We start from the raw sequence: 72089 nt of genomic DNA, 5'->3' as shown, positions 1-72089 counted from the left end.
CATGTCATGATTCATGATTCATGATTCAATTTATGATTCATGATTCATGATTCAATTCATGATTCATGATTCATGATTGAATTCATGATTCATGATTCGATTCATGATTCATGATTCGATTCATTTTTCATGATTCAAATCATGATTCATGATTCAATTCATGATTCATGATTCATGATTTAAGTCATGATTCATGTTTCAATTCATGATTCACTTCATGATTCATGATTCATGATTCAATTCATGATTCATGATTCAATTCATGATTCATGATTCGATTCATGATTCTTGATTCATGATTCATGATTCGATTCATGATTCATGATTCATGATTCAATTCAAGATTCATGATTCATGATTCAATTCATGATTCATGATTCATGATTTGATTCATGATTCTTGATTCATGATTCATGATTCGATTCATGATTCATGATTCATGATTCGATTCATGATTCATGATTCAATACATGATTCATGATTCAATTCATGATTCATGATTCAATTCATGATTCAATTCATAATTCATGATTCATGATTCGATTCATGATTCATGATTCATGATTGGATTCATGATTCATAATTCAATTCATGATTCATGATTCAATTCATGATTCATAATTCATAATTCATGATTCAGTTCATGATTCATGATTCAATTTAAGATTCATGATTCAATTTATGATTCGAATCCTGATTCAATTCATGATTCATGATTTGATTTATGATTTATGATTCATGATTCAATTCATGATTCATGATTCAAATCATGATTCATGATTCAATTCATGATTCATGATTCAAATCATGATTCATGATTCAATTCATGATTCATGATTCATGATTCAATTCATGATTCATGATTTAATTAATGATTCAATTCATGATTCATGATTCGATTCATGATTCATGATTCATGATTGAATTCATGATTCATGATTCAAATCATGATTCATGATTCAATTCATGATTCAGGATTGAATTCATGATTCATGATTCATGTTTCAATTCATGATTCAATTCATGATTCATGATTCATGATTCAATTCAAGATTCATGATTCATGATTCATGATTCAAGATTCAATTCATGATTCATGATTCATAATTCATGATTCAGTTCATGATCCAGGATTCAATTCAAGATTCATGATTCAATTTATGATTCGAATCCTGATTCAATTCATGATTCATGATTTAATATATGATTCATGATTCATGATTCAATTCATGATTCATGATTCATGATTCATGATTCAATTCATAATTAATGATTCATTATTCAATTCATGATTCATGATTCAAATCATGATTCATGATTCAATTCATGATTCATGATTCAATTCATGATTCATGATTTAATTAATGATTCAATTCATGATTCATGATTCATGATTCGATTCATGATTCATGATTCATGATTGAATTCATGATTCATGATTCATAATTCAATTTATGATTCATGATTCAATTCATGATTCATAATTCATGATTCATGATTCAGTTCATGATTCATGATTCATGATTCAATTCATGATTCAATTCATGATTCATGATTCATGATTGAATTCATGATTCATGATTCATGATTCGATTCATGATTCATGATTCAATTCATGATTCATGATTCATGATTCATGATTCAATTTATGATTCATGATTCATGATTCAATTCATGATTCAATTCATGATTCATGATTCATGATTCAATTCATGATTCATGATTCGATTCATGATTCTTGATTCATGATTCATGATTCGATTTATGATTCATGATTCATGATTCAATTCATGATTCATGATTCATGATTCAATTCATGATTCATGATTCAATTCATGATTCATGATTCGATTCATGATTCTTGATTCGATTCATGATTCTTGATTCAATTCATGATTCATGATTCATGATTCAATTCATGATTCATAATTAGATTCATGATTCTTGATTCATGATGCATGATTCGATTCATAATTCATGATTCATGATTCAATTCATGATTCATGATTCATGATTCTATTCATGATTCATGATTCATGATTTAATTAATGATTCAATTCATGATTCATGATTCATAATTCGATTCATGATTCATGATTCGATTCATAATTCATGATTCATGATTCAATTCATGATTCATGATTCATAATTCAATTCATAATTTATAATTCATGATTCATGATTCATGATTCATGATCCATGATTCATGATTCATGATCCATGATTCATTATTCATGATTCATGATCCATGATTCATGATTCAATTCATGATTTAATTAATGATTCAATTCATGATTCATGATTCATGATTCGATTCATGATTCATGATTCAATTCATTATTCATGATTAATAATTCATGATTCAGTTCATGATTCATGATTCATGATTGAATTCATAATTCAATTCATGATTCATGATTCATGATTTAATTAATGATTCGATTCATGATTCATGATTGAATTCATGATTCATGATTCATAATTCAATTCATGATTCATAATTCATGATTCATGATTCAGTTCATGATTCATGATTCATGATTCAATTCATGATTCAATTCATGATTCATGATTCATGATTCAATTCATGATTCATGATTCATGATTCGATTCATGATTCATGATTCAATTCATGATTCATGATTCAGTTCATGATTCATAATTCATAATTCATGATTCTGTTCATGATTCAGGATTCAATTCAAGATTCATGATTCAATTTATGATTCGAATCCTGATTCAATTCATGATTCATGATTTGATTTATGATTCATGATTCATGATTCAATTCATGATTCATGATTCAAATCATGATTCATGATTCAATTCATGATTCATGATTCAATTCATGATTCATGATTTAATTAATGATTCATGATTCATGATTCAATTCATGATTCATGATTCAAATCATGATTCATGATTCGATTCATGATTCATGATTCATGATTGAATTCATGATTCATGATTCATAATTCAATTTATGATTCATGATTCAATTCATGATTCATAATTCATGATTCATGATTCAGTTCATGATTCATGATTCATGATTCAATTCATGATTGAATTCATGATTCATGATTCATGATTGAATTCATGATTCATGATTCATGATTCGATTCATGATTCATGATTCAATTCATGATTCATGATTCATGATTCATGATTCAATTTATGATTCATGATTCATGATTCATGATTCAATTCATAATTCAATTGATGATTCATGATTCATGATTCAATTCATGATTCATAATTTATATTTCATGATTCAATTCATAATTTATAATTCATGATTCATGATTCATGATTTATGATTCAATACATGATTCATGATTCAATTCATGATTCATGATTCAATTCATGATTCAATTCATAATTCATGATTCATGATTCATGATTGAATTCATGATTCATGATTCATAATTCAATTCATGATTCATGATTCAAATCATGATTCATGATTCAATTCATGATTCAGGATTGAATTCATGATTCATGATTCATGTTTCAATTCATGATTCAATTCATGATTCATGAATCATGATTCAATTAATGATTCATGATTCATGATTCATGATTCAATTCATGATTCATGATTCTTGATTCATGATTCATGATTCATGATTCAATTTATGATTCATGATTCGATTCATGATTCTTGATTCATGATTCATGATTCATGATTCGATTCATGATTCATGATTCATGATTCAATTCAAGATTCATGATTCATGATTCATGATTCAAGATTCAATTCATGATTCATGATTCATAATTCATGATTCAGTTCATGATTCAGGATTCAAATCATGATTCATGATTCAATTTATGATTCATGATTCATGACTCATGATTCAAATCATGATTCATGATTCATGATTCATGATTCAATTCATGATTCATGATTCATGATTCAATTCATGATTCATGATTCATGATTCAATTCATGATTCATGATTCATGATTCAATTCATGATTCATGATTCATGATTCAATTCATGAATTATGATTCATGATTCAATTCATGATTCATGATTCGATTCATGATTCTTGATTCATGATTCGATTCATGATTCTTGATTGAATTCATGATTCATGATTCATGATTCAATTCATGATTCATAATTCGATTCATGATTCTTGATTCATGATTCATGATTCGATTAATAATTAATGATTCATGATTCAATTCATGATTCATGTTTTAATTAATGATTAAATTTATGATTCATGATTCATGATTTGATTCCTGATTCATGACTGAACTCATGATTCATGATTCATAATTTAATTCATGATTCATGATTCAATTCATGATTAATAATTCATGATTCATGATTCAGTTCATGATTCATGATTCATGATTCAATTCATGATTGAATTCAGATTCATGATTCAATTCATGATTGAATTCATGATTCATGATTAAATTCATGATTCATGATTAAATCCATGATTCATGATTCGATTCATGATTCATGATTGAATTCATGATTCATGATTCATGATTCAAATCATGATTCATGATTCAATTCATGATTCATGATTGAATTCATGATTCATGATTCAAGATTGAATTCATGATTCATGATTCGATTCATGATTCATGATTCATGATTCAATTTATGATTCATGATTCATGATTCAATTCATGATTCATGATTCATGATTGAATTCATGATTCATGATTCGATTCATGATTCATGATTCGATTCATGATTCAATTCATGATTCATGATTCAATTCATGATTCATGATTCAAATCATGATTCAATTCATGATTCATGATTCATGATTCAAGTCATGATTCATGTTTCAATTCATGATTCAATTCATGATTCATGATTCATGATTCAATTAATGATTCATGATTCATGATTCACTTCATGATTCATGATTCATGATTCGATTCATGATTCATGATTCAATTCATGATTCATGGTTCGATTTATGATTCTTGATTCATGATTCATGATTCGATTCATGATTCCTGATTCATGATTCAATTCAAGATTCATGATTCATGATTCATGATTCAATTCATGATTCATGATTCATGATTCAATACATGATTCATAATTCATGATTCATGATTCAATTCATAATTTATAATTCATGATTCATGATTTATGATTCAATACATAATTCATGATTCAATTCATGATTCATGATTCAATTCATGATTCAATTCATGATTCATGATTCATGATTAAATTCATGATTCATGATTGAATTCATGATTCATGATTCATAATTCAATTCATGATTCATAATTCAATTCATGATTCATAATTCATGATTCAGTTCATGATTCATGATTCAATTCAAGATTCATGATTTAATTTATGATTCGAATCCTGATTCAATTCATGATTCATGATTCAATTCAAGATTCATGATTAATGATTCAATTCATGATTCATGATTCAATTTATGATTCATGATTCATGATTCATAATTCATGATTCTATTCATGATTCATGATTCATGATTTAATTCATGATTAAATTCATGATTCATAATTCATGATTCATGATTTAATTCATAATTTATAATTCATGATTCATGATTCATGATTCAATTAATGATTCATGATTCGATTCATGATTCATGATTCAATTCATGATTAATGATTCATGATTCAATTCATGATTCATGATTCAATTTATGATTCATGATTCTTGATTCATGATTCATGATTCAATTCATGATTCATAATTCGATTCATGATTCAGTTCATGATTCATGATTCATGATTCAATTCATGATTCATAAATCGATTCATGATTCAGTTCATGATTCATGATTCATGATTCAATTCATGATTGAATTCATGATTCATGATTCAATTCATGAATCATGAATCATGAATTGATTCATGATTCATGATTGAATTCATGATTCAATTCATGATTAATAATTCATGATTCATGATTCAGTTCATGATTCATGATTCATGATTCAATTCATGATTGAATTCATGATTCATGATTCATGATTCGATTCATGATTCATGATTGAATTCATGATTCATGATTCATGATTCGATTCATGATTCATGATTGAATTCATGATTCATGATTCATGATTCAATTCATGATTCATGATTCAAGTCATGATTCAGGTTTCAATTCATGATTCAATTCATGATTCATGATTCATGATTCAATTTATGATTCATGATTAATGACTCATGATTCAAATCATAATTCATGATTCATGATTCATGATTCATGATTCAATTCATGATTCATGATTCATGATTCAATTCATGATTCATGATTCATGATTCAATTCATGATTCATGATTCATGATTCAATTCATGATTCATGATTCAATTCATGAATTATGATTCATGATTCAATTCATGATTCATGATTCAATTCATGATTCATGATTCGATTCATGATTCTTGATTCATGATTCGATTCATGATTCTTGATTGAATTCATGATTCATGATTCAATTCATGATTCATAATTCGATTCATGATTCTTGATTCATGATTCATGATTCGATTAATAATTCATGATTCATGATTCAATTCATGATTCATGTTTTAATTAATGATTCAATTTATGATTCATGATTCATGATTCGATTCATGATTCATGACTGAATTCATGATTCATGATTCATAATTTAATTCATGATTCATGATTCAATTCATGATTAATAATTCATGATTCATGATTCAGTTCATGATTCATGATTCATGATTCAAATCATGATTCATGATTCAATTCATGATTCATGATTCATGATTGAATTCATGATTCATGATTCAAGATTGAATTCATGATTCATGATTCATGATTCAATTTATGATTCATGATTCATGATTCAATTCATGATTCATGATTCATGATTCAATTCATGATTCATGATTCGATTCATGATTCATGATTCGATTCATGATTCATGATTGAATTCATGATTCATGATTCAATTCATGATTCATGATTCAAATCATGTTTCAATTCATGATTCATGATTCATGATTCATGATTCAAGTCATGATTCATGTTTCAATTCATGATTCAATTCATGATTCATGATTCATGATTCAATTAATGATTCATGATTCATGATTCACTTCATGATTCATGATTCGATTCATGATTCATGATTCAATTCATGATTCATGATTCGATTCATGATTCTTGATTCATGATTCATGATTCGATTCAGGATTCATGATTCATGATTCAATACATGATTCATAATTCATGATTCATGATTCAATTCATAATTTATAATTCATGATTCATGATTTATGATTCAATACATAATTTATGATTCAATTCATGATTCATGATTCAATTCATGATTCAATTCATGATTCATGATTCATGATTCATGATTCAAGTCATGATTCATGTTTCAATTCATGATTCAATTCATGATTCATGATTCATGATTGAATTCATGATTCATGATTCATAATTCAATTCATGATTCATAATTGAATTCATGATTCATAATTCATGATTCAGTTCATGATTCATGATTCAATTCAAGATTCATGATTTAATTTATGATTCGAATCCTGATTCAATTCATGATTCATGATTCAATTCAAGATTCATGATTAATGATTCAATTCATGATTCATGATTCAATTTATGATTCATGATTCATGATTCATGATTCATAATTCATGATTCATGATTCATGATTTAATTTATGATTAAATTCATGATTCATAATTCATGATTCATGATTTAATTCATAATTTATAATTCATGATTCATGATTCATGATTCAATTAATGATTCATGATTCGATTCATGATTCGTGATTCAATTGATGATTCATGATTCTTGATTCATGATTCATGATTCAATTCATGATTCATAATTCAATTCATGATTCACGATTCATGATTCATGATTCAATTCATGATTCATGATTCATGATTCAATTCATGATTCATGATTCAGTTCATGATTCATGATTCATGATTCAATTCATGATTCATGATTCATGATTCAATTCATGAATTATGATTCATGATTCAATTCATGATTCATGATTCGATTCATGATTCTTGATTCATGATTCGATTCATGATTCTTGATTGAATTCATGATTCATGATTCAATTCATGATTCATAATTCGATTCATGATTCTTGATTCATGATTCATGATTCGATTAATAATTAATGATTCATGATTCAATTCATGATTCATGTTTTAATTAATGATTCAATTTATGATTCATGATTCATGATTCAATTTATGATTCATGATTCATGATTCGATTCCTGATTCATGACTGAATTCATGATTCATGATTCATAATTTAATTCATGATTCATGATTCAATTCATGATTAATAATTCATGATTCATGATTCAGTTCATGATTCATGATTCATGATTCAATTCATGATTCATGATTCATAATTTAATTCATGATTCATGATTCAATTCATGATTAATAATTCATGATTCATGATTCAATTCATGATTCATGATTCGATTCATGATTCATGATTGAATTCATGATTCATGATTCATGATTCAAATCATGATTCATGATTCAATTCATGATTCATGATTGAATTCATGATTCATGATTCAAGATTGAATTCATGATTCATGATTCGATTCATGATTCATGATTCATGATTCAATTTATGATTCATGATTCAATTCATGATTCATGATTCATGATTGAATTCATGATTCATGATTCGATTCATGATTCATGATTCGATTCATGATTCATGATTCAATTCATGATTCATGATTCAATTCATGATTCATGATTCAAATCATGATTCAATTCATGATTCATGATTCATGATTCATGATTCAAGTCATGATTCATGTTTCAATTCATGATTCAATTCATGATTCATGATTCATGATTCAATTAATGATTCATGATTCATGATTCACTTCATGATTCATGATTCATGATTCGATTCATGATTCAATTCATGATTCATGATTCGATTCATGATTCTTGATTCATGATTCATGATTCGATTCATGATTCATGATTCATGATTCAATTCAAGATTCATGATTCATGATTCATGATTCAATTCATGATTCATGATTCATGATTCAATACATGATTCATAATTCATGATTCATGATTCAATTCATAATTTATAATTCATGATTCATGATTTATGATTCAATACATAATTCATGTTTCAATTCATGATTCATGATTCAATTCATGATTCAATTCATGATTCATGATTCGATTCATGATTCATGATTCATGATTGAATTCATGATTCATGATTCATAATTCAATTCATGATTCATAATTCAATTCATGATTCATAATTCATGATTCAGTTCATGATTCATGATTCAATTCAAGATTCATGATTTAATTTATGATTCGAATCCTGATTCAATTCATGATTCATGATTAAATTCAAGATTCATGATTAATGATTCAATTCATGATTCATGATTCAATTTATGATTCATGATTCATGATTCATAATTCATGATTCTATTCATGATTCATGATTCATGATTTAATTCATGATTAAATTCATGATTCATAATTCATGATTCATGATTTAATTCATAATTTATAATTCATGATTCATGATTCATGATTCAATTAATGATTCATGATTCGATTCATGATTCGTGATTCATGATTCAATTCATGATTAATGATTCATGATTCAATTCATGATTCATGATTCAATTCATGATTCATGATTCTTGATTCATGATTCATGATTCAATTCATGATTCATAATTCGATTCATGATTCAGTTCATGATTCATGATTCATGATTCAATTCATGATTCATAATTCGATTCATGATTCAGTTCATGATTCATGATTCATGATTCAATTCATGATTGAATTCATGATTCATGATTCAATTCATGATTAATAATTCATGATTCATGATTCAGTTCATGATTGATGATTCAATTCATGATTGAATTCATGATTCATGATTGAATTCATGATTCATGATTCATGATTCGATTCATGATTCATGATTGAATTCATGATTCATGATTCATGATTCGATTCATGATTCATGATTGAATTCATGATTCATGATTCATGATTCAATTCATGATTCATGATTCAAGTCATGATTCATGTTTCAATTCATGATTCAATTCATGATTCATGATTCATGATTCAATTTATGATTCATGATTCATGACTCATGATTCAAATCATGATTCATGATTCATGATTCATGATTCATGATTCAATTCATGATTCATGATTCATGATTCAATTCATGATTCATGATTCATGATTCAATTCATGATTCATGATTCATGATTCCATTCATGATTCATGATTCAATTCATGATTCATGATTCATGATTCAATTCATGATTCATGATTCAATTCATGAATTATGATTCATGATTCAATTCATGATTCATGATTCAATTCATGATTCATGATTCATGATTTGATTCATGATTCTTGATTCAATTCATGATTCATGATTCATGATTTGATTCATGATTCTTGATTCAATTCATGATTCATAATTCGATTCATGATTCTTGATTCATGATTCATGATTCGATTAATAATTCATGATTCATGATTCAATTCATGAATTATGTTTTAATTAATGATTCAATTTATGATTCATGATTCATGATTCGATTCACGATTCATGACTGAATTCATGATTGATGATTCATAATTTAATTCATGATTCATGATTCAATTCATGATTAATAATTCATGATTCATGATTCAGTTCATGATTCATGATTCATGATTCAATTCATGATTGAATTCAGATTCATGATTCAATTCATGATTGAATTCATGATTCATGATTAAATTCATGATTTATGATTCGATTCATGATTCATGATTGAATTCATGATTCATGATTCATGATTCAAATCATGATTTATGATTCAATTCATGATTCATGATTCATGATTGAATTCATGATTCATGATTCAAGATTGAATTCATGATTCATGATTCATGATTCAATTTATGATTCATGATTCATGATTCAATTCATGATTCATGATTCATGATTGAATTCATGATTCGATTCATGATTCATGATTCGATTCATGATTCATGATTGAATTCATGATTCATGATTCAATTCATGATTCATGATTCAAATCATGATTCAATTCATGATTCATGATTCATGATTCATGATTCAAGTCATGATTCATGTTTCAATTCATGATTCAATTCATGATTCATGATTCATGATTCAATTAATGATTCATGATTCATGATTCACTTCATGATTCATGATTCGATTCATGATTCATGATTCAATTCATGATTCATGATTCAATTCATGATTATTGATTCATGATTCATGATTCGATTCAGGATTCATGATTCATGATTCAATTCAAGATTCATGATTCATGATTCATGATTCAATTCATGATTCATGATTCAATACATGATTCATAATTCATGATTCATGATTCAATTCATAATTTATAATTCATGATTCATGATTTATGATTCAATACATAATTCATGATTCAATTCATGATTCAATTCATGATTCGATTCATGATTCATGATTCATGATTGAATTAATGATTCATGATTCATAATTCAATTCATGATTCATAATTCAATTCATGATTCATAATTCATGATTCAGTTCATGATTCATGATTCAATTCAAGATTCATGATTTAATTTATGATTCGAATCCTGATTCAATTTATGATTCGAATCCTGATTCAATTCATGATTCATGATTCAATTCAAGATTCATGATTAATGATTCAATTCATGATTCATGATTAAATTTATGATTCATGATTCATGATTCATAATTCATGATTCATGATTCATGATTTAATTCATGATTAAATTCATGATTCATAATTCATGATTCATGATTTAATTCATAATTTATAATTCATGATTCATGATTCATGATTCAATTAATGATTCATGATTCGATTCATGATTCGTGATTCAATTCATGATTCATGATTCTTGATTCATGATTCATGATTCAATTCATGATTCATAATTCAATTCATGATTAATAATTCATGATTCATGATTCAGTTCATGATTCATGATTCATGATTCAATTCATGATTGAATTCAGATTCATGATTCAATTCATGATTGAATTCATGATTCATGATTAAATTCATGATTCATGATTAAATTCATGATTCATGATTCGATTCATGATTGAATTCATGATTCATGATTCATGATTCAAATCATGATTCATGATTCAATTCATGATTCATGATTGAATTCATGATTCATGATTCAAGATTGAATTCATGATTCATGATTCGATTCATGATTCATGATTCATGATTCAATTTATGATTCATGATTCAATTCATGATTCATGATTCATGATTGAATTCATGATTCATGATTCGATTCATGATTCATGATTCGATTCATGATTCATGATTCCATTCATGATTCATGATTCAATTCATGATTCATGATTGAAATCATGATTCAATTCATGATTCATGATTCATGATTCATGATTCAAGTCATGATTCATGTTTCCATTCATGATTCACTTCATGATTCATGATTCATGATTCGATTCATGATTCATGATTCAATTCATGATTCATGATTCGATTCATGATTCTTGATTCATGATTCGATTCATGATTCATGATTCATGATTCAATTCAAGATTCATGATTCATGATTCATGATTCAATTCATGATTCATGATTCATGATTCAATACATGATTCATAATTCATGATTCATGATTCAATTCATAATTTATAATTCATGATTCATGATTTATGATTCAATACATAATTCATGATTCAATTCATGATTCATGATTCAATTCATGATTCAATTCATGATTCATGATTCATGATTTGATTCATGATTCATGATTCATGATTGAATTCATGATTCATGATTCATAATTCAAATCATGATTCATAATTCAATTCATGATTCATAATTCATGATTCAGTTCATGATTCATGATTCAATTCAAGATTCATGATTTAATTTATGATTCGAATCCTGATTCAATTCATGATTCATGATTCAATTCAAGATTCATGATTAATGATTCAATTCATGATTCATGATTCAATTTATGATTCATGATTCATGATTCATAATTCATGATTCTATTCATGATTCATGATTCATGATTTAATTCATGATTAAATTCATGATTCATAATTCATGATTCATGATTTAATTCATAATTTATAATTCATGATTCATGATTCATGATTCAATTAATGATTCATGATTCGATTCATGATTCGTGATTCATGATTCAATTCATGATTAATGATTCATGATTCAATTCATGATTCATGATTCAATTCATGATTCATGATTCTTGATTCATGATTCATGATTCAATTCATGATTCATAATTCGATTCATGATTCAGTTCATGATTCATGATTCATGATTCAATTCATGATTCATAATTCGATTCATGATTCAGTTCATGATTCATGATTCATGATTCAATTCATGATTGAATTCATGATTCATGATTCAATTCATGATTCATGATTCATGATTCGATTCTTGATTCATGATTGAATTCATGATTCATGATTCAATTCATGATTAATAATTCATGATTCATGATTCAGTTCATGATTCATGATTCAATTCATGATTGAATTCATGATTCATGATTGAATTCATGATTCATGATTCATGATTCGATTCATGATTCATGATTGAATTCATGATTCATGATTCATGATTCGATTAATGATTCATGATTGAATTCATGATTCATGATTCATGATTCAATTCATGATTCATGATTCAAGTCATGATTCATGTTTCAATTCATGATTCAATTCATGATTCATGATTCATGATTCAATTTATGATTCATGATTCATGACTCATGATTCAAATCATGATTCATGATTCATGATTCATGATTCATGATTCAATTCATGATTCATGATTCATGATTCAATTCATGATTCATGATTCATGATTTAATTCATGATTCATGATTCATGATTCAATTCATGATTCATGATTCATGATTCAATTCATGATTCATGATTCATGATTCAATTCATGATTCATGATTCAATTCATGAATTATGATTCATGATTCAATTCATGATTCATGATTCAATTCATGATTCATGATTTGATTCATGATTCTTGATTCATGATTCGATTCATGATTCTTGATTGAATTCATGATTCATGATTCAATTCATGATTCATAATTCGATTCATGATTCTTGATTCATGATTCATGATTCGATTAATAATTCATGATTCATGATTCAATTCATGAATTATGTTTTAATTAATGATTCAATTTATGATTCATGATTCATGATTCGATTCATGATTCATGACTGAATTCATGATTCATGATTCATAATTTAATTCATGATTCATGATTCAATTCATGATTAATAATTCATGATTCATGATTCAGTTCATGATTCATGATTCATGATTCAATTCACGATTGAATTCAGATTCATGATTCAATTCATGATTGAATTCATGATTCATGATTAAATTCATGATTTATGATTCGATTCATGATTCATGATTGAATTCATGATTCATGATTCATGATTCAAATCATGATTTATGATTCAATACATGATTCATGATTAAATTCATGATTCATGATTCAATTCATGATTCAATTCATGATTCATGATTCATGATTCGATTCATGATTCATGATTCATGATTGAATTCATGATTCATGATTCATAATTCAATTCATGATTCATGATTCAATTTATGATTCATAATTTATAATTCATGATTCAGTTCATGATTCATGATTCAATTCAAGATTCATTATTCAATTTATGATTCGAATCCTTATTCAATTCATGATTCATGATTCAATTCAAGATTCATGATTAATTATTCAATTCATGATTCATGATTCAATTTATGATTCATGATTCATAATTCATGATTCTATTCATGATTCATGATTTAATTCATGATTAAATTCATGATTCATAATTCATGATTCATGATTTAATTCATAATTTATAATTCATGATTCATGATTCAATTCATGATTTATGATTCAATAAATGATTCATGATTCGATTCATGATTCGTGATTCATGATTCAATTCATGATTAATGATTCATGATTCATGATTGAATTCATGATTCATGATTCATGATTCGATTCATGATTCATGATTCAATTCATGATTCATGATTCAAATCATGATTCATGATTCAATTCATGATTCATGATTCAAGTCATGATTCATGTTTCAATTCATGATTCAATTCATGATTCATGATTCATGATTCAATTTATGATTCATGATTCATGATTCATGATTCAAATCATGATTCATGATTCATGATTCGATTCATGATTCATGATTCAATTCATGATTCATGATTCAAATCATGATTCATGATTCAATTCATGATTCATGATTCAAGTCATGATTCATGTTTCAATTCATGATTCAATTCATGATTCATGATTCATGATTCAATTTATGATTCATGATTCATGATTCATGATTCAAATCATGATTCATGATTCATGATTCATGATTCAATTCATGATTCATGATTCAATTCATGATTCATGATTCATGATTCAATTCATGATTCATGACTCATGATTCAAATCATGATTCATGATTCAATTCATGATTCATGATTCGATTCATGATTCTTTATTCATGATTCGATTCATGATTCTTGATTGAATTCATGATTCATGATTCATGATTCAATTCATAATTCATAATTCGATTCATGATTCTTGATTCATGATTCATGATTCGATTAATAATTCATGATTCATGATTCAATTCATGATTCATGATTTAATTAATGATTCAATTTATGATTCATGATTCATGATTCGATTCATGATTCATGACTGAATTCATGATTCATAATTCAATTCATGATTCATGATTCAATTCATGATTAATAATTCATGATTCATGATTCAGTTCATGATTCATGATTCAATTCATGATTGAATTCAGATTCATGATTCAATTCATGATTGAATTACTGATTCATGATTAAATTCTTGATTCATGATTAAATTCATGATTCATGATTCGATTCATGATTCATGATTGAATTCATGATTCATGATTCATGATTCAAATCATGATTCATGATTCAATTCATTATTCATGATTCATGATTGAATTCATGATTCATGATTCAAGATTGAATTCATGATTCATGATTCGATTCATGATTCATGATTTAATTTATGATTCATGATTCATGATTCAATTCATGATTCATGATTCATGATTGAATTCATGATTCATGATTCGATTCATGATTCAATTCATGATTCATGATTCAATTCATGATTCATGATACAAATCATGATTCAATTCATGATTCATGATTCATGATTCATGATTCAAGTCATGATTCATGTTTCAATTCATGATTCAATTCATGATTCATGACTCATGATTCAATTAATGATTCATGATTCATGATTCACTTCATGATTCAATTCATGATTCATGATTCAATTCATGATTCATGATTCGATTCATGATTCTTGATTCATGATTCATGATTCGATTCATTATTCATGATTCATGATTCAATTCAAGATTCATGATTCAAATCATGATTCATGATTCAATTCATGATTCATGATTGAATTCATGATTCATGATTCAAGATTGAATTCATGATTCATGATTCGATTCATGATTCATGATTCATGATTCAATTTATGATTCATGATTCAATTCATGATTCATGATTCATGATTGAATTCATGATTCATGATTCGATTCATGATTCATGATTCGATTCATGATTCATGATTCAATTCATGATTCATGATTCAATTCATGATTCATGATTCAAATCATGATTCAATTCATGATTCATGATTCATGATTCATGATTCAAGTCATGATTCATGTTTTAATTCATGATTCAATTCATGATTCATGATTCATGATTCAATTAATGATTCATGATTCATGATTCACTTCATGATTCATGATCCATGATTCGATTCATGATTCATGATTCAATTCATGATTCATGATTCGATTCATGATTCTTGATTCTTGATTCATGATTCATGATTCGATTCATGATTCATGATTCATGATTCAATTCAAGATTCATGATTCATGATTCATGATTCAATTCATGATTCATGATTCATGATTCAATACATGATTCATAGTTCATGATTCATGATTCAATTCATAATTTATAATTCATGATTCATGATTTATGATTCAATACATAATTCATGATTCAATTCATGATTCATGATTCAATTCATGATTCAATTCATGATTCATGATTCATGATTCGATTCATGATTCATAATTCAATTCATGATTCATAATTCATGATTCAGTTCATGATTCATGATTCAATTCAAGATTCATGATTTAATTTATGATTCGAATCCTGATTCAATTCATGATTCATGATTCAATTCAAGATTCATGATTAATGATTCAATTCATGATTCATGATTCAATTTATGATTCATGATTCATAATTCATGATTCTATTCATGATTCATGATTTAATTCATGATTAAATTCATGATTCATAATTCATGATTCATGATTTAATTCATAATTTATAATTCATGATTCATGATTCATGATTCAATTAATGATTCATGATTCGATTCATGATTCGTGATTCATGATTCAATTCATGATTAATGATTCATGATTCAATTCATGATTCATGATTCAATTCATGATTCATGATTCTTGATTCATGATTCATGATTCAATTCATGATTCATAATTCGATTCATGATTCAGTTCATGATTCATGATTCATGATTCAATTCATGATTGAATTCATGATTCATGATTCAATTCATGATTCATGATTCATGATTCGATTCATGATTCATGATTGAATTCATGATTCATGATTCAATTCATGATTAATAATTCATGATTCATGATTCAGTTCATGATTCATGATTCAATTCATGATTGAATTCATGATTCATGATTGAATTCATGATTCATGATTCATGATTCGATTCATGATTCATGATTGAATTCATGATTCATGATTCATGATTGATTTCATGATTCATGATTCATGATTCGATTCATGATTCATGATTGAATTCATGATTCATGATTCATGATTCAATTCATGATTCATGATTCAAGTCATGATTCATGTTTCAATTCATGATTCAATTCATGATTCATGATTCAATTTATGATTCATGATTCATGACTCATGATTCAAATCATGATTCATGATTCATGATTCATGATTCATGATTCAATTCATGATTCATGATTCATGATTTAATTCATGATTCATGATTCAATTCATGATTCATGATTCAATTCATGAATTATGATTCATGATTCAATTCATGATTCATGATTCAATTCATGATTCATGATTTGATTCATGATTCTTGATTCATGATTCGATTCATGATTCTTGATTGAATTCATGATTCATGATTCAATTCATGATTCATAATTCGATTCATGATTCTTGATTCATGATTCATGATTCGATTAATAATTCATGATTCATGATTCAATTCATGAATTATGTTTTAATTAATGATTCAATTTATGATTCATGATTCATGATTCGATTCATGATTCATGACTGAATTCATGATTCATGATTCATAATTTAATTCATGATTCATGATTCAATTCATGATTAATAATTCATGATTCATGATTCAGTTCATGATTCATGATTCATGATTCAATTCATGATTGAATTCAGATTCATGATTCAATTCATGATTGAATTCATGATTCATGATTAAATTCATGATTTATGATTCGATTCATGATTCATAATTGAATTCATGATTCATGATTCATGATTCAAATCATGATTTATGATTCAATACATGATTCATGATTAAATTCATGATTCATGATTCAATTCATGATTCAATTCATGATTCATGATTCATGATTGAATTCATGATTCATGATTCATAATTCAATTCATGATTCATGATTCAATTTATGATTCATAATTTATAATTCATGATTCAGTTCATGATTCATGATTCAATTCAAGATTCATGATTCAATTTATGATTCGAATCCTTATTCAATTCATGATTCATGATTCAATTCAAGATTCATGATTAATTATTCAATTCATGATTCATGATTCAATTTATGATTCATGATTCATAATTCATGATTCTATTCATGATTCATGATTTAATTCATGATTAAATTCATGATTCATAATTCATGATTCATGATTTAATTCATAATTTATAATTCATGATTCATGATTCAATTCATGATTTATGATTCAATAAATGATTCATGATTCGATTCATGATTCGTGATTCATGATTCAATTCATGATTAATGATTCATGATTCATGATTGAATTCATGATTCATGATTCATGATTCGATTCATGATTCATGATTCAATTCATGATTCATGATTCAAATCATGATTCATGATTCAATTCATGATTCATGATTCAAGTCATGATTCATGTTTCAATTCATGATTCAATTCATGATTCATGATTCATGATTCAATTTATGATTCATGATTCATGATTCATGATTCAAATCATGATTCATGATTCATGATTCATGATTCAATTCATGATTCATGATTCAATTCATGATTCATGATTCATGATTCAATTCATGATTCATGACTCATGATTCAAATCATGATTCATGATTCAATTCATGATTCATGATTCGATTCATGATTCTTGATTCATGATTCGATTCATGATTCTTGATTGAATTCATGATTCATGATTCATGATTCAATTCATAATTCATAATTCGATTCATGATTCTTGATTCATGATTCATGATTCGATTAATAATTCATGATTCATGATTCAATTCATGATTCATGATTTAATTAATGATTCAATTTATGATTCATGATTCATGATTCGATTCATGATTCATGACTGAATTCATGATTCATGATTCATAATTCAATTCATGATTCATGATTCAATTCATGATTAATAATTCATGATTCATGATTCAGTTCATGATTCATGATTCAATTCATGATTGAATTCAGATTCATGATTCAATTCATGATTGAATTCATGATTCATGATTAAATTCTTGATTCATGATTAAATTCATGATTTATGATTCGATTCATGATTCATGATTGAATTCATGATTCATGATTCATGATTCAAATCATGATTCATGATTCAATTCATTATTCATGATTCATGATTGAATTCATGATTCATGATTCAAGATTGAATTCATGATTCATGATTCGATTCATGATTCATGATTTAATTTATGATTCATGATTCATGATTCAATACATGATTCATGATTCATGATTCAATTCATGATTCATGATTCGATTCATGATTCAATTCATGATTCATGATTCAATTCATGATTCATGATACAAATCATGATTCAATTCATGATTCATGATTCATGATTCATGATTCAAGTCATGATTCATGTTTCAATTCATGATTCAATTCATGATTCATGACTCATGATTCAATTAATGATTCATGATTCATGATTCACTTCATGATTCAATTCATGATTCATGATTCATGATTCAATTCATGATTCAATTCATGATTCATGATTCATGATTCGATTCATGATTCTTGATTCATGATTCATGATTCGATTCATTATTCATGATTCATGATTCAATTCAAGATTCATGATTCAAATCATGATTCATGATTCAATTCATGATTCATGATTCAAGTCATGATTCATGTTTCAATTCATGATTCACTTCATGATTCATGATTCATGATTCAATTCATGATTCATGATTCGATTCATGATTCTTGATTCATGATGCATGATTCGATTCATGATTCATGATTCATGATTCAATTCAAGATTCATGATTCATGATTCAATTCTTGATTCATGATTCATGATTTGATTCATGATTCTTGATTCATGATTCATGATTCGATTCATGATTCATGATTCATGATTCGATTCATTATTCATGATTCAATACATGATTCATGATTCAATTCATGATTCAATTCATGTTTCATGATTTATGATTCGATTCATGATTCATGATTCATGATTGAATTCATGATTCATGATTCATAATTCAATTCATGATTCATGATTCAATTCATGATTCATAATTCATAATTCATGATTCAGTTCATGATTCATGATTCAATTCAAGATTCATGATTTAATTTATGATTCGATTCCTGATTCAATTCATGATTCATGATTCATGATTCAATTCATGATTCATAATTCGATTCATGATTCTTGATTCATGATTCATGATTCGATTAATAATTCATGATTCATGATTCAATTCATGATTCATGATTTAATTAATGATTCAATTTATGATTCATGATTCGATTCATGATTCATGACTGAATTCATGATTCATGATTCATAATTCAATTCATGATTCAATTTGTGATTCATGATTCAGTTCATGATTCATGATTCATGATTCAATTCATGATTGAATTCAGATTCAGGATTGAATTCATGATTGAATTCATGATTCATGATTGAATTCATGATTCATGATTAAATTCATGATTCATGATTAAATTCATGATTCATGATTCGATTCATGATTCATGATTGAATTCATGATTCATGATTCATGATTCAAATCATGATTCATGATTCAATTCATGATTCATGATTCATGATTGAATTCATGATTCATGATTCATGATTGAATTCATGATTGAATTCATGATTCATGATTGAATTCATGATTCATGATTCATGATTCGATTCATGATTCATGATTGAATTCATGATTCATGATTCATGATTGAATTCATGATTCATGATTCATGATTCGATTCATGATTCATGATTGAATTCATGATTCATGATTCATGATTCAATTCATGATTCATGATTCAAGTCATGATTCATGTTTCAATTCATGATTCAATTCATGATTCATGATTCAATTTATGATTCATGATTCATGACTCATGATTCAAATCATGATTCATGATTCATGATTCATGATTCATGATTCAATTCATGATTCATGATTCATGATTCAATTCATGATTCATGATTCATGATTTAATTCATGATTCATGATTCAATTCATGATTCATGATTCAATTCATGAATTATGATTCATGATTCAATTCATGATTCATGATTCAATTCATGATTCATGATTTGATTCATGATTCTTGATTCATGATTCGATTCATGATTCTTGATTGAATTCATGATTCATGATTCAATTCATGATTCATAATTCGATTCATGATTCTTGATTCATGATTCATGATTCGATTAATAATTCATGATTCATGATTCAATTCATGAATTATGTTTTAATTAATGATTCAATTTATGATTCATGATTCATGATTCGATTCATGATTCATGACTGAATTCATGATTCATGATTCATAATTTAATTCATGATTCATGATTCAAGTCATGATTCATGTTTCAATTCATGATTCACTTCATGATTCATGATTCAATTCATGATTCATGATTCGATTCATGATTCTTGATTCATGATGCATGATTCGATTCATGATTCATGATTCATGATTCAATTCAAGATTCATGATTCATGATTCAATTCTTGATTCATGATTCATGATTTGATTCATGATTCTTGATTCATGATTCATGATTCGATTCATGATTCATGATTCATGATTCGATTCATTATTCATGATTCAATACATGATTCATGATTCAATTCATGATTCAATTCATGTTTCATGATTTATGATTCGATTCATGATTCATGATTCATGATTGAATTCATGATTCATGATTCATAATTCAATTCATGATTCATGATTCAATTCATGATTCATAATTCATAATTCATGATTCAGTTCATGATTCATGATTCAATTCAAGATTCATGATTTAATTTATGATTCGATTCCTGATTCAATTCATGATTCATGATTCATGATTCAATTCATGATTCATAATTCGATTCATGATTCTTGATTCATGATTCATGATTCGATTAATAATTCATGATTCATGATTCAATTCATGATTCATGATTTAATTAATGATTCAATTTATGATTCATGATTCATGATTCGATTCATGATTCATGACTGAATTCATGATTCATGATTCATAATTCAATTCATGATTCAATTTGTGATTCATGATTCAGTTCATGATTCATGATTCATGATTCAATTCATGATTGAATTCAGATTCAGGATTGAATTCATGATTGAATTCATGATTCATGATTGAATTCATGATTCATGATTAAATTCATGATTCATGATTAAATTCATGATTCATGATTCGATTCATGATTCATGATTGAATTCATGATTCATGATTCATGATTCAAATCATGATTCATGATTCAATTCATGATTCATGATTCATGATTGAATTCATGATTCATGATTCATGATTGAATTCATGATTCATGATTCGATTCATGATTCATGATTCATTATTCAATTTATGATTCATGATTCATGATTCAATTCATGATTCATGATTCATGATTCATGATTGAATTCATGATTCATGATTCGATTCATGATTCATGATTCAATTCATGATTCATGATTCAAATCATGATTCAATTCATGATTCATGATTCATGATTCATGATTCATGATTCAAGTCATGATTCATTTTTCAATTCATGATTCAATTCATGATTTAATTCATGATTCATGATTCAAATCATGATTCAATTCATGATTCATGATTCATGATTCATGATTCAAGTCATGATTCATGTTTCAATTCATGATTCAATTCATGATTCATGATTCATGATTCAATTAATGATTCATGATTCATGATTCATGATTCATGATTCACTTCATGATTCATGATTCATAATTCAATTCATGATTCATGATTCATGATTCAATTCATGATTCATGATTCGATTCATGATTCGATTCATGATTCATGATTCATGATTCAATTCAAGATTCATAATTCATGATTCATGATTCAATTCATGATTCATGATTCATGATTCAATACATGATTCATAATTCATGATTCATGATTCAATTCATAATTTATAATTCATGATTCATGATTCATGATTCGATTCATGATTCATGATTCATAATTCAATTCATGATTCATGATTCAATACATGATTCATAATTCATGATTCATGATTCAATTCATAATTTATAATTCATGATTCATGATTTATGATTCAATACATGATTCATGATTCAATTCATGATTCATGATTCAATTCATGATTCAATTCATGATTCATGATTCATGATTCAATTCATGATTCATGATTCATGATTCAAGTTATGATTCATGTTTCAATTCATGATTCAATTCATGATTCATGATTCAATTTATGATTCATGATTCATGACTCATGATTCAAATCATGATTCATGATTCATGATTCATGATTCAATTCATGATTCATGATTCATGATTCAATTCATGATTCATGATTCAATTCATGATTCATGATTCATGATTCAATTCATGATTCATGATTCATGATTCAATTCATGATTCGATTCATGATTCTTGATTCATGATTCGATTCATGATTCTTGATTGAATTCATGATTCATGATTCATGATTCAATTCATGATTCATAATTCGATTCATGATTCTTGATTCATGATTCATGATTCAAATAATAATTCATGATTCATGATTCAATTCATGATTCATGACTGAATTCATGATTCATGATTCATAATTCAATTCATGATTCATGATTCAATTCATGATTAATAATTCATGATTCATGATTCAGTTCATGATTCATGATTCATGATTCAAATCATGATTCATGATTAAATTCATGATTCATGATTCGATTCATGATTCATGATTGAATTCATGATTCATGATTCATGATTTAAATCATGATTCATGATTGAATTCATGATTCATGATTCATGATTGAATTCATGATTCATGATTAAATTCATGATTCATGATTCGATTCATGATTCATGATTGAATTCATGATTCATGATTGAATTCATGATTCATGATTCATGATTCAAATCATGATTCATGATTGAATTCATGATTCATGATTTATGATTGAATTCATGATTCATGATTCAATTCATGATTCATGATTCATGATTCAATTTATGATTCATGATTCATGATTGAATTCATGATTCATGATTCGATTCATGATTCATAATTCAATTCATGATTCATGATTCAAATCATGATTCAATTCATGATTCATGATTCATGATTCAAGTCATGATTCATGTTTCAATTCATAATTCAATTCATGATTCATGATTCATGATTCAATTAATGATTCATGATTCATGATTCACTTCATGATTCATGATTCATGATTCAATTCATGATTCATGATTCATGATTCAATTCATGATTCATGATTCGATTCATGATTCTTATTCATGATTCATGATTCTATTCATGATTCATGATTCATGATTCATGATTCGATTCATGATTCTTGATTCATGATTCATGATTCAATTCATGATTCATAATTCGATTCATGATACTTGATTCATGATTCATGATTCGATTAATAATTCATGATTCATGATTCAATTCATGATTCATGATTCGATTCATGATTCTTGATTCATGATTCGATTCATGATTCTTGATTCATGATTCATGATTCAATTCATGATTCATAATTCGATTCATGATTCTTGATTCATGATTCATGATTCGATTAATAATTCATGATTCATGATTCAATTCATGATTCATAATTCGATTCATGATTCTTGATTCATGATTCATGATTCGATTAATAATTCATGATTCATGATTCAATTCATGATTCATGATTTAATTAATGATTCAATTTATGATTCATGATTCATGACTGAATTCATGATTCATGATTCATAATTCAATTCATGATTCATGATTCAATTCATGATTCAATTCATGATTCATGATTCAAATTATAATTCAATTCATGATTCATGATTCATGATTCATGATTCAATTCATGAATCAATTCATGATTCATGATTCAATTCATGATTCATGATTCAATTCATGATTCATGATTCATGATTCTTGATTCATGATTCATGATTCGATTCAAGATTCATGATTCATGATTCAATTCATGATTCATGATTCGATTCATGATTCATGATTCAATTCATAATTCATGATTCATGATTCATGATTTATGATTCAATTCATGATTCATGATTCATGATTCAATTCATGATTCATGATTCATGATTCAATTTATGATTGATGATTCAATTCATGATTCAATTCATGATTCATGATTCATGATTCAATTTATGATTCATGATTCATAAATCAATTCATGATTCATGATTCAATTCATGATATAATACATGATTCAATTCATGATTCAATACATGATTCATGATTCATGATTCATGATTCATGATTCATGATTCAATTCATGATTCATAATTCATGATTCATGATTCAATTCATGATTCATAATTCATGATTCATGATTCAATTCATGATTAATGATTTATGATTCATGATTAAAGTTTCAATTCATGATTCATTTCATGATTCATGATTCAATTCATGATTCGATTCCTGATTCAATTCATGATTCATGATTCGATTTATTATTCATGATTCATGATTTAATTCATGATTCATGATTCATGATTCATGATTCTTGATTCATGATTCGATTTATGATTCATGATTCATGATTCAATTCATGATTCATGATTCGATTCATGATTCATGATTCAAGATTCGATTAATGATTCATGATTCAATTTATGATTCATGATTTATGATTCATGATTCGATTCATGATTCATGATTCATGATTCGATTCATGATTCATGATTCATGATTCATTATTCAACTCATGATTCATAATTCGATTCATGATTCTTGATTCATGATTCATGATTCATGATTCATTATTCAACTCATGATTCATAATTCGATTCATGATTCTTGATTCATGATTCATGATTCGATTCATGATTCATGATTGATGATTCAATTCATTAATCATGATTCATGATTCGATTCATGATTCATTAATTCAATTCATGTTTTATAATTCATGATTCATTATTCAATTCATGATTCATGGTTGATGATTGATGATTCAATTCATGATTCATGATTCAATTAATGATTCAATTCATGATTCGATTCCTGATTCATTTTATGATTCATGATTCGATTTATGATTCTTGATTCATGATTCGATTTATGATTCTTGATTCATGATTCATGATTCAATTCATGATTCATGATTCACGATTCAATTCATGATTCATGATTCAATTCCTGATTCAAGATTCAATTCTTGATTCAATTCATGAATCAATTCATTATTCATGATTCAATTCATGATTCGATTCATGATTCATAATTCAAGATTCAATTCATGATTCATGATTCAATTCATGATTCATGATTGATGATTCAATTTATGATTCATGATTCATAAATCAATTCATGATTCATGATTCAATTCATGATATAATACATGATTCAATTCATGATTCAATACATGATTCAATTCATGATTAATGATTCATGATTCAATTCATGATTCATGATTCAAGATTCAATTCATGATTCATGATTTAATTCATGATTCATGATTCAATTCATGATTCGATTCATGATTCAATTCATGATTCATGATTCGATTTATGATTCATGATTCATGATTCAATTCATGATTCATGATTCATGATTCATGATTCAATTCTTGATTCATGATTCATGATTCAATTCATGATTCAATTCATGATTCATGATTCAAATTATAATTCAGATCATGATTCATGATTCATGATTAATGATTCAATTCATGAATCAATTCATGATTCATGATTCAATTCATGATTCATGATTCAATTCATGATTCATGATTCATGATTCATGATTCTTGATTCATGATTCATGATTCGATTCAAGAATTATGATTCATGATTCAATTCATGATTCATGATTCGATTCATGATTCATGATTCAATTCATAATTCATGATTCATGATTCATGATTTATGATTCAATTCATGATTCATGATTCATGATTCAATTCATGATTCATGATTCATGATTCAATTTATGATTCATGATTCAATTCATGATTCAATTCATGATTCATGATTCAAGATTCAATTCATGATTCATGATTCAATTCATGATTCATGATTCATGATTCAATTCATAAATCATGATTCATGATTCCTGATTCATTATTCGATTCATGATTTATGATTCATTATTCAATTCATGATTCATGATTCATGATTCAATTCATGATTCATGATTCATGATTCATTATTCGATTCATGATTTATGATTCATTATTCAATTCATGATTCATGATTCATGATTCATGATTCAATTCATGATTCATGATTCGATTCATGATTCATGATTCAATTCATGATTCGATTCCTGATTCAATTCATGATTCATGATTCGATTTATGATTCATGATTCATGATTCAATTCATGATTCATGATTCATGATTCATGATTCAATTCTTGATTCATGATTCATGATTCAATTCATGATTCAATTCATGATTTATGATTTAAATTATAATTCAATTCATGATTCATGATTCATGATTAATGATTCAATTCATGAATCAATTCATGATTCATGATTCAATTCATGATTCATGATTCAATTCATGATTCATGATTCTTGATTCATGATTCATGATTCGATTCAAGATTCATGATTCATGATTCAATTCATGATTCATGATTCGATTCATGATTCATGATTCAATTCATAATTCATGATTCATGATTCATGATTTATGATTCAATTCATGATTCAATTCATGATTCATGATTCATGATTCAATTCATGATTCATGATTCATGATTCAATTTATGATTCATGATTCAATTTATGATTCAATTCATGATTCATGATTCAAGATTCAATTCATGATTCATGATTCAATTCATGATTCATGATTCATGATTCATGATTCATGATTCAATTCATGATTCATGATTCATGATTCATGATTCGATTCATGATTTATGATTCATTATTCAATTCATGATTCATGATTCAATTCATGATTCATGATTCATGATTCAATTCATGATTCATGATTCATGATTCATTATTCGATTCATGATTTATGATTCATTATTCAATTCATGATTCATGATTCATGATTCATGATTCAATTCATGATTAATGATTTGATTCATGATTCTTAAATCATGATTCATGATTCGATTAATGATTCATGATTCATGATGCAATTCATGATTCATGATTCGATTCATGATTCATGATTCAATTAATGATTCATGATTCATGATTTATGATTCAATTCATGATTCATGATTCATGATTCATGATTCAAATAATGATTGAATTGATGATTCATGATTCAATTTATGATTCATGATTCAAGATTCGATTCATGATTCATGATTCAATTCATGATTCATGATTCATGATTCAATTCATGATTCATGATTCGATTCATGATTCTTGATTCATGATTCATGATTCGTTTCATGATTCATGATTTAATTCATGATTCATCATTCATGATTCATGATTCAATTCATGATTCATGATTCATGATTCGATTCATGATTCATGATTCAAGATTCGATTAATGATTCATGATTCAATTTATGATTCATGATTTATGATTCATGATTCGATTCATGATTCATGATTCATGATTCGATTCATGATTCATGATTCATGATTCATTATTCAACTCATGATTCATAATTCGATTCATGATTCTTGATTCATGATTCATGATTCGATTCATGATTCATGATTGATGATTCAATTCATTAATCATGATTCATGATTCAATTCATGATTCATGATTCAATTCATGTTTTATAATTCATGATTCATGATTCAATTCATGATTCATGGTTGATGATTGATGATTCAATTCATGATTCATGATTCAATAATGATTCAATTCATGATTCGATTCCTGATTCATTTTATGATTCATGATTGGATTTATGATTCTTGATTCATGATTCTATTTATGATTCTTGATTCATGATTCATGATTCAATTCATGATTCATGATTCACGATTCAATTCATGATTCATGATTCAATTCCTGATTCAAGATTCAATTCTTGATTCAATTCATGAATCAATTCATTATTCATGATTCAATTCATGATTCGATTCATGATTCATAATTCAATTCATGATTCAATTCCTGATTCATGATTCATGATTCGATTCATGATTCATGATTCAATTCATGATTCATGATTCATGATTCATGATTCATGATTCGATTGATAATTTATGATTCATGATTCAATTCATGATTAATGATTTATGATTCATGATTAAAGTTTCAATTCATGATTCATTTCATGATTCATGATTCAATTCATGATTCGATTCCTGATTCAATTCATGATTCATGATTCGATTTATTATTCATGATTCATGATTTAATTCATGATTCATGATTCATGATTCATGATTCTTGATTCATGATTCGATTTATGATTCATGATTCATGATTCAATTCATGATTCATGATTCATGATTCGATTCATGATTCATGATTCAAGATTCGATTAATGATTCATGATTCAATTTATGATTCATTATTTATGATTCATGATTCGATTCATGATTCATGATTGGCACCACAATTCATTCAGGTTCAGAATGTAACATATACATCATTTTAATATTCTGAACCTCGTTTAATTACACCAGCTTCAAGAACATATACGTGTGCAAGAAATGTAATTTAATTAAGCAGCATTTGCATAAATGTAAACCATTTCAGTTAGGGCAGGAACTCTGCCATTTATATTTAAATTATATAGTCATAAATGTGCAATTCTTTATACTTAATTACTGATTGTTGAACTGGCTGACTCAGCAGCTGTTGTTGAAATATCTTAATTTAAATAATCTTAGCAGAGTATTTCACCAAAGTGCCAAGTAACCATTGTCAGCTCTAACCTTATACATACTGTTACTGAACTAAGAGGCTGATTTATTAAAGGGCGAAAAGTCCAATTGTGGGGGGAAACGGGTGTTTTCACAGATGATAGGACTCATTCTTCTTTTGGCCTATAGAGACAGAAACCAAACCTTACGTTCACCAGAACCATTTATTAATGTTTCATACTTAAATCACATACCTATGTAGCATGAGCCTCCCTGGGCTTCGTAAGTTCACAAAGAATCACAGGAGTTCGCTAGATAAAATGTTTAATCCGAAAAATGTTTCCAAGGCTAATTTACAAAAAGATATTAAACAGACATACAATAGGTTGCACAAATGAGTTTTAGAAAATAAAATAGGAAATAAAACTAGAATCCCTACTTACAAGTTCAGGAATTGGCGTGTGAGGAGTACACACTGAGAAGAATGGCCCATTTCAGTCGTGGTAGACCCTCCTCAAAGAAAATGGACACTGTACTATTGATACAAGGGATTTTTAAACCCTTTCTTGCTGGCTCTTCACCCCCCACCTTAGGAATTTCATTTTTCACCTACGTTCGGTCAATGCCCAAAATGACACAGGGCTTTCAAAGTAAATTATGGATGACCTGGCATTTTCACATGACCTGAGTGCTCACCTCTGCTGTTCAGCCTGGCTAACGCCTCTGCATACACAAACTACTCAGAGATTTAATCTGTCGGCCTGGCTACTTTCACAAGACCATTGACACTTGCCTGGGTCAGTCTCAGATCAGTTAAAAAAATACACTTTGGAAGGTTACATAAAATATTCACAGTGTTATACGTAAATTCAACAGAAAATAACAATCAGTCATTAGATATACCACATAATCACCACAGATATGTTCTAGGTCATATTCTTATAGCCACTAAAGCAGCAATTGCTCAGTATTGCAAATCCCCCCCCCCCGTTTCTGTGATAATCGATAAAATGTAGAAAAGTTTTGATATGGAAACTAATCAAATTACTTGATTGGAGTTCTTATTATTCAGAATATCGAGCCTTTCCACTTACTCCTCCATCAGAGTTGGCTCTAATGTTTTCATATTCTGTGTATTCGTTTGGCATTGTTCCGTTGTTCTTAACTGATACAGTGTTCTCTGTTTCCCCTTCCTGATTTTTTTTTCCCTACCTCCTGTCCTCCCTGTTTGTTTTTCCTTATGTTTTTGTATTTTTTCCCTGTATAATTGTGTGATATTAAATAAAAACATTTTATTCAATAAAAACCTTGTAGTATATGTACTAAGCTACAAGTGGAGATGTTGCCTATAGCAACCAATCAGATTCTAGCTCTCATTTATTTAGTACATTCTTCAAAATGACAGCTAGAATCTGATTGGTTGCTATAGGCAACATCTCTTAGAACTTTGGGCTCATGGAGATGATTACAGGAAGTCGCCCTAATATTTGTAAAACGGGAGACAGTGGACAAACCCTCCAAGTAATAAAAATTCTCATTATTGTGTTACAAATGTTGCAATGCATTAACAAACAATGCATAACACTATTAAAATACAGATGATTGTAATTTCTTTGTGCATATTATCTGGGGAGGTGAGCTTGCTGCTGAGCTTCAGATCTACATACACAGAGTACAATTGATATATATGTGTTCCGCCCTTCCCAGGCTCCTGCTGCCATTCAATTATTTTTTAACAATAGCTTCTCATCTTTTTCAAAAAACAAAATTCTTTCCATTTTATTTTCTTTTTTTTTGCCTTTTGATTGGCACGGTGTAACTGGCATTCTACCCACAATAAAACATTCATGCCAGCTCATTTGAAGAACTTGATATCACCTGCTTCATTGGGCCTCAATATCACTGAGAAATATGTTCTCAGCAAGTTTTTTTTTTTTATTTTGCTCACAACAAATCTCAGATTATTTATGCTGCTATGATCTGATATTGTACAAACGGGTTCTCCAGTCATGTACTCTGTATATGGTGAGGAAATAGGGGAAACTTTGGGTAATTCTGTATATTGCCCTTTGCAAGAGACAGAGAGACAGGTTATATGTTTGAGGTTTGCTGAATTTCAGTAGTATTCTGATATACATGTATGAGAGAAGTGAGGGGGACTTAGGTGATATATCACCAACTAATAGAAGCAGAGAGAGAGAAAGATAGGAAAGAAGATGTGACCTTTTATTTTCCGGCGACAGGATGAGTCAGTTACAGTTAGTGAATATAAATAGGAAAAAAAATCATGAGTGCTAATATAGGGGTTAGTGGAGTAATGAAGCGGCAATGTGAACAAAGGTGCGTGTTGCAGGAAGGGTAAAGGACGATCTAAAGATAAAGCAATGAGAGGAGGGTAAGAAAAGCAATTTTAAAAGGCAAAAAGGGAAATAGAAGAAATACCTAATTGCAATGTCCACTGCAGTTAAAGAAGAAGTGCAGTCAATTTGGAGCAGATGTAGTTTATTGCTTCATGGCTTAAATTGTTGTAAATATTGTGGAATAGCATCCAATACATGTAATTACTGATCACTTAAATGATAATTCTAATGAAAACTGAAGATCAATGAGAGATGCTATAATACCGGAAGCTAATTAATCTGGAGTCCAGAGTTCCATCCACACAAGTTAAACTCACAAGGGCTGCAGTGATCTAGTGATGTTCTCTTCTGCTAAGGTGGGTCTCTTTTAGAAGTACGGCGTCGTTATTGCTTCTTTCATTTGAACTTCTCATTCAGGAGTTGGAAGTTTACAGAGGAGTAGCATCAGCTCCACCATTGGTGTTTGAAGCAAACAAGTGTGTCTAGGTCCTGTGGGAACCGGCTGAATCAGAGAGAATGTCTGGTCCCAAATAAGTAGCAGTTTGTGTTGTAGTGTAACTTCAGCTTCAAATAGTAGTACATTTTCTGTGTTTTTGTTGGAATTCTACTTCTAAACTGATGGAAAATGATATTTTACTGACATAGCATTAGCAGGCATTAATTTATTGCATCTTTTTCTAGATGTCACCTGTCTATTTCTGTAACATCTGCAGTGCAAAGCACCGTGGTCCTGGGAGTGCAATCCTAGACATGAAGAAATAGCAAGATGTCATTAAACCCTGAAGAGATGCAGATATTTCCTTATTTGTTCTTTTAGGTATCTCATAATGCTGTTCTTGTTTGTGAAATGAAATGTATTATACTATTTGGCAATAAAAAGATCTGCTTTAATTAAGATATTGTTCTAGAAGAAGCTGTTACACAAACAGCATGTTTGGCTGTATGTATTTCTGTTCTATATTAAAATAAAATTGTCATAGTGCCTGCATTTCTTAATTTCCTTATAATTATTAATACTGTATTTCAAACTTCAATTGAAATATAGTGAAACAGAATGTAAATGGTCTTATTATGATTCAATAGAAGGGACATCTGATGTTTTATTTATCAATAAAAGTTACGATAAACCTTCATTTATATGCAAGATAAAACGTCCCCATTTTACAGCGATAACAGCTTCCCCTCTTCTTTGAAGGCTTTCAGAAAATGTTGGAGTGTTTCTGTGGAAATTTGTGACCATTCATTCTGTAGAGCATTTATGAGTCAGGCACTAATGTTAGACGAGAAGGCCTGGCACGCAATCTCTGTTCCGGTTCACAAATACTTGATAATTTTTTTTACACTGAAATGTAAAGTTGATCTACATGCCCTATTCCAAATATAAATCTCTCCCCACATTTTAAATTTACCTCCCCTCCAATGCAACAGATTCAAAGTTACTCCTTTTTTTTGCTTTGCTCTACTTAATGACTAAGGCCCACTGTGTACAAGGCTTTAAGTGTGACAGAAATCCTAACACTGTTTATTATTATAATACTGTTATAATGTAACAGCGAAATATCTGACACCACTTCCTAAATTGCAGTAATTTTACTAATAAATGTTTAGTATGAAATTTTTATCAACATATTTATTCTTTAATACCGTCCTGTGAGTTATTATTCTTTTGATATACACTGATTAGATAATGTGTACAGCTGTCCCCATATGTGATGGATATCAAAATAAATGTTATACTATGTAACTATCACATACATAGCCACCCCCCACCAAAGTATGTTTTTACGATACAGAGAAATAAATTACACCGTACAGTGCATCAACAGGTCCTTCGAACTATCCTGTGTGGTTTTCATTAATGAGAGCTATTGAACCGGTAACATCTACATCATTTAAATAATATTTGCATATAAACATGTGCTCACTGTCCCCAAAAAATGTTAATAAATCTTGTAATGGACAGTCACAGCAATCCAGGAGCATCTATGGTCCAACGTAAATATTTCCTTTGCCCGTTTCACTGAGTCTCCTCTAGGTGGCGCTATGTCCTTTCTAAATAAACCACAACTTCTGTCTTGTACTTGTGTGTGGAATTAAGGTGATTATGTAGACTGGTTCTCTCTAAGTAGGTTACCTGCATACAATAGGAGAATGGCTTTCTGCATGGTGGGTCGCAGTTTCGAACGGCAGCAGGCTGGGAGTTAGGAGCGCAACCACCTGCAAGGAGAAAAACATCAAAACCTATTAAAGTCCTCTCCCTCTGTATCTACACAGATCTTCTCTCAAATAGTCCCAGCCCTGGCTGCGTTACTGTTTCCTTCTGTCTGTCTTTGTACTGATCAGTGATGCTGTGTGGTGCAGGCAACAATGTCGTACTGTTGCAGGTTTTGTATTCAGTACTATAATGTGGAGTCACAATAATGATACTATTATTATTATTATTATTATTATTATGATTATTATTATTAATAATAATAATAATAACATAGCTGCCAACATTTTCAAGCAGTATTCCCGGCTGCGGTTAAGCCAAGGCATCTAAACCCGGCATTCGTGGTGCTGTCTGTGCATCTTGGAGCACTGCAATGTCCGTTATGACATGTTTGCTGAATTTCATCATAAGATACATGCAGAGTTTATGCAGAAACATTGCTGAGAACTGAGACATGCTGAGATGTCATCATCAGATATCGCTTGGTGCTGTTTAGCTATATCTAATTTAAATAATGCAGGGACTGGTGGGAGGGTAATGGGGTTGTCTCATGCCCCAATTCTTCCCACGGCCTCTGTGGTTCCTAGCGGCCCCATGCTGGGTTACTGCGCGGTATGCGGATTGGTTTCTCTTGCAGGATGAACGTGTTGCTTGCTCCATACTGGTTAGTACATGTGTAAACAGCAGCATATATCAAGGTTGATTACTGTCTGGAAACAATAGAGGCTGCTCTACAGACACGCATTATATAAATATAGTTACCGACTGTTACTAACTTTTAGGGACATTAAAAAAAAATCATATTCTTGAAAACTCGTATACCTGGAGATGTCCCTATTTTTTGCCTTAATAGCACAGTACAATCGTTCTTAGTCTGTACATAAGATGCAATCCCCACTGTCCATTCTTATTGCTTCATATGATAATATTTATTACAGTTGCGTATCTAAAACAATCTAGCTCTATTCATAGAACAAGTCATCACGTGAATTGTAGTTCCTCAATATTCACCTAAATAATTGTCAACAGGGACCAACGCAGCGTGGATTTGGCTATATATAAAGTGTAAGGTATACGAGGCGAAACAAGTTCCTCACATATCGAGACCTATCATATATTATATAGCTAATAAAAATCTAACACAAGTAATGGGTTAATAACGGCTAATGTCAGATTCTATTTCTAGTGTTCCGAATTATATCAACAATACTGAATCAGGCTTTCAAACTGTGATATTTGCTATGCTGCAATATTACACTGTTTCATAAGGTGTTAATTAATCATTAAATATTAGTTGAATTATCTAGAACAGAAAGAGATCCTGTTTATAAAAAGTGTGTATAATCGGGGGTATGAGCCTGGGGGTGGAGGGAAATATATATTTTAATATTGATACATAATTGCAATTATTTATTTATATTATAATGTAGATGCCATTAGATTTGGGAACAAAATAGGAAACCTTGTTTAAAAACATGAAAGCATTTACATGAAGACATAATATATATGTCAGTGATGGGCTACCTGATACACTTCGAAGGGCCACAATGGATGGCCCTCCAACCTTCAAAAGGCCCACACATTACCCTTAATCTCAGTAATGAGGTAAACAATACATTTAATCAAAGAAAGAGACAGTTATCTGTAATAACATATCAGCAGGTGTTTTCTACAAGTCTTAACGCTCATTATTTTGTAATGTATTTCTACACAAAAGCGGTGAGATTTATCTCTTTTTGGTACACATCTGACAATAATGCAGGAAGGAGCTATGGGGCCGCAGGTGAAGGATCAGAGGTCCCCCTGCTGCCCATCACTGATTTAAGTGGCAAAGATTTGGGTCATCTAATACGAAAACTCATTATTGAGAAAAAAAATTTACAAGAAAAAATTTAAACTATTGCTGATTTTCAGACACTGTGTCAGAAACTTAGACATGATGGCTGAGGGCCACATTCTACGCTCACTGTGAGGAGCAGCGATAAATTATTTAATGATGAGGGGAATGTCAGCAGCAGTGTAGAGAAGGACACTGTTCATTTTTTTATGTGTTTTAGTATATTTTAGACATGGTGCTCTAAATTAAGGAAAAGACAGAGTCCCAAATATTCTGCGTAATAGATCTAATTACTGTACATATGGCTTACCGGTATTCCATGCACTTAAATCTAGCTCTGCTGTGACTGATATTTTCATATCTAGTTTAAAACTTTTGCAATATGCTGTTACTTGTTATAGTGTCAGCAGGCTGAGATAACGAGCTTATCACAATGTTTATGATTCACAGCTCACACAATAAATCTGTGGTTATAACTCTGTTTTTTTCATTTATAAGTGAAAATTTGAAAGTCTGGCTGCAATTTTCTATGTATCTGTGTTTTTCAGTGTACTCTAAGATTTGCCTCTACTAAAGTTCTTCCTCAGTCCTCTCCCTGATGGTAGTTACACAGCGCTGCATAATATCTTTGGCGCTATATAAATATAGAATAATATTATTATTTTTAGAATCTTTTCTTTAAAGTTCCCACAAGGGTTTCTCAGTACTCTAAATAAATCAGAGCAGCTGCAGCTCTGGTCCTGCTATTGCAGCAAGACCAGCAATTTAGAAAAAAAGACATTTAATTTAAAATAGATGTCTGGCCCATGGCTAGGATCACCAGGGCTGGTGTTGTTAAACACAGAATGATGTTAGCGATCTGTGCTACCCAGTCTATGATTACCAGACTAAGGGGAGACAGGCACAATGGGCAGGAACACCCTTGGGGTAAATTTATCAAGCTGTGGGTTTGAAAAAGTGGAGATGTTGCCTATAGCAACCAATCAGATTCTAGTTATCATTTATTTAGTACATTCTACAAAATGATAACTAGAATCTGATTGGTTGCTGTAGGCAACATCTCCACTTTTTCAAACCCACAGCTTGATAAATTTACCCCTTAATCACGTTAACCAACTAAGTTATGTAAAAAACAAACAAACACACACATTCTGTTTTTAAAAACAAATTTAAAACAAAAAGTGCGCGACATTGCACTAAAAGACAAAATTCCCCTTAACCCTCAGCCCAAATATATCTGCACCAATATCAGGTGGCACAGTCTTAGCAGACCTCAAAGTGGGGTCTCTTATCTACTCTGATCTCGAGCTCAAAGTTCCAACCAATAATATACATAAGAACATATTTGAAACAGTCCTGTTTCCCGATCCCAAACTTGTGATTGGCTGGAAGCTCTCAGCCAGAGAAAACATTTTACAATGGACTGTGGTCACTAGGTATAGTTACCTCCATTTGCGCTGGTATGATCAAAAGCTTAGGCAAACCGAGGGGGGGGGGGGTTTCCCAGTGCCAGGAACCCCCCCCCTCCAAGTCTGGGGCACTGTATAATTGAGGTGGCTGGACCCTGCCCCCATTTCACACGGCTCTACTTGAAAAGGGAGAGCTGCGTGCACCTAACAGTGTCACTCACCGGACTGTGAGTGCTTCTTCCCGGACATTTAGGAACCGTGGCCGTCCTCCATCCTGAGGGACTGCGCATGCGCAGCCCTTTCCATACCTCCAGTGTATGTTCCTTTAACTAAATTGGCAGATCAGGCAACCTCCCTATATTAAGCACCTGTGGTCAACACCACGTTGCCTGATCTTGGAGTCTCATTCCTCATGAGTCTCTGAAGGTGTTCCTGTATTACTTGTGTATTCAGTGCTGCTGATTCCTGTGGTTTCCAAACCACTCCTACTCTGTGGTTCCATACCACTTCTACCATCAACTTTATCATCATGACTGTTTGCTGATTCCTATCCGCTGCCTCCGTGCACTACAGTCTTCTACACCACTTCAACGTTATTTTATATCAATGTGACTGTTTGCTCATTGCTATCCGCTGCCTCCGTGCACTCCAGCTTTTACCTCACTCACCTGCTTCTCATCAAGTCTGTTTGCTGATTTCTATCCGCTGCCTCTGTGCACTACAGTCTCCTGCTTGCAACTCGCCTGTGTTCAACATCGTGACTGCCAGCTGATTACTATCCGCTGCCTCCGTGCACTACACTCTCATCTCATCTTTGCTGTGACTTCCTCGAGACTGCCGCTTTTCATTACCATCTGCTACACTTCGTGATCTACAGCTCCTGCCCTGCGCTGCACTCCTGTTTTCCCATCGCTGTTGGTTCCTGTGGTTGCTACTGGTTACCTCCGTGTGCCGCTGAGTCCTGCCGCTGTGGTCAGCGCTATCGTCCATCTCCTGCTGATCCACTCTCCACGCCTTCACGTGTTCCACTGGCCTCTACCCTCCTGTCAGCATTGGATTTGTATCTCTTCTACTACCCTCTGCTGGATCATCTCCATTCTCCTGGGTTTCCTATGAGTCCAGTTCCACGTGTTGCTGACTCCTGTGGATTCGTGTCCCTGTCGGTCTACTCACCTGTGCGCTGCACCTGCTAGACCGCTGCTTCTCCTATCCAGGGACTTCCTATCCAGTCGGCCTCCAGCCGCTCAGGTACCGCTGCAATCCCATCTGACTGCTACTGCTGAACCACGGTATGCATACTTCTCATTGACTGTGCTGTGTATTGCATATCTTGCTGGACTGTGTTTGGTTCTCTCTGGAGTCTGCTATCCGCTGAGTCTATTGCCATCATTGACTGTGTTATCATTGTGCTGGACTACTTCAAGAGACTTTCTAGATTGCAGACCTGATCAGTCATTTACATATATATATACCTATATTGTGCATATTACTGTGGATCGTGTATAAGGTGCCTGTGTATATCCTGTGTTGCAGTCTTCCCCCGTGCACCTCCTCACATATATATAGCAGTGGTACAACTTGCTACCGCAGACCACTGACTACCTGGATACCTCCACTTGGATTCCATTCCTTCACTCAGACAGCGGTACAACTTGCTACCCGCAGACCGCTGACTCTCATTACCTCCTTGTTTCTGTTGGACATTCCTCCTCACTATAGCAGTGGTACAACTTGCTATCGCAGACCACTGACTACCTTCACGTGTCCTTGTCCATACAGTTTCTTGTGTATCATTACCTCATTATTACCAGTGTTGCTAGTCATAGACTTTCCTGAGCATCTCATCGGCCATCATTTCATGTTCCGTGATCACCCAGCTGCCAGAGTACCCTATTACCATCTACATTGCTCTGGTAAGCCTACCATCTGGTGATCCCTGGGTAAAGACTCCTAGTGCCCGTGACAGTAAGATCAGGCCATGACAGACCCAGATGTGGAACCTACCGCCAAAGAGATGCTGCAACATCTGGTTAGCCGTGTGGAGCAACAGGATGCCCGCCAACAGCTGTTACTTCAGTGTTATCAGTCATTAACCTCCCAAGGAACATCTGGACAGACTGTGACAGCTACTACTGAAGCTCCTGTGCTTTCCTCCGTTTCCCCATTGCCATCCCAGGTGTCTATAGCTTCCACGCTTCACCTGCCTACTCCGTCAAAGTACGATGGAGACCCCAAAACTTGTAGGGGTTTCCTTAACCAATGTTCAGTCCATTTTGAGCTCCAACCTCAAAATTTTTCTACCCATCGATCCAGAGTGGCCTATCTTATCTCTTTGTTTTCAGGACAAGCCCTGGCTTGGGCCTCCCCTCTGTGGGAGAGGAACGATCCAATATTACAAGATAGTGCCAAATTCATTTCTACATTCCGAAGTGTGTTCGATGAACCAGGTCGTGTGACCTCCGCTGCTTCCAGCATCCTCCGTCTGCGACAAGGATCTCATACTGTAGGCCAGTACGTCATTCAATTTAGGATCTTAGCCTCTGAACTTCAGTGGAACACTGAAGCCCTAGTTGCCGCCTTCTGGCAGGGGCTTTCCGATAAAATTAAAGATGCACTGACTACCCAAGAGCTTCCTTCGTCACTTGAAGATTTGATCTCTCTATGCCATCGTGTTGATATGAGATTTCGGGAAAGAGAGGCTGAGAAAACGACTTCTGCTAAAGCACCTTTTCGCTCTAACCCTCAATTTCGTCCAGTGTCACCCGCTGTGATTCCCATGGAGATTGGACGTTCCAAGTTATCTTCTGAGGAGAGGAAACGAAGAGTCAAGAATAGACTCTGTATCTATTGTGCTGATTCCACTCATGTCCTCAGCTCCTGCCCTAAGAGATCGGGAAATGCCAGGCCCTAACTAGTTCTGGAGAGGTGAAGTTAGGGTCCCTGGAGTCCTCTCCATCGTCTATGAAATCTAAAGTCTGCGCTTTTGATGTGACTATTTCCTTTGCTACCAAGACCTTTGAGTCACAGGCATTGATTGATTCCGGAGCAGCAGGAAATTTTATTTCCAAATCGTTAGTTAATCAATGGTCTCTACCAATGATTACCTTAAAAACTCCTATTACTGTGACGGCTATCGATGGATCACGTCTCATCAACGGTCTCATCACCCAGAGTACGTCTCCAGTAACCCTTCAGATTGGTGCTCTGCATCATGAAGAGATATCGTTTTTAATTCTTCCTGTTACGACAAGTCCGATTGTCCTAGGCCTTCCATGGCTTCAGTGTCACTCTCCCCAGATTGACTGGCGCACCCCTCAAGTCACGTCTTGGGGGCCTGAATGTCACCATCATTGCCTTTCCCAAGTCATTCCTCTCAAGGTACAGCAAGCTTCCATTTCAGCTATTTCACCGGGACTCCCTCCTCAATATGCTTCATTTACCGATGTTTTTGATAAAGCTCAGTCTGAACGTCTTCCTCCTCATCGTTCTTGGGATTGTCCGATTGATCTTCTTCCTGGCAAGACTCCTCCCAGAGGCCGGGTCTATCCACTCTCGTTACCCGAAACTCAAGCTACATCTGAATATATACGGGAGAACCTCCAGCGTGGGTTCATTCGACCTTCCACCTCGCCCGCTGGAGCTGGGTTCTTCTTTGTCAAAAAGAAGGATGGATCATTACGCCCTTGTATAGATTTTCGTGGACTCAATGCCATTACTATCAAGAACCGGTATCCCATTCCGTTGATCACTGAGCTATTTGACCGCATTAAGGGAGCCCGTATTTTTACTAAGTTGGATCTTCGTGGTGCTTACAATTTAATCAGAATCCGTTCCGGTGACGAATGGAAGACGGCGTTTAACACCAGAGACGGGCATTACGAATATCTGGTAATGCCTTTCGGGCTATGTAATGCCCCCGCTGTTTTTCAGGGCTTCATCAATGAGATTTTTCGGGACTTATTATATGTATGTGTCGTCGTCTACCTGGACGACATATTGATTTTTTCACAGGACCTGCCTTCTCACCACCAACATGTGGCAGAAGTCCTCTCCAGGCTACGGAAAAATTCATTGTTCTGTAAATTAGAAAAATGTTCATTCGAATTACCCCAGATTCCATTCTTGGGGTATATTGTTTCCGGAGTTGGTCTGAAGATGGATCCTGACAAAGTAAATGCTGTACTACATTGGCCCCAGCCAACTACTCTTCGTGCCATCCAGCGTTTTTTAGGTTTTGCCAATTACTATAGACGCTTCATTCAAGACTTTTCTTCCATTGCATCTCCTATTGTGGCCCTGACTCGTAAAGGGGCTAATCCTAAGCAATGGTCTACTGAGGCTATTCAAGCCTTTCAAACATTAAAAGAGTCCTTCTCTTCGGCTCCAATCCTTCGTCAGCCTGATGTGACACTCCCTTTTTTCCTAGAAGTAGATGCCTCTAATGTGGGCTTAGGAGCTATTCTCTCCCAACGCTCGGAACAGCAAAAATTCCACCCTTGTGCCTTCTATTCTCGGGGTCTCCTACCCGCAGAGAAGAATTATACCATCGGAGACAAGGAATTACTGGCTATCAAAGCCGCATTAGAGGAATGGAGATACTTGTTGGAGGGAGCTCGCCATCCGGTGACGATCTTCACGGATCATAAGAACTTGTCATATCTCCAGTCTGCCCAGTGCTTGAACCCTCGTCAAGCAAGATGGTCTCTTTTCTTTTCCCGTTTTGAATTAATAATTACCTTCAAACCAGCTGCCAAGAACAAAAAAGCTGATGCCTTATCTAGAGCCTTTGCTACGTCCTCTGATATAGAAGAGGTTTCCAACCATACCATTCTTGACCCCAAATGTATCTCACTGGCTGCTTCATCCACCAAAACGCTACCATTTGGGAAGACCCTCGTGCCTCCTACTCTAAGGAGGAAAATCCTTTCGTGGTTCCATGCCTCTCGTTTTTCTGGACACGCCGGTGAACACAAGACTTTTGAGATCCTCTCTCGAAGTTACTGGTGGCCTTCAATGAGGAGAGACGTCAAAGAGTTCATTGCTTCCTGTGAATTATGTTCGCAATTCAAATCCTCCCGCAGAACCCCAGCAGGGTTGCTGCGACCACTACCCATTCCGTCCAAACCATGGACCCATATTAGTATGGATTTCGTTACTGACTTACCACCTAGTAAGAACCATAACACTATTTGGGTCGTAGTGGACAGATTTTCGAAGATGGCTCATTTCATCCCTCTGTCTGGTTTGCCTTCCTCGTCTATCCTGGCTGAACATTTCATTAAAGAGATCTTCCGTATCCATGGATGTCCATCTGAGATTGTGTCTGATAGAGGAGTACAATTCGTGTCCAGATTCTGGCGAGCCCTTTGTAAAACCTTGGGCATACGATTAGCACTCTCATCTTCTTACCATCCACAATCCAATGGACAAACCGAACGTGTCAATCAAGATCTTGAGACTTTTATAAGGATATTTTCATCAGCCAATCAAGACAACTGGGTAGAGTTACTCCCTTGGGCTGAGTTCGCCCATAACAACATGTACCATGAGTCATCATCCAAAACTCCATTCTTTGTGGTTTACGGTCACCATCCGTCTTTTCCGGAATTTCCTGCCCTCCCACCCACCCAAGTTCCTGCTGTGGAGACTGCTTGTCAGACCTTCAAAAATATCTGGTCTCAGGTCAAAACCTGTTTAAAGAAGACATCTAACAAATATAAGTCTTTCGCAGATAAGAAGAGGCGGGCTATTCCACCACTAAAAATTGGAGATCGGGTTTGGTTATCTACCAAAAATATTCGTTTGAAGGTTCCATCTATGAAATTCGCCCCTCGTTTTATTGGTCCATATAGGATCATTCAAGTTATCAATCCAGTATGTGTTAAACTTCTTCTTCCTAAGAATCTTCGGATTTCCAATGCCTTCCATGTGTCCTTGCTCAAACCTCTCATCATCAACCGTTTCTCGACTCCTCCCTCAGCACCGCAGCCAGTTCAAGTTCATCAGGAGGAGGATTTCGAGATTACTGAGGTATTGGATGCAAAAATTTCGCGAGGAGTTCTCCGTTTCCTCGTTCATTGGAAGGGCTTTGGTCCTGAAGAGCGTTCATGGATCAAAGCTGAAGATCTTAATGCTCCTGCCCTTCTGAAGAAGTTTTATTCCAAAAATCCGGACAAGCCCGGTTCCAGGCGTTCTGTGCCCACCTTTAAAAGGGGGGGTACTGTCACTCACCGGACTGTGAGTGCTTCTTCCCGGACATTTAGGAACCGTGGCCGTCCTCCATCCTGAGGGACTGCGCATGCGCAGCCCTTTCCATACCTCCAGTGTATGTTCCTTTAACTAAATTGGCAGATCAGGCAACCTCCCTATATTAAGCACCTGTGGTCAACACCACGTTGCCTGATCTTGGAGTCTCATTCCTCATGAGTCTCTGAAGGTGTTCCTGTATTACTTGTGTATTCAGTGCTGCTGATTCCTGTGGTTTCCAAACCACTCCTACTCTGTGGTTCCATACCACTTCTACCATCAACTTTATCATCATGACTGTTTGCTGATTCCTATCCGCTGCCTCCGTGCACTACAGTCTTCTACACCACTTCAACGTTATTTTATATCAATGTGACTGTTTGCTCATTGCTATCCGCTGCCTCCGTGCACTCCAGCTTTTACCTCACTCACCTGCTTCTCATCAAGTCTGTTTGCTGATTTCTATCCGCTGCCTCTGTGCACTACAGTCTCCTGCTTGCAACTCGCCTGTGTTCAACATCGTGACTGCCAGCTGATTACTATCCGCTGCCTCCGTGCACTACACTCTCATCTCATCTTTGCTGTGACTTCCTCGAGACTGCCGCTTTTCATTACCATCTGCTACACTTCGTGATCTACAGCTCCTGCCCTGCGCTGCACTCCTGTTTTCCCATCGCTGTTGGTTCCTGTGGTTGCTACTGGTTACCTCCGTGTGCCGCTGAGTCCTGCCGCTGTGGTCAGCGCTATCGTCCATCTCCTGCTGATCCACTCTCCACGCCTTCACGTGTTCCACTGGCCTCTACCCTCCTGTCAGCATTGGATTTGTATCTCTTCTACTACCCTCTGCTGGATCATCTCCATTCTCCTGGGTTTCCTATGAGTCCAGTTCCACGTGTTGCTGACTCCTGTGGATTCGTGTCCCTGTCGGTCTACTCACCTGTGCGCTGCACCTGCTAGACCGCTGCTTCTCCTATCCAGGGACTTCCTATCCAGTCGGCCTCCAGCCGCTCAGGTACCGCTGCAATCCCATCTGACTGCTACTGCTGAACCACGGTATGCATACTTCTCATTGACTGTGCTGTGTATTGCATATCTTGCTGGACTGTGTTTGGTTCTCTCTGGAGTCTGCTATCCGCTGAGTCTATTGCCATCATTGACTGTGTTATCATTGTGCTGGACTACTTCAAGAGACTTTCTAGATTGCAGACCTGATCAGTCATTTACATATATATATACCTATATTGTGCATATTACTGTGGATCGTGTATAAGGTGCCTGTGTATATCCTGTGTTGCAGTCTTCCCCCGTGCACCTCCTCACATATATATAGCAGTGGTACAACTTGCTACCGCAGACCACTGACTACCTGGATACCTCCACTTGGATTCCATTCCTTCACTCAGACAGCGGTACAACTTGCTACCCGCAGACCGCTGACTCTCATTACCTCCTTGTTTCTGTTGGACATTCCTCCTCACTATAGCAGTGGTACAACTTGCTATCGCAGACCACTGACTACCTTCACGTGTCCTTGTCCATACAGTTTCTTGTGTATCATTACCTCATTATTACCAGTGTTGCTAGTCATAGACTTTCCTGAGCATCTCATCGGCCATCATTTCATGTTCCGTGATCACCCAGCTGCCAGAGTACCCTATTACCATCTACATTGCTCTGGTAAGCCTACCATCTGGTGATCCCTGGGTAAAGACTCCTAGTGCCCGTGACAAACAGTAGTGCACGCAGCATTGCCTATGTATATTATGGGGATAGGGAGAGTTGGAGAGCAGCCAAGCACTGTATAAAGTTATAGCCACGCCCCCATGCATGCTGGTCACGCCCACTGGTGGCGTGGTGTGGAAACCCCTCTCTACAAATCCTGCGTTTGCCCCTGAAAAGGACGTGTGGCCTAAAGAATTACTGCGTTACATGTCTCTTTTGAAAAATCCTAAATATAGGCATTAAGTCAAATATAGAGGAAAGAGCACAATCCCACTCTTTCTCCGGACGGCGTGCGTAACTGCAGACGAATGGTGGCAGTGGAGTGCGCTCCACATCATGTTAATTATATGAATAATTATCATGTGGCGTATTGAGCCACACCCTACCCAACTCCCTGCGCCGAAATCCTCCATTGCTCCAATTTGGAGCAGAGCTGTGCCACATTTAATACCTAAATGATTACATACGGCACCATCACTGTACCTGTAATGTTCATCCCATCCGAGCGCTGACACCAAACCGTCCTTTTATTGTCCCTCCAAGGACTCATCCTCCACGTGTATCTGAAACATTTCCCTCCTGTGAGTAAACACACAAAGTGTCATTTACACAATTCTACTCCTCACCTGTGTATCAAAGGCGCTAAGATCTCACTGCCTATATTTGGCCAAAACATAAACTCTCGGCCGTCGGTAACTAATTGTGTGAAGTTGATGAAACTGACAGGCCGACTCTTGTGCACTAAAAATTTTATATTGCTGAAGCTCAGCCGAGGGGGGAAGGGGGGACTGAGGAAAAGATGCATTTGTAGGAGAAAAATCTGTGTATAAACATTTAATGAGGAAGAGATTATTAATGAATACGGAGTCAGGTCAGGAAAATGACTGAAACGTATTCCAGCAATTAGGAAGGATTGAATCAGTGTTGCCAAGTTCTGAAGCTCAGCTGCGTTTCCTGCTGCCAAATGTATCTCCGTAGGAATTGGTGCTGTGTCGTCACGGAAAGTCTTTATAAAAAATGTATGTTTCAAAACGAAAACATATATGGGCTTAACATGATGTGCTGTGGCCCTCACTGACCAATCAGATGCCTGCTTTCATTCATTATACTGCAACTGAAAAATGGCAGTAAGATTGGTTGCTATGGGTTACAGAAAAAGTGTGCACCAAGTTACTATATAAGCCTGCTCCATTATGTAAACAGAAGTGTGTTATATTTTTCTTTGCAAAAAATATATAACCTGTACAGGGCCGGGTATCAATCACCGGCTTCGGACAGTTCTCTTGGTTTCCTAGAGCCTGTACAATAAAGGTTCTAGACCGGGACTGGCGACCGACTGTTTCAAAACTGCGTCCGTCGATGCAGGCGACCTCGCAGGAGCTCCAGTGGGACCATTCGCTGAGGTGGCAATCACCTAAAGGACAAATATAATACAATAAGACGTAGAAATAATGATAATTATAATGTAACGTCCTCTCTCCCGGATAATCGAGCCCACTGTCATGCAATTTAGAAATGTCAATGTAGATAAGCGTATCCGTGTCTGTGTAATGAGACAACGGGGACTTGACCCGCCAGCCGGATCAGCGCACAGCGTCTGTTTTATGGAATGCTGAAGAGATTTCTGGAAAGTACAAATGCCATGTGCTTGGTGCGTAAGTAGTGGGAGATAATCACGCTAAGTGGCATTTTACAGCACTTTTATAAACCATCCCCCCCTCCCAACCACACACACACACAAAATCACAAAATACATTTATTTTAATCCCGTCGCATATTCATTTAGTTTAAAAACAATGTAAGATTAGTCATTAGTGTGCTGTATATTTGCGATAAAATTCTATGCTTTTAACCTGTGTTATTTGGATCTTTTTGAACCCAACACACAGAGACTGATACAGCATAGTTGCCTACTCTCCCGGAATGTCCGGGAGAATCCCAAATTTCTGGGAGTTCTCCCGGACTCCCGGGAGAGCAGGCAATTCTCCCTGAACCTGGCTGGCTGTGTAAACTAAACGGAGGGGGCAGGGCCTAGTGATGTCATGGACCCAGCATTGTGGCCCCGCCCCCTATTTTTATTGGTTCAGAGTAGTGATGTCCGTTTTGAGGGCGGGGCTAATGACGCAAATCTTCGAGCCCCGACCCCACACACCCACCTGCACCCCGGACCTCCCGGGAATCATCTTGCCCACATTGGCAAGTATGTGATACAGCACAAGACACATATCTGTTTGTGTGTATCGTCCGCAAAATCCCTCTGTGCATACCCAGAATCGTCAGAAACGTCAGTGAACGCAGCCCTGATTAGTAGTGATGACAGTCTCATATGGACGCTAGAACATGTGTTTGCAATTACGAGCAACTGTAAAAATTTATTTTATGTTCACGAGACATTATGAACATTCTAATAAATGTATTTCATGGGGAAAAATCTAAAAAAGCAATACTTTTTATATTTTTTAAACTATTTTATCATTTATGCCTTTATTATTACCAGGGGACATTGATTTAATCATTTTTATTATTTTCCTGAGCCTTCTTTTCCGAATTTATAATCCACATAGGGAATGTCTGTATCTTGCAGTGTCTTGTGTATTAGAGCACAGCAGACCTACACCCAAATTGAACAGCGCGGGTATCTTGCGATCCATGCCTTGATGAATTCGTGAGTACGCGAAGCCTAAATACGCGCGAATAATACTGAACGAGGGTTGGGCTCAGAATACGTCTCTTGATGAATGTTCTGATAATAATTCCTTATCTATAATATTATAAACAACATAAAAATGTAAAAGTAATGCAAAATCATTTCAAAGTTTCCGTTTCCGCTTAGTGACATGTACAAAATAATACCAGTAAATACATATTCACATTAAAGATTAATTGCGCACATTTTTCCGTCGCAGTGCGCCGGTACAAGAGCCTGGAGTACTTGTTTGTCTTTGCGCCCCAGGGAAAAATGTTACCAGCTCTCCGCTGGATATAAGAGGAAGCTTACACACTTTTTTGCATTATATAACCGCTTAAAAATAATGAGTGTACTCTGTAAGTAAAATTATTTTACACATTGCTGAAAGCACCGATCATTTGAAGCAATCCTAAAACATATCTGTGCAGCTAATGGGATAAAGTGTTCAGAAGAGATGTATTATAACGTAGCTGTTTCATTAGGCAGCGTCTTTGAGAGGAGTAACAGGTACAGTATGTATAATGTATGTAACGAAATGTCCTTCAGACAACTTACCTGGACACGGCACGTAGCAGTTGGAGTTGAGAGGACTTTCCTCGCTGGGTAACGGGCCGCATAATTTAGGGTCCACTTGCTTTTTGGCTCCAGAGGTGGAGGTATCGTGCACCACACATGTGAGATTACGAGACCTAAATCCTTCTCCACAGTGACCATTCTGTAAAGATGAACAGATAAATAAATTAGGATGTTCCAAGCCTGTCTGTGTCCCAGCCACAGCGTGCTGAATGGATTTCAATTAGGGAGGCAGCAAATTTAATATATTGCTGGGGATTTGCCCAAGTTCCATAGGTTTTTAATCAAGATTCCTGTTTGGATTTATCCAGCCTTATCTCAACTCTGTGATGTTAGTGCACAGAGACCTGCAAGAGCTACAGATAGATTAGATTCTATCATTTAATCGCCTACTGCTTAGGCTGGGTACACTCTACAGGTGTGTCAACCGATTATCAGGCCAACCACACGATAAATGACTGTTAGGTCCGGTATCACATTAGTGTGTGCACTCCCAGGATCATGTTTTATGGTACCAGAGCACATCGTATCGCTTGATTTTATAACCGGACTAAAAATCTTTATAAACGATGGAACGATGTTGCTCCAATCATGCAGTGTGTAAGCACTCAGGACCGGCAGTGTCCATAGATCTCTATGGAGTTTACAGAGTCACCATCTTTTCAGCAGATGGTTATGACAGATGAAGAGCACAGATCTGAAGGTAAATCTTGTAAAACGTGTACAGTGTGTACACAGGAATCAGCTGCTGATCAGGATTATCAGTCGTTGGTAAAATCGTTAACGATATCGCACCAGGAGAAATGTTCTGTAGTGTGTACCCAGCCTTTCTTTCAAGTTAGGAATTAGATTTTATTCAGTGGAATCCCAAAAACGAGGATTGTGTGGATCTCTGTCTTTAATACGGACTATGGAACAATAGGTGTCAAAGTGATATGGTTACACACTTTATTTCCCAGAGGAATGTGGACTATAAGCTCTGCTTGAGATAGGGGGTTAATTATCAATCGGTGAAGAGCCCTAAATCCGATGAAAACTAGTGTTTTCTACGGACTTGGGGCTTCTCCCTATTTGACAAAGCCCTTATCACTATGGCGATAGCTGGTGGTCAGCCCAGGAAACAATACTTTATTATTAAAATAAGCATTTTTTTAAATAAAGTTTTTTGGGTTTTTTTTTTAAATACAACTTTATGTTTCCCCAGAATCTGGCTCTAGAAACCCAAGATAAATAGACACCTTTATTTCTTTATGGTCATGGTCCTTGACTGGCTTTCCTAATTTTACAGACAAAACATCCCCAGCATCCCAAACTGGGCTCAACCTTTAATTATTATTATTATTATTACCATTTATTTATATAGCGCCACTAATTCCGCAGCGCTGTACAGAGAACTCACCCACATCAGTCCCTGCCCCATTGGAGCTTACAGTCTAAATCCCCTAACATACACAGACACACACACACACACACAGTCAATTAACCTACTAGTATGTTTTTGGAGTGTGGGAGAAAACCAGAGCACCTGGAGGAAACCCACGCAAACACGGGGAGAACATAAAAACTCCTCACAGATAAGGCCATGGTTGGGAATTGAACTCATGACCCCAGTGCTGTGAGGCAGAAGTGCTAACCACTGAGCCATCATGCTGTCCATTAATCATTATTTTCTAATTAATGTGTGTTATGCTGCGCTTTATACTCTTTTATTAAGTGTTTATCTATCCCTTCGCCCACCTTTGCTAATCCTAAAAGTACTGGCTTTAAAAAACAAATAAAACCTAAAATCATGGGGAGAGATTCAGCAGCTCATCTATCAGTCTGTGAAAAAAAAGAGATGTGAAACGAACAGGTCACAATACAAATGATTCGGTTTTAAACATGTAGATAAAAAAGCAAAGACGACGATATTTGAGGTGTAAAATGGTAATATGACATTTAGTAACAAGCAACATTACGGCTACAATGGCATTCATGGATCGGGAAATATTAAACGGGGGTATTCCATTGTGGAGAATCTAGGGCATCATTTGGCGTCAGCTGGGTTTACCCAACGATGCTCAGCTCTATCAACTCTATTATTCTCTGTCGCCAGTTATAATGTAACAAGGAACACCAGTGTCACTTCAAGTGCTTTGTATGTTCAATAAAGTTTTCATTTATTAAAAAAAAAAATAATAATTTAGAGAGAGTTTAATTTGCACTATTACTGGCAGGAGCCACTATATAATTATTTGTTTTTCTCATTCTCATCTCTCAATTAAATGCATTAAGCACTTGTGACCATCAGATGACTGATTGCAATTAAGATAGCAGCTGTCCCCTTTTCCTTTTTTAAAATGCATTACATTTATGCTGATGTACTTAGTCATATAACTTAATTTGCTAATGTGCACATCTGTTTTACTATGGACAACAGGCCGCGATGTCGTCAGACAAACTTATCCAGCTTATTTTTTTTCAGGTTCTTTCCATTTACATCATTACAGGGACATTAAAGTCATCTACACGCAGCCATTCTGTAGGCTGAACCACTATTTATGAGAATAACGCCGATCAATTCAGTAAGAATGAGATAGCAGCGAGGCATGGGGCACTTCAACTTAATTGAAGTGCAGACTTTCAGCTTTAATTCAAGAGGTTGAACAGAAATATGCTATGAAATGTTTCGGAATGGTAACCATTTATACACAGTGCCCTATTTTCAGGGGCTCAAATATAATTGGACAAATTAACAACCAGAAATAAAATATTCATTCTTGATACTTTGTTGTGAATCCTTTGGAGACAATGACTGAAGTCTGGAACCCGTGGACATCACCAAATGTTGGGTCCTCCTTTGTTATGCTTTGCCAGGGCTTTACTGCAGTACCATCGGAAGCCCATGTGTTGCCATGACACTGACTCCACCGTGTTCTACCGATGACCCTAGTATGCTTCGGATCATGAACCATTCCAAGCCTTCTCCATACTTCTTTCTTCCCATCATTCTGGTACAGGTTGATCTTAGCTCAATCTAATCCAGAGAATGCTGTTCAAGAATTCGGCTGGCTTTATTAGATATTTCTGGCTAAGTCTGATATGGCCTTTCTATTCTTGAGGTTGATGAATGGTTTGCACCTTGTGGTGAACCCTCTGTATTTGCTCTCGTGAAGTCTTCTCTTTATGGTAGACGTGGATAATGATATGCCTACCTCCTGGATAATGATGTACCTACCTCCTGGGTAATGATGTACCTACCTCCTGGATAATGATGTACCTACCTCCTGGATAATGATGTACCTACCTCCTGGATAATGATATGAATACCTCCTGGATAATGATGTACCTACCTCCTGGATAATGATGTACCTACCTCCTGGAGAGTGGTTCCCTTGTCGATGTTGTAAAGGGGTTTACCATGTAAAGGACCCTGTGATCATCCACCACTGTTGTCTTCCATGGACCTCCAGGTCTCTTGTGTTGCTGAGCTCACCAGCACGTTCTTTCTTTTCTCAGAATGTCCCACACTGTGGATTTGGCCTCTCCTAAGGTTCCCGCTGTCTCTTTTGATGAATTGTTTTTGTTATGGCAACTTTAAGGATGGTCTGTTCCACTTCATTGAGAGCTCCTATGACCGCATTTGTGGGTTCAGAGCAACAGCTTCCAAATACAAATGTCACACTTGGAATCCACTCCAGACCTTTTGCTTAATTGATGAAGAAATAACGAAGGAATAGCCCACACCTGTCCATTGAACAGGTTTTAAGCCGATTGTCCAATCACTTTAAGTCCCTTGAAAAAGAGGGGGCTGCATATTAAACAGCTGTAAACACTTCCTCCAATTTGGATGTGAATACCCTCAAATTAAAGCTGATAGGCTGTACTTTAGGTCCATATTCATTATATAACTTTAGCTTGAATATATTTTGGTAAACAGCTTAAACAACAAAAATTGTGTCAGTGTTCAAATATATATATGAACCTAACTGTATATATCCTATGTAATCTACCATACGGGAACGGACGCCCTTTGAGCTGTTGTAATTGTTGTCTCTCTGCTAGAAAACCCATTAGTGCTGCAGAGTCCAGCTGTTTCTCACCGCATCTAATGTATATTTATTAACTTTATCCGGGATGTTAAGCTTATCATAAAATGACCTCAAAATCAATAGTTTTGTAATTACCTTGTCCTAAATTTCATTCCAGCGAGTTGTTATCAAACAGCCATTTAGTCCAGTGATGCCAAGTGAGATATTTTTTGAGCGGAAGTTTATAAAGTCTGAGGACCTGACATTCAAAGGATTTAGTGTGAGCTCTGAAAGTAGCGCCATTACTTCGATGCGCTGATCGCTACGTCTGACAGCACAACAGCGTCACCGGAATAAATGCACCTGTACTACTAGATATATGGAACCAACATTCCACTTAGGGGAGTAGCAATACACCGCCAGGTTCCATGGGGGGTGTTGATGCTGTTTGTCCTCCTGCACACATGCTCGTTTCAACTTCACTGCATCCACGCTGTAATTTTCATAGCTTTAAGGCCGTGCCAAAAAATTACAGCCATTGCAGGATGCGCGGCTATGGGCTCCCCTAACCTCCGGACCCCCTGTGCCCTTAACAAAAGTTAACATTTTATTTATGCATTCTTACCTACTTTCTTCAGCTCCCTTCCGGGAGCCAGCCAGTGGAGGGGGGCGTGAGGGGGCGGGGCGGCCAAAATCGGTCATTTCGGCCCCGCAAATTGCGTCATTTAACAGCTGGGGGCGGGGCTAAACGCCGCGATTCATCGGCAATCGCTGCGTTTGGGATCTAATTCTGCCCACTTCACTAGGAAGTGGGCACTTCCTAGTGAAGTGGGCAGAATTTGGGAGATTGCCACACTCGCCCGGGAGTCCGGGAGACTCTCGCAAAATGCGGGAGTCTCCCGGACATTCTGGGAGAGTTGGCAAGTATGTATTTATGATTATCTTAATTTGTCCAATTACATATGAGAAAAAATTATTGCAATTCCTAAACGTGAGAAAGAGAATGGAGGCAGCAGGAAGCCACAGACTGAAAGTTATATAGTGGAAGGAGCAGGGTACCCCAGCAGCACAGAGTATATCAGGAGATGAGTGATGTGTTAGTGAGGACAGAGCTGCATCTGACAGGCAGTGACATGATGTGAGGAGGGGAATGGAGGCAGCAGGAAGCCACAGACAGAGTTATATAGTATAAGGAGCAGGGTCCTCCAGCAGCACAGAGTAGTGATGCGAGTGTCCTGTAACAGTGAAACAGGAAGATTGTGGTTTCAAATCCACCTGTATATGAAAACAACAATTACACATCAAACGTGCAACCTTTTATTACTGCTGAGTAATATTCTAGAGGTTATAGATCATGGAGATATGAAACTTTCGAAATTATTGTTCCACCTTCTACCAGGAATTAATATTTTTTTCCTTCTTGAAATTTTACTGTCAAACAAGTTACAGAGTAACAGTTGCTGCAGACCCGGGTTTTGGTCGGTTCAGTTTGCCCAACGTAGATGAAACAATTAGATGACAGAATCCGAATTTTTTGCTCCACGTCTAACCGATAGACTGAGCTCAGAAGTGACTGCAAAACATGAAAACTTCTCTGCTCCCCCATCAAGACGATTAATTTTTCAGTAGAGTATTATTAAAATATTTGTTATAATGTGTCAAATTACAGATATAAAAAAGACTTTCGCCCCATATGGTTTTCTCGTGCGTTGTGCCTCTTTATCGCAGCTGGATTTATAGTTTAACCCACGTTTTACAGATACTGATTGTGAAAGCGCTCAGGGTCTGTGAATGACGATATTGTTAATGTCATCTTCATCTTTAAAAGGAGCTATTTAAATGAGTAATCGCTATTGACTGGTTTAATTAGCATATTTGCTTTAATGGCAGCCAGTGAGAATATTCTATTAGCGGTGCGTGGAGAGTGTATCGGCTGCGTGCGATGTGGGTTATTATTAGAGATGGTCACTGACCCCCGTGTTTTGGTTTTGGATTCGGTTTTGGATCTGGATTACCGTCGTGTTTTGGTTTTGGTTTTGGTTTTGCAAAACCTCCATTGCGTGTTTTGGTTTTGGTTTTGGTTTTGTTTGGTTTTGTTTTGCTATTTTTTGGGAAAATCCATGTTTTTGGGCCTAAATTAACCCAATTTAGTGCTCCAACTGTTTTAGAGACAAGTAATCTAATTGTTGAGGTAATAAATCATCCAAAAAAACAGTTTAATTCTTCGTTGGTAGGCCTATTCTACACACAAAACAGATTGTCTTCCTCTCCATCTATGCATATTGGCAATGCAGCCATCGTCTTTGAATGTATATTACACCCTACACTTATAGTTAAATATGTAAAGAAATGGAAAAAGCCAGTTTGGTTTCTGTCTCTCAAGGCCCCCCTCCACTTGTATAAAATACCAAAAAATTCAGCCATTATAGACTGTACAATATTAATTGACATGGAGAAAGCCAGTTTGGTTTCTGTCTCTCAAGGCCCCCCTCCACTTGTATAAAATACCAAAAAATTCAGCCATTATAGACTGTACAATATTAATTGACATGGAGAAAGCCAGTTTGGTTTCTGTCTCTCAAGGCCCCCCTCCACTTGTATAAAATACCAAAAAATTCAGCCATTATAGACTGTACAATATTAATTGACATGGAGAAAGCCAGTTTGGTTTCTGTCTCTCAAGGCCCCCCTCCACTTGTATAAAATACCAAAAAATTCAGCCATTATAGACTGTACAATATTAATTGACATGGAGAAAGCCAGTTTGGTTTCTGTCTCTCAAGGCCCCCCTCCACTTGTATAAAATACCAAAAAATTCAGCCATTATAGACTGTACAATATTAATTGACATGGAGAAAGCCAGTTTGGTTTCTGTCTCTCAAGGCCCCCCTCCACTTGTATAAAATACCAAAAAATTCAGCCATTATAGACTGTACAATATTAATTGACATGGAGAAAGCCAGTTTGGTTTCTGTCTCTCTAGGCCCCCCTCCACTTGTATAAAATACCCAAAAATTCAGCCATTATAGACTGTACAATATTATGAAAAATGGACAAAGCCAGTTTAGGGTCACTCTGTCTATGACACCCTACCCTTAAGGATAAATTGCCCTAACAGCAGCCTTTCAAGATGGTATGTGATATGGAAATGCCACAAGTCCCTTTCCTCTTTGGGGGTAGATTGCACCCTACACTTACATAGAAAGTTTTAAAAAGATGTTATCGGCATCATCTTCAGCTTCATCCTCACCCTCATCAGTGTGTACGTCATCATCACAGACTATCAATTCATCGCCGCTTGAATCCGCCATTAGAGAACAGTCAGTGCTTGGATGTCTTGGATGGTGAAGGCCTTCCTCGTGGAAGATGTAGTTCATTTTTATAAACATCATTTTCTCCACATTTTTGGGAAGTAACCTTCTACGGCGATCACTGACTAAGTTCCCTGCTGTGCTGAACACTCGTTCAGAGTACACACTGGAGGGTGGGCAGCTTAGGTATTGCAAAGCAAGTTTGTACATGGGTTTCCAAATGGCCTGCTTTTCTTCCCAGTAAGGAAAGGGACTGTCTGACATTTCCATATCAACTACCTCTTGAAAGTAATCCTCCACCATCCTTTGCATGTTTATACTCATATTGGATGGAGTTATGGGCAAAGTGACACATTTTTTTGAAAAATCCTTCAAACCAGCCCAGATGTTAAATTGTTCTCGTCTGCCCCCTGTGTCTTCCCTGCTTCTTTTTTGGAAATTTAATTTTTTACGAGCAACAGCTTGAGAAAGTGAAGGAGGACACGTCGTCAAGCCGAGGCCCAGTTCAGCGGCCAACTTGCTGAGCAATAGCTCCTTGCAAAAGTTCACATCTCGCTCATTTACAAGTAAAGACTCAATGTAGCTTTTAAACCTTGGATCAAGCACAGTGGCCAAAACGTACTGATCCGAGTTCAAGATCTTAATAACTCGAGGATCATTGTGAAGCGAATTAAGTACTTGATCGACAAGGCCAACATACTTTGCTGAATTGCTTGCTTTCAGCTCCTCCTTCATTTTCTCAAGCTGCTTTTCCAATAGTCTAATTAAAGGAATGACTTGGCTCAAACTAGCAGAGTCTGCACTGACCTCACATGTCACAACTTCAAATGGTTTCAGCACCTTGCACAGCACTGAAAGGATTCCCCACTGTGCAAGAGTGAAATACATCCCCCCTCCTTTCCCAATGTCATGACTTGTGCAATATGCTTGGATGGCTTTGCGCTGTTCCTCCATCCTCTGAAGCATGTACAGGGTGGAATTCCACCGAGTTACCACCTCTTGCTTAAGTTGGTGGCAGGGCAAGTTAAACTGCTCTTGGAGCTGCTGTAATCTCCTACATGCTGTGGCTGAATGCCTGAAATGGCCTGAAATTTTACGGGCCACCGAAAGCATCTCCTGCACCTCACGGTTATTTCGTAGGAAGCTCTGCACCACCAAGTTGATGGTGTGAGCAAAACAGGGAATATGTTGGAAATCACCCAGCTGTAATGCTCGCACTATATTGTTGGCGTTATCTGAAATGACATACCCTGGGGAGAGTCCGAGTGGTATAAGCCATGCATCAATCACATCTCTCAGTTTGCGTAACAAATTGTCAGCCGTATGCCTGTTAGTGAAGCCGGTGATACAAAGAGTGGCCTGCCTGTGACAAATGTTACGTAGTGGTGTACATGCTGCTGCTGTTCCTGCTGGTGAAGGTGAATGACCAACCCAGTGGGCTGTCACAGTCATATAGTCTTTGGTTTGGCCACTTCCACTTGTCCACATATCTGTGGTTAAGTGAACAGTGGGCAGAATGGCATTTTTCAGCGCAATCTCTACATTTTTACACACTTTTTGGTATAGTTGTGGAATAGCTTTACGGGAGAAATGGTGTCGCGATGGAATTCTGTAACGCGGACACAAAACCTCAATTAACTGTGAAAAACCAGCTGCGTTTATTGTGGAGATTGGACGCAGATCTAACACTAACATTGCAGCCATGGCGTCTGTGATTCGCTTGGCGACTGGGTGACTGCTGTCATATTTGCTTCCCCTCGCAAATGATTGTTTCACAGTTAATTGCTGAAATGTAGGACTGCTCATTTTATTCACCTGCCTCTGGGATGACGATTCACCCCCAGCAGCAGCAACAGCAGCAGCAGGACTAACGCTTTCTTCAGAGGAATCAATAATAGTGCCGGAGTCATCCAGCCTTAAGTGGGATGCCGGGCTAACTCCGAGCGCTACTGAGGATATTGATGAGGATGGTGTGGTGGGTGTATTTTGTAGCCGTCGGTATGTCGGTGAGCGGAGGGTCTTAGCTGATGAGGGAGTGCTTGTATTCTTTTGGGAAGAACTTTCAGCTTTTCCCAACACTTTGCCATGAACTCTCGTTAAATGGCGTAACATAGACGAGGTTCCAAGATGGTTAAGGTCCCTCCCTCGACTGACTGTGGCTTCACATACACTACAAATGGCTATACAATTGTTGTCTGGATTTGGGTAGAAATAATTCCACACATAAGAAGTGGATTTTTTTGTTTTATGCCCAGGCATGACAATGGCCTTTTTCTTGTCACGTGCCAGAACTGCTGCCACTGGTGCAGGACTTACACAAACAACCTCATCCTCATCAACATCCTCATTAGCGCCCTCGTCGCCTACACAAATCTCCCCCTCATCCTCTTCTAATTCCAAAGTGGCATCCTCAATTTGGGTATCACCGGCTACACTCGGGCTATTAAGGCACACATCAGCAGAATGCTCACGATTAGACATCCCACTGTTGGATGGACTCTCCACAGGGATTGTTGTCATTTGTGAATCAGAGCAAATATTCTCCTGTAATGCCTCACTGGTATCTTGCAGCTCAGCTTTGACGCGTAACAGTAGTTGTGCACCAATTGTAGCCTGGGTAACTTTTTGGGATCTGCCACTAATAGCCAAAGGTGAAGGCCTCATTCTCTCTTTGCCACTGCGTGTGTAGAATGGCATGCTTGCAATTTTTTTTTTATCGTCACTTAACTTTTGCTCAGTTACACTTCTTTTTCGCTTCAATACAGTAAATTTTTTTTTGGTTTTTGTTTTTTGCACTAATTTGAAAACACTCTGTTGTTTGACATCGCCTTGGCCAGATGACGTACTGGGAACACTAACATCAGGACTGGTGACAGAACCTGGTTGCTCATTTAGATCATATGTGGACTGCTTTGAATCCATTCTGAGCGCAAAGCACTGGGGAGTGCTAAAAATTATTTAGTAGATTCTGCTGACAGTTATGACTTTTGACAGCCAGAAATATTAATGCACAATTAGGGAGGACACCCCAAAAACACTGAGGAGTGCTAAAAATTATTGAGTAGATACTGCTGACAGATATGACTTTTGACAGCCAGAAATATTAATGCACAATTAGGGAGGACACCCCAAAAACACTGAGGAGTGCTAAAAATTATTGAGTAGATACTGCTGACAGATATGACTTTTGACAGCCAGAAATATTAATGCACAATTAGGGAGGACACCCCAAAAACACTGAGGAGTGCTAAAAATTATTGAGTAGATACTGCTGACAGATATGACTTTTGACAGCCAGAAATATTAATGCACAATTAGGGAGGACACCCCAAAAACACTGAGGAGTGCTAAAAATTATTGAGTAGATACTGCTGACAGATATGACTTTTGACAGCCAGAAATATTAATGCACAATTAGGGAGGACACCCCAAAAACACTGAGGAGTGCTAAAAATTATTGAGTAGATACTGCTGACAGATATGACTTTTGACAGCCAGAAATATTAATGCACAATTAGGGAGGACACCCCAAAAACACTGAGGAGTGCTAAAAATTATTGAGTAGATACTGCTGACAGATATGACTTTTGACAGCCAGAAATATTAATGCACAATTAGGGAGGACACCCCAAAAACACTGAGGAGTGCTAAAAATTATTGAGTAGATACTGCTGACAGATATGACTTTTGACAGCCAGAAATATTAATGCACAATTAGGGAGGACACCCCAAAAACACTGAGGAGTGCTAAAAATTATTGAGTAGATACTGCTGACAGATATGACTTTTGACAGCCAGAAATATTAATGCACAATTAGGGAGGACACCCCAAAAACACTGAGGAGTGCTAAAAATTATTGAGTAGATACTGCTGACAGATATGACTTTTGACAGCCAGAAATATTAATGCACAATTAGGGAGGACACCCCAAAAACACTGAGGAGTGCTAAAAATTATTGAGTAGATACTGCTGACAGATATGACTTTTGACAGCCAGAAATATTAATGCACAATTAGGGAGGACACCCCAAAAACACTGAGGAGTGCTAAAAATTATTGAGTAGATACTGCTGACAGATATGACTTTTGACAGCCAGAAATATTAATGCACAATTAGGGAGGACACCCCAAAAACACTGAGGAGTGCTAAAAATTATTGAGTAGATACTGCTGACAGATATGACTTTTGACAGCCAGAAATATTAATGCACAATTAGGGAGGACACCCCAAAAACACTGAGGAGTGCTAAAAATTATTGAGTAGATACTGCTGACAGATATGACTTTTGACAGCCAGAAATATTAATGCACAATTAGGGAGGACACCCCAAAAACACTGAGGAGTGCTAAAAATTATTGAGTAGATACTGCTGACAGATATGACTTTTGACAGCCAGAAATATTAATGCACAATTAGGGAGGACACCCCAAAAACACTGAGGAGTGCTAAAAATTATTGAGTAGATACTGCTGACAGATATGACTTTTGACAGCCAGAAATATTAATGCACAATTAGGGAGGACACCCCAAAAACACTGAGGAGTGCTAAAAATTATTGAGTAGATACTGCTGACAGATATGACTTTTGACAGCCAGAAATATTAATGCACAATTAGGGAGGACACCCCAAAAACACTGAGGAGTGCTAAAAATTATTGAGTAGATACTGCTGACAGATATGACTTTTGACAGCCAGAAATATTAATGCACAATTAGGGAGGACACCCCAAAAACACTGAGGAGTGCTAAAAATTATTGAGTAGATACTGCTGACAGATATGACTTTTGACAGCCAGAAATATTAATGCACAATTAGGGAGGACACCCCAAAAACACTGAGGAGTGCTAAAAATTATTGAGTAGATACTGCTGACAGATATGACTTTTGACAGCCAGAAATATTAATGCACAATTAGGGAGGACACCCCAAAAACACTGAGGAGTGCTAAAAATTATTGAGTAGATACTGCTGACAGATATGACTTTTGACAGCCAGAAATATTAATGCACAATTAGGGAGGACACCCCAAAAACACTGAGGAGTGCTAAAAATTATTGAGTAGATACTGCTGACAGATATGACTTTTGACAGCCAGAAATATTAATGCACAATTAGGGAGGACACCCCAAAAACACTGAGGAGTGCTAAAAATTATTGAGTAGATACTGCTGACAGATATGACTTTTGACAGCCAGAAATATTAATGCACAATTAGGGAGGACACCCCAAAAACACTGAGGAGTGCTAAAAATTATTGAGTAGATACTGCTGACAGATATGACTTTTGACAGCCAGAAAGATTAATGCACAATTATGGGGGACACCCCAAAAGCGCTGGGGAGTGCCAAATATGAAGAAAAAATAATAAACCTCTATCCTCCTCTCTGCACTAGCGATTTTGGTTAGAGCAATTGCAAGAACAATATTGTATTCTCTGTCCCTGCTCTAATTAGCCTATGACTACACCCTGCTCTCTCCCTCTGTCAAATGGCGATGGATTGCTGTGGAGGCGTGTATTTATAAAGTTGAAGTATCGCGAGAACCGAGTCCCGAGATCCGACGACGTCACAATGACGTTCGGCCTCGATTTGGATTCGGAATGGGCGGGAGAGTACCGAGCTGCTCAGCTCGGTACTCGGATACCCAAAGTTCGGGTGGGTTCGGTTCTCGGAGAACCGGACCCGCCCATCTCTAGTTATTATGTTATTATGGGGAATGGAGAAGCGGAAGGTTTTACACGTGTTCCTCGATGAGATTTACTAATACAACTGTGGATGCAAAATGTCAGTCAATTTACCTACAGTCAGTAAATAAAAACATGACATTATACTACATGGGACCCGTAGGAAACCAGTGCTCTGCCCTTACTGGCTTTATAAACCCTTTATTTCCAAATTATTTTCCACCAAAATTGTTACTAGTAACATTTCTAAACATTTTTATATAACAGTAACAATGTGTCAGTTATGTTTCTTAACATTGTCAGTAAAAATAATATATTACAATCTGATTAGTCCGCATATACTGAAAGTCTGACTTGTTTCTAAAACTTGATATCGAAAGTTGTGCACATTGAATCAGTCCTGTAGGTTCGCAGGTTAAATAGACATAGAGACAGTGGGCTTGATTCAGACTGTAAGTGTAACTGTCTATGTACAATGTATTCAGACACGCCCCCGAACACGCCCCTTAGGCACGCCTCCTAGACGCACCAGAAACACCCCTCAGACACACACCCAGACACTTACGTCCAACTTGCGACAATGTACAAAAAACTTTTATTTTATACATATGAACGCAATTGCTATGAAGCATCATTTAAACCTGAATAACCTAGCTAGTATGACATACGTACAATTTTTTTTTTATATTCTTTTGTCTTATCTCTCCTACAACACGCTCTGCACATCCAAATCTATGACTGAGTGACTACAGTCACTATAAGCATCTGCGAACCATTCACAAATCTCTAATTACAAGCTGTTTGCTAGTTTGGGCCTTCCAGAAAAAGTTCAGTCAAGTTTGAAAGTGGTTTGGCAGTTTCTTCAGCTATATACATTGCACACGGCATTGAACCAAGCTATGTTATGGTGTTAATCTGGGAGGAATGCGATTGCAGCTTTGGGTCTTAAAATCATATTTTATTTATAAGGCAACAGAAAAGGTCTGCAGCGCCGTACATGCCATATAAGGACAGCAGAGATCCTTAACACATTACATAATACATGAAAAACAAAATAAAAAGACAAGACATATTGAAAAACAAAATAAAAACAAATACCCAGATAACATGGTAATGCGATCAAGTTATTTACGGGACAGAGAGCAATGTCCAACGTGAGGTAGGCCTGAGCTCAAGAAAACAGGGCTAGAAAGCAGGCCAGCAATTAGAGGATGATTGCATAGTAGAAGGAGAACACTAGGAAAGCGAGCCCTGCTCATGAGAGCTTACATGCTAAAGGGAAGGGGAGCTTTGGAGAGTAGCGGCACAGATCTGAAAATAATTTTTTCTTCATTTTGCCAATTTGAAAAACCCCACTGACTTTATTCACCTTGGTCTGGAATAACAATAAATAAAATTGGTCTCTGCTGTGAAAAATTGATCCTTATTTAACCTACTATGTGACAATGTTGTAAAGTTAAATCATTTGATAATAAACCTGTGTGTTAAAAAATATATGACAAATATTGGCTATAATATATATCGGTTTAATGGTGTATTCCCATTAAAAAGTATAATTCAGGAGATGTAAAAGTCTGTAGATGTTATATTGAATGAAATGTAGTACTTTTATTGCTTTGAAGTGATTGTATGTTAAAAGCAACCAAGAGGAATACTGTGTGTCTCCAACACCTCTTACTTTACACAGACAACGTGTACTAAAGCCTTCAGTCTACTTTTGGCAACAGTTTGGATATATAGAAGCTTAGTTATGTAGAAGATGGCAGGTGGTGGTTACCTGTAATAAGTGTAATGTTCAGCTCAGAAAGGGGAGGTATTTTTATAAGTTACAGTAGTGGTCACCATACAAGATCCCATTCCATTATTCACAAAAATTACAAACGTTAAAAAGGAAATTTACAAAAATATGACATCTTTTATGCTTATATCCTGCTTCACTGGGAATGGTTTAGGGAATATGAAGGAAAAGTACATTACAGTAAAAAATAAATGTTAGATTTTTGGCTTCCAACTTGCTTATAGCAAAATATTGCACACACAAACTAAGTCTGGACAAAATTATTGTAAAGTTATAAACTAGATCCAAGTATTAGAAGCTGTCCACATTGTAACTGAGCAGGTTTTAACTGTGGCTATGCAAAATACCTCCATCCACATGCATGCACCCCCCCCCCACACACACACACACAGTACCACCAGCTGTGATCACACTACTGTATAAACAACTGTTCCTTCCCATAAAAGGACACACCAAATCATTATCATTAACTATATAGCGCCACTAATTCCGCAGCGCTGTACAGAGAACTCACTCATCAGTCCCTGCCCTATTGGAGCTTACAGTCTAAATTTCCTAACATACACACACAGACCGAGAGAGACTAAGGTCAATTTAATAGAAACCAATTACCCTACTAGTATGGTTTTGGAGTGTGGGAGGAAACCTACGCAAACACGGGGAGAGCAAACTCCCCACAGATAAGGCCATGGTTGGGAAACAAATTCATGACCCTGGTGCTGTGAGGCAGAAGTGCTAACCATGCTGCCCTACACACATAATACTACCATTATACTCTGGTCTCACAATCTGGCAGCATAACATCTTAACCAAAGGCAACAGTCCTTGAGCAACTGGCTTCAGCTACTCTACCTCAGCAACAACTGGACTCTTGGCCATGGCACACAAAAGAAACAAGATGCTTGTGGAAACGAATATAGTAGAAAGACATTTGAGTAAGTCACTAGACCAGTGTTGGCTAACCTGTGACACTCCAAGTGTTGTGAAACTACAAGTCCCAGCATACCCTTCCAGCAATAAGCCGCTATATATTAGCAAAGCATGCAGGGACATGTAGTTTCAGACCACCTGGAGTGTCATAGGTTAGCCAACATTGCACTAGACAATATAATTATATATTGAAATTCTATGGGCATTGCCAAGACAGACTTCCAACCTCCCATTTACGCTCACCCCAAATGCATTTTTAAAACATTTTTAAATCTCTTCTCAAAACAACCCCTCCAACTATCAATGTCCATCTTGTTTCCTACTTCAGGGACAAGATTCACAAGATCAGACAATAATTATATACTCTTCCCTAACGATCAAGTTGCTCAATGCCTTTCCTGCACCATCATTCTTACCAAATCTTCGTTTCAGTGTTCGTTTCTCTGGACCCACCTCCTCTACACTACCTCCATCAGTTGGAGTACCACAAGGATAGCCATAAGGCCTCTCCTTTATTTATAAATGTTCTCAAAAAAAAAAAAAATAAGCTTCTTTGGATTTTAATATCTCTGTGAGAATACCCAAATTTATTTATCCTCTCCGGACCTCTCACCATCTGTGTTGCTGAATGTCTGTCATTTCATCTTGGATGTCATCTCACCCGGTCAAACTCAATCTCTCAAAAAAAGCTAATACTATTCCCACCAACCACCTGAAGCTATCTACCCTAAATCTATTTCTGTTGACAGAATAAGAGACCGTATCCCTCAACTTTGCTGCCTGTTATCATATAAAAAGGATTCGGATACAGATTGGATGTGGGGAATAAAGAACAGTTCTAGGAAACATTTCCAGAATATGCACATATTGTGCACGATACTGCAAAAACTTTAATCCATGCACTCAACTACCACACTTTTTTTCTTTTAAACAAATGTTTATTAACGGTCAGATAACATAACACAGCGAAAATTAAATACATTGTACATTAGTTGGAGTGCATTAGTTGAAGAGACCTCCGAAAGCCGGAGAGGACAGAAATCAGATTCTTTAAAGATATGGAGAAGGGAAGACCAGTAGTTTTCTTGAATTAAGAAACCGAATAAGTAAAGGAAGAAGGGGGGAAAAAAATAAACACAGACTAGTGGTCCTATGATAAGAGAAGTGTAAGAATGACAAGAGCAAAGAAATAGGAAATAGAAGACGATAAGCAGGAGGGTGGTGTGGCAAGAACCACCCAGGGGTAAGAGGAGGAAGGGTAGTAAGTTGGGGTGGGGGGTGTTCGCAAAGTAAAGGGGACGTCGTACTGGAAGTAGGACATCCAGGGATCCCAGATTTTGTTAACGGTTTTGGAGGAGTTATGCTTAATGTTGGTCATGTACCCCATGCAGTGAGTTTCCCATATCCTGTTAATCACAGCAGTGAGATAGGGGGGAGTGACCTGCTTCCACTCAATGGGGATTTGGCATGTGGTGGCAGAAATAATGTGGCGAGCAAGTTTATTTTGATGTTTAGTGGTCGAAGGGAATCTAAGTAGAAGAAAACATTTTGGATCAAGGGAAAGGGAAATTTGAATCACAGATTTTATCAGGCATTCAACTTCACTCCAAAAAGGGATCGATTTTGGGCAGTCCCACCATATGTGTAGAAATGAGTCTATTGCAGAGCATAAACACCAACATCTTTCCAAGGAGTCAGGTAATATCTTATAGAGGCAGGTAGGGGACGTAGTACCAACAAAAAAGGAGTTTATATAGGTTTTCTTTTATCCAAACACAAATTGAGCTAGAGGCAGCATTGTCCCGTATTTCCAACCAGTCGTCGTCATCGTCAAGGGGGTAACCCAGGTCACCTTCTCATGTCATTTTGTGATGGTCACAGGGAGTTGTAGAAGGGGCGTTAGTTCGGAGTAGAGACCTGGCTTTGATGCTCGGCGCAGACACAATGTCTCAATGGTAGTGAGTGGACGAGAGACAAGACGAGATTTGACAGTAGAGTGGAGGTTGCTAGAGCGAACACCGAAGAGCTGAAAAGGGGGGAAACCATGTAGTCTGGAAGATGATTCCCATATAGCCAGGGAGATTGTGGGATACCACATTGATTTTTACAATACTGATCTTCCCCTAATCATACTACTACCCATACAATCTATTTGAATGCAGCAGTTAGACTAATTTTCCTCATAAAACTTTGTTGTACTGCTGTTCCACAATGCAAGTTTTTACATTGGGTGTCTGTATTATACAGAACCCAAGATAAATAAAAACTTCTATTAAACATGCACGGCTATAAGCAAAACTGCACCAAAGTACATGTCATCACGTGTTTCAAAATATCTCTCACATCGATGCTTTCACGGTGTCTCTCTCAACCATACTCATTACCATCTTCCTGGTTCCGGCAGCAAAGAGCAAGCGGTCATGGATAGCCCTCTTGAATTCTTGGGGCTGGGAAAATAAAGGGAGGGCAACACACAGAAGGGAGGACATGCCCTGTTCTTTATGGCACATTTCTAGAGATTTGTCCAGAGTAAAAAGAGACTGCAAATGTGGCTAACTTGGTTGATGTGTTGGCCCCTAGGTATTTTGTGAAACTACAACTGCCAGTGGTACTTCCCGAAATGTAACAAAAAAAACAAAACAAACCAACACATATATAAAAAAAATGTTTTATTTACTAGAGTACATAATAATCAAATTGGCAAGCTTTAAAATAAAGAAAATACAAGGAGGTCAAACCCTATGTGTAGACATGATTTGTACATACACAACATTTTTTTCTTCTGTCTTTCATGTGCCAAGTGTAACCACCCACCTGTTATGTCCCGAGTGAATTTTGTGTAGCTTGGGGGAAAGACTTGACAGGACATTGCAATTATCACTTCTAGTTATGGCAAATTATAGTAAAACACTTCTGACACCAGTTACGTTGACAGTATCTAGCTCTAACAATCCAATATTAATAATCTTAACATGTAATGGTTCATTATCTAAAAGCTTATTATAAACATAGGGCTCGTACAACGGGGAAGAATAGTCAGCAGCATCACTTGGATGCCATTTAAGAAGTGGTGTTCAACCTTATTTTTTAGCAAATACCTCAACTGTCAGTGTCTATATCCCAGGGCCCCAAAAAGAGAAGATTCCTAATAGAACGCATTACATATCTGACAGTCAGGGGACCACATGAACAGGCTCTGAAAACTTACAGCCTGCCGATAAAGAGAATGAAAATGGATAAGTATGTTTCTAGTGACCCAACATGTTAAAATGTACTCTTAAGGCTGCACTACCATGTAAGTAGAACATTTCAGTTTTCCACTTTAAAATGGTTGTGGAAAGACAAGGGGTAGAATTTCTGAGCATGAGAATCAATCAGGAGAAGCAATATCTATGATTGTGGCTCCCGATTGGTCCTTCTATTTGGACCCTGCTCAACCACAGATCTAGCCAGGACTTGAGACTAACCCATGAGTCACAGGAAAAAATAGTTGCAGAGAGCAACCCCGGGGCTTGGTGAATGGGGTCTTTGTTTGGCCAGTTTTTCACTCTAACTGCAAGTGGTAGCTTTAAATTGATTAATGTGGTACTGCACACATATATAACACAATTGTGGCAATTTAATGTTAACGTTTTAGAATGCAAGGTCTATTTTTCTGAACCTTAAGAAATGCCAGCGGTAGAAAGCACTATGTGGGAGGGCACGGGGCTCAAAATGCCTTGCTGAAAATTAAAGAACTAAAAGTAAAATCAATTAATGTAAGCATTTAAAAAAAACCAAAAAAAAACCAAACAAGTAAAACAAAAACAATTTAGGTTCAAATGCAATTTTAACAAAAAAAATAAGAAAGGCAAAATGGACTCTTAAAACCCATCAACAATACACAATTTTCAGCTTTCATTACTCAAATATATATTAGGCAGAGCTCAGAGAAGTCCACAAAAAATCCTAATTGTGCTGCATTTTGCTGTCCACTAAACCTTGGTTTTCAAAAGCCTCGATTGGGGGGATAAAAATAAAAAATAAAAACTCCCTCCAGGAAATATGTTTCTGTGGGCAGCTTTGTGGGGCAATTCATGATTCATGATTCGATTCATGTCTCAATTCATGATTCAATTCATAATTTATGATTCATTATTCGATTCATGATTCATTATATGATTCATGATTCTTGATTCATGATTCGATTCATGATTCGATTCATGATTCGATTCATGATTCAATTCATGATTCATTATTTATGATTCAATTTATGATTCATGATTCAATTCATGATTCATGATTCATGATTCAATTCATGATTCATGATTAATGATTCATGATTCAATTCATGATTCATGATTCGATTCATGATTCATGATTCGATTCATGTCTCAATTCATGATTCATGATTCAATTCATAATTTATGATTCATTATTCGATTCATGATTCATTATATGATTCATGATTCTTGATTCATGATTCGATTCAGCCTATATATACATGGGTATAGGGTGTGTATGGCAAGTAGTGCAAGCTACAGGCAATGGCTGCATTGTCCAGTGTGGCAAGTAGGACTAGGATCCCCAGGCCGCGTCTGTACCGCAACAGGCGTTTGCTTGATGGATTGGCCGAGGACGAGGTGAGAAGACTATATCGCCTATCGTCCTCTGCAATTTACAATCTGTATGAGATTGTAAAACAGGACCTGGAACCTCGTTACCCTAGTAACTGTGCAGTCCCTGGACTTGCCAAACTGCTTGGTGTTTTGCATTTTCTTGCCTCAGGAACATTTCAGCCCACCTTGGCAGTTATTGCCGGGTATTCCCAGCCCACTTTTTCTAGGATCCTGTTCCAGGTCCTAAATGCCCTCAAAAAGCACACTGCAACGTTTATTAATTTCCCGCAGTCTGCCAATGAGTGGCGTGAGGTCAAAGCTAAATGTTACGCTTTGTCTCAAATGCCCAATGTGCTGGGTGCAATTGATTGCACCCACATTGCCCTTACACCACCCCGTTGAATGGAAGAATGTTTTCGTAATCGAAAACACTTCCATTCCATCAATGTTCAGATGGTTTGTGATGCTAAGCAAAAAATCACTAATGTTGTTGTTGGTTTCCCAGGTTCATCCCATGACTCCTTCATCCTGCAACAGTCGTCCTTATTCCGTAATTTCGAAGCAAGATCCTTTCCAGATGGCTGGCTGCTTGGTAATTTTTTTTTGTAATTTTTTTTTTTTGTTAATTGTGTATTACAGGTGTAGTTGTAAACCCTTAAAAAAATTTAATGATGTGTCACTGTTTTTAAAAATGCTTTTTCTTTTTTTTTTAAGGCAACGGTGGATATGGAAATCGTTCCTGGTTGCTGACTCCTTTAAGCAACCCTGTATCTTCCTCAGAAAAAAGGTACCAATCAGCACACATTCGTACCAGGTGTGTAATAGAAAGAACCTTTGGTACACTTAAAAGCCGGTTCCGCTGTTTAGACCGGTCCGGCGGTGTGCTTTTATATTCACCCTCCAAAGTTTGCGATATAATTATTGGTTCCTGTATTCTTCACAATATTTGTATTGCAAACCAATTGGAGGTTGAAATTGATCCAGACATTAGTTTGGATTTGGACCTTTCTCCTGAGCTTGGTCAGATGGAGGAGTTTGCAACTCATGTTCGTCAACGTGTAATAGAAGATTTTTTTTCATGTAAGTATTACTTTTTTTACAACGGTTAAAATTGATGTGTGTATTTTATAAAAAAAATAATGTCCTTGTACTATTATATATACAGGAATGATGGCAAACTGTGTACCTGGCCCCAAAGGAGGATATAATCTAGCTTTTCAGAAAATGGGTAAGGAAGTGAAAAATAACATCATGGTGAGTATAAAAAATTTTTTATACTTTAAAAAAATGTATTTGTTGTATTGCATTTATATGTAAGGGAGTGATGTGATTGGATATGTCAATTGATAACTGAAATCTTTTGACAATATTGCTGACCCTTAATAATTTTTTTATGAAATGCAAATCAGATTTATTTTTCTTAATAGACTGATACTGACCTAATTTTCTTTTTTCTAATAGATCTCCTAAAAACAAAGCAACATGGATCTTTTGGATATTGGACTGAAAAAAAATATGCAGAGAGAAGCAGTGTGGTGTCCATTTTTTTTTATTTTTTTTCTCTAGGACTATACACAATAAAATAAAAATGACTTATTCCAAAATGTATTCATATATAAGTTTCAAAAAGTGATCACTGCAGTACCTTTTTGAATAATCATCCAACAAAAGTGACTTTAGTCTTAAATATTGTTTCCTTTATTTTTTTGATATCAATAAACAATTTTTTTATTTTTTTTTCGTGATAGGCACTATAGCAGGGGAAGAGAAACGCAGTTTGGTCCCACTGTCATAATTACTAATCAACCAC

The 72089-nt window shown here is 34.7% G+C and overlaps 1 protein-coding gene across 1 annotated transcript; it reads right to left on the bottom strand.

Moving 5' to 3' along the window:
- Window positions 1-35226: 35226 nt before the first annotated feature.
- LOC142135418 (thrombospondin type-1 domain-containing protein 7B-like) lies at window positions 35227-52935 on the bottom strand. The gene is made up of 5 exons (XM_075194604.1): window positions 52819-52935; window positions 49929-50088; window positions 47925-48098; window positions 47168-47263; window positions 35227-35475 (listed from the first exon to the last, which is right to left on the bottom strand). The coding sequence occupies exons 1-5, from the start codon at window positions 52933-52935 to the stop codon at window positions 35300-35302; spliced, it is 723 nt and encodes a 240-aa protein (XP_075050705.1). The 3' UTR covers window positions 35227-35299.
- Between the last annotated feature and the right edge of the window lie 19154 nt (window positions 52936-72089).

Source organism: Mixophyes fleayi, unplaced genomic scaffold (assembly GCF_038048845.1).
Source record: "Mixophyes fleayi isolate aMixFle1 unplaced genomic scaffold, aMixFle1.hap1 Scaffold_68, whole genome shotgun sequence".
Lineage (NCBI taxonomy): Eukaryota > Metazoa > Chordata > Amphibia > Anura > Limnodynastidae > Mixophyes > Mixophyes fleayi.
This window is presented reverse-complemented; position numbering and strand designations above follow the sequence as displayed.

Excerpts from the sequence above, each read along its gene's own strand:
- LOC142135418 (XM_075194604.1), bottom strand. The coding sequence starts at position 52,935 with ATGATGGGAAGAAAGAAGTATGGAGAAGGCTTGGAATGGTTCATGATC. Across the intron at positions 48,099-49,928 it reads CTGCTACGTGCCGTGTCCAG|GTGATTGCCACCTCAGCGAA; the intron begins GTAAGTTGTCTG and ends TTTGTCCTTTAG. Across the intron at positions 47,264-47,924 it reads TGATACCCGGCCCTGTACAG|GAGGGAAATGTTTCAGATAC; the intron begins GTTATATATTTT and ends GTTTACTCACAG.